This window comes from Pagrus major, chromosome 4 (assembly GCF_040436345.1).
Source record: "Pagrus major chromosome 4, Pma_NU_1.0".
NCBI classification, from domain to species: domain Eukaryota; kingdom Metazoa; phylum Chordata; class Actinopteri; order Spariformes; family Sparidae; genus Pagrus; species Pagrus major.
In genome coordinates this window covers 20,466,655-20,527,602 of record NC_133218.1, presented here as the reverse complement: position 1 = coordinate 20,527,602, position 60,948 = coordinate 20,466,655, and the positions used below count along the sequence as shown (strand labels likewise).

The following is a 60,948-nucleotide window of genomic DNA, read 5'->3' as shown; positions in this document are numbered from 1 at the left end:
TTACATTTCCATTTTTAATTGAGCAATCAGCACCAGTGTCAGTAATTCAATAACACTATTTCATATTGTTTTGTGCTTTCATGTGGGGTTGTTGTGGAGTAATTAATGTTGTGAAATCTTCCGTTCGCACAACCTTCAGTATTTTGTCGAAAACATGATTAATCAAACATTGCATAGACAGACACAAAAATGTAAAACATCAACCAAATTTTGGATTCTTGGTTTTATTGAAGCCAGGGGTCTGATAAACATTTTCCTTATCTTTGTCGGCGTAAGAAGCTAAGAGTCCACATGGCAGCTTAGAGGCTACAGAATTGTGTTAAAAGTCATACAATCAAACTTCTGAATTCATTCAGGACACAAAAATGCAGCCAGCCATGTGCTTACAATGTCTTGATATCCTGAATACAAAAGGACTGGAAGCAGAAGCTCAAAGTCTCATATATAGACGTAGACTGTCGATAGTGGTTGAAGGCAATTCAGTTAGGATGTGAAGAGGCAGTTGCTTTCAACTGACGCTTGAATACAAAAGTTACAACATCTTTTCATTACTCATTCTGGGGAGCGACAACCCATCTTTACAAAGAGCAAGTGCAACTTTGAAACCAAGTAGCATGAGAGCACTTCATTCCCATCAGTTAAATGCCAAATTTTAAAGTGTGGCTAGGTTTTTATGTGGAAATATCAGTGTGGTCAATCAGGTTAGGGTGACATTTTACAATTCTTTTAAAACAGAAAATGTCTGGGGACAAAATCATATTTGACAACAAAAACAAAAACAGGCCTAAGTAGGATGTAAACACAAACAAGGGTACGTTTTGTGGGCAAAAAGGACAGACCTGTAAAAGAAATGGAAATGTATTTGGTTCATCTACTTTGAGATGTCCCAAAAACATCCCTAAGCAAAAAGGTGTAATGATGATGATTTCCAAATGTACATCACCAACAGAAAGGGGTCATTCCATAGTTAACCACCAGGAGCACCTTCCATAACTTCAGCAGCAAATGCAGATAAATAATGAAGTTTTGCTGTCTAGGTTAACTTCTAGGTTCATTACTAAATGTTCTAATAAAAAGGCAGAGAGGCAAAAAAAGAAAAATATGCATTCTGTATCATTAACTGTACCAACAGGGAATTGATACAAGTGTCCCAGGGAAAAGTGCTTATTTCAACATGTGGCGGTGCTGCTCCTGGCTGCTCTTAAGTTGTGCTTCATCCACTTCGGCAACAGACCCTCAGGGGCACATTCCACCCAGTCATAAGGAAAAAAATAATAAAGGAAAAATAAAAACAATAAGAGCTTCATCTTGATCAGAAGTAAATCCAAAACAGATGTGGAGCATCATTTTGACAACAAATCAAATCATGCATAAAGTAGACTGTACACCAGTATGATCATGTGGTTATTCCCTTACAGAGCATTTTTTTTAAAATGAAGTTAAACCTTAATTGAAGACCAGTTTAGAGAATTACCATAATCTTAGGTACACAATTATTTCTCCTTCAACTCTTGAAACCCCAGATATGGTTGAGTGGAGTAAGGCATTTCTACCATTTTTACAGGGTGTTATTCAAAACAAGACTTCATAGGCAGGTCCGAAGTTTGGAATGCAAGGGCTCCATGCAAGAGTAGGACAAAATAAAATGGCCACTGGTTAATCTTATGGATGATTACAAAATATAAAAGCAGAAAATAGTGACTAACATGCATCTTTGGTTCCATGTTCCAATTCACTCCAGTTTTCCTTTTTTGCCATTATTTCAATAGCAAATAGCTGCTCTCTTAACACTTGCCATTACGTTTGTGAAAGCTACTCATATACACTATCCATAGGATTAAGTAGGGCCTTGCATACAGACTTAAGAATAATGTACACTTCATTAATTTTGATTAGATTATGGTGTCATGAAACCATAAATATCCTTACAGATTATTTGATATGGTACAGTATGCAAAAAAAAGAAAAATTTCATAACACAATTAAGCAACCCCTTAAGGACACACAATTAATTAGGAGCATTCCTGTGAAGGCAGGGCGCCCAGTGTGACAAACTGTTAGCTGTACATTGAAGGCAAAGGTTGTAGTTTTAAATGGGCACTGAGAGAGAGCGAAACAAAAAAGACCCGACTGGACAAACAGGTTTCCTACAGGGAAGTGTTCCTACAGCTACTTCATGTAGAAACTGGGAATGTTTTAACCGACATGCGAAGTACAGCGAGAATAAACCACGTGAAACCAAAAGGACACAGTGCTGTCACACTGAAGGATAAAACATCTCATCTTGTTCAAACCACAACAAATCGTTACGTGTGTATTTTGGCTGCAGAGCGAGTGGTTTCAACCACAGTGAGTGTTCGTCTGATGGACCCAAAACTTCCATCATGTGGTTTCTTCTTAATATGAGCAGCCTTTACAGTTTGTATGAAGGTATTCAATCTATTGCTCTATTGAACACCATCAGCTAGGCCACAGAAATCTTATTTCTGAAAAATAACAGACCACAGGCTTGTTGTACATTAACAAAAATGTAAAACAAAATAAATTATTTGGATGACAAGAAATGGACAAAAACCTTTTAACCGATGGTGCTACAGTGCATTTCCTCTTATGTAGACAAGCACCTCTACTATGACACAAACAGCTAACTGTGCGAGGCACTTAGGAGTTATAGTAGGAAAGATGCTGCCCAACCCCCTCCCCAAATATACACACCTGTAGCTAAAGAAGCGATTCTGTTGCGACCTCTAAGCCTGTCAAATCTCAACCAGTCTCATTTAATCAAAGAAGCTATTTTCAGAATTTGGACAGAATTGCATTTTGTACAAAATCAAAGTGAACCTGAATAGATTTTTTTGTATTTATATTTACAGAATCCTTCGAAATGATTAGAGCGAATGATATGATATGCTATCAGCTATCTGGACTTGTCATATTAGTGTCATGACGTCAGTGGCATTTTAACATGTTATGTGGATACAGATGAATTTTTGCTTAACCCGATAAATGGTGCACAAAATAAAATAAAAAGGAGGAACTTTGTATAAATACATCAGTATCATATCCAACATTTTTTTTTTTTTTTTTTACATACTACATATGTTTGCAAGTATTTAATTACTTCTCTCAATGAATATAAGTTTAAATACCTTTCCAATCACAACCAAATTCCTTCCATGAGATAAGCTGAACCAGAGGCCACAGGAGCAGTAAAATTTCCACTCTTTAAAACCCACCAGCAGGGTGTTATACCCCAGAAACCAGAGGGCCTGCAGCCCAGCACATCAGGCTGGCTGCCAGGGAGTGTGCACATATTTCCATAAACTGACACCCCTCACAAAATTACATTTACAGTGGAAGAGAGGACAGAAATAAAGCCAAGCCTTCAGCACTTATCATCTCATAAACACCTTCATTCTCTCTCTCTTCCCATCTCACAAGACCACCAAAATATCTGATAGCATCTGAACTCATTCTCGTGCAACCACTGTGTGTGCTGGCTGATATAGACATTGGGAATTTGGTCAATTTCTTTTTATGCTCGCATGTACATGTATTTTTGCAGTGGACGATGCAGCTGTTTTTGTTGCTTTCACGCTTCGTTCTCTGTTGGCGGTGGTATGTTGTTAGCTGAAACCATGGAGTCTTGTTTGCGAGTCATCCTGTCCAACTCGGCCTGGACGTCAGTCAAACCCGGCTTCTGCCCTTGGAAAAGACAGGAGACAAAGTCCAAAGTAATCTCCTGTAGCGTCTGTGTGTACTCATAAATAACAGTTTTCTATGGCCAGCAAGCGGATGGATGGGGGTTGGATAGTGTTGCGGTCCCATGCTGGGAATCGGCGGCTCGCTGCCACAGTTAACACACACATGCAAAACTAATCATCAGACAAAGGGGACATATACTCATGCATTATCCTTTCAGCTCGGTCTCAAAAAGATGTTAACTCTGTTCAGCGCTGGAACAAAACGTGAATGTCAGTGGTCTCAGACAGAGAGATGAGTTATGAGAGGTTTCCCCTCAACATTTCACTGGGTACATTCAGCCATTTCACAAACAGTATTTGACTTTGTTATATTATTGAAATATAACAAAAAACATGTGCTGGAGCTGAACATAAGAACTGTTGACATGCAAAACAGCACAGGTTACTGAAGTAAAATTACAGGTAAATAATTAGTTGAGCAAGAGTGCAGTGCGATATGACATGGAGTGAGTGGCATTAGTTTCATGGGGGCACTTATGATTGAAGGTTTGGTGCATACAGGCCTGTGACAAGTTCCTTCAGGTCTCAGAAGTTCAGTCAAAGAAGACAACTTTTCTTTCTCTCCTGTTTTAACCTTCTTTCTCAGGCTGCAGAGATAAAACTCCAGACAGCAAAATGGTCCACAGCCTCTTTCAACAACTGTTTCTAACTCCTCTTGTCTTGACTTAAGTGTACATGCAGTCTGTGCTCTGAGATGGATCTCAAGTCAAGTCAACAACAATGCTTGAGAACTGTTCTGCTAACCTGTAAGGAAGAAGGTTTGAAAATAGAAAGAGATGATGGGTGAGAGTACTTGAAGAAGTTGTACCTGTTTTCTTGGCAGACCCTTGCACTCCAGCTCCAACTGCTCCACTTCCTGGGCTCCCCGGGGCGCCAGTCTTTTTACTCAACAGGCTGTTGAAGAAGTTAGCCAGCACTCCCTCATTGGCAGCCCCCGCTGCAGGAAAAACATGGAACTTAAAATCACTTCTGCATTACTGAAACTTCTGAATTGAAAATTGCCTACGATAAGAAAACAGAGGTTTGAATAGGTTGTACATATTCTCACTTGATAACACCCACCACACTTAATTATTGAGCTGCTTGTTACCTTCTCAACACCAAGAATAATGAAAACAACAGGCTGATTATTATTAACAGTCTGGGATAGCTTCATTTACTTCTCTCAAAAAACATATCCTGCCACGTTTAATCAAAATAAGGCAATTTCTTTATCTTCTAAAGTTCAGGAACAAAGCTCTTTAACCTGTGAGGGGCGGTGTAGTGCACTCTGGTATTCGCACCACCCTCAAACCAAAACTTTTTCTCAGAGGGCTTTACTATCTGTACAGCATATGACACCTCTTATCTTAGGATCCTTGAGTTGGATAAGGAAATAGTCCACAAAGCATCCTTTATTAGAAAGAAATGTGGTGGTACAGTTGAAGAGGGTTGATCCAGCTGCTATAAACACATAACTTTCCTTTTTGAGATTTGCACACAGAATAAAATAAAGCCATTTTAGTAACAACATTTGAATTCATAACCACAATAGGCAAGTTGAACAGGCCTCTATTAAATCTTGTTCAACCCAGGCTTCTGTTGTGTTCGGCTGGAATGCACTCGGCCCCCTACTGTACTTAATAATGGAGACAAAATCATTATTTCTCCTTAAGGGTGGCCAGCTCGGGGGGAGGCGCAGGAATCTATTGTTATGTGGATTATTTTCGTTGTTACCTCTTGGGGGCAATATTGCTGCACTTAAGGAAAAAGCTATTCTCATTACAGCCAAAAGATCAAAGGGGAATGGAAAGGACTGCGATCAAAGCCGTTTTTTTGCAGGGGTCCAAACATAAAGAGAATCTTGAATTAAATACAAAACACTGTGGAGGAGTACACAGTATGAACCACAATAATCAGGTAGGAAAATAAATTAGTTCTAAAAGAGCTCCCACCTTTCATGTTAGGGTCAGGCTTTTTGACAGCAGCCATTGGTGAGCCGCTGGTCACAGTGGGTTGGCCGGCACGACCCGCGGGCCGTGGAGAGCCTGAGGCTGTCCGTCCTGGAGACTCCTGCAACACAGAGACCAAAGCAACACTGTGGTCACAAACCAATACAACAACAACAAAACAGGATAATTAGAAGAAAAAGAAAAATCTATTTCTACGGTTTGTCATTTAATAATGTTAAGACACTTACTGTTGCTCCTCTTGTTGGCGTGGCTGGCTGCTTCGCTAACATAGACTGTAGAGTAAAAAAATGTTGAAAGTAAATGTCTTAATTCGTAGGAGGTTTATGGTTTCAGCAACATGTTCTTATGCATACGAAAGGGAATCAGTGAGTCAAAATGGATATTGCTAACAGAAATGGTTGACTTATTTTGGATTTCCTCTAAAACTAATTTCAAACATACATATTTTTAAAACTTTTCATCATTTTGAAAGCCTCCACAGTGTATTCAACATAAGATTCAATCACCTCCCGTACAAACTTTGATTTTGATGTCCACAATTAGAAGGACAGTCAGTGCAGAACGAAACCTCAACTAACACTGAACACTTCTCTAACCTGTAAAGCTGAAGCCTTGGTTGAATGTTTTTTTTAGATTGCCTTTTTTGTCCACAAAATAGGAAGTGGAGATAATGTTACTTGCCATGTAGAAGTTTCAGATGTTCACCAGCACATGACTAAAAGTATGCAAATGTATTTAATAATGAATGCCAGTTCAGGATCACCACAATCTAACAAAAGTCCTGGCATCAAGTTTAGCCAATTTTAGCAGTTTAAGGTTTTTGAGATAGCTTTGCTAAACAGATGAAAAATCCCCCCCCCCCTCTATTTTCTCATGCTACAACAAACACTCGAACCATTAACAAAACATCTGTCCATGTTATCCACTTTGATCAGGGAGAAGACATTTTGGCAGCTTGCATTTGAAATCAACATATGGAATTTTCTGACACTCTCTCAATGTCAGTAGCTGGTGACAGAAATCATGAAATATGCAAGAAAGACTGACACATACCTGTTGCTTCATCAGGAAAACCTGCTCATCCTCTGCACATATCTCTTTGTCATGAACCAGCTGTGAAGAAGAGTCCAGGAGAAGGCATGCGGTTATTCAATTGACTGTTTTGGATTGTAATGTCATCCTTTAGGTTGAGTTGGAAGTTGTCAGTATTTGCATTGCCATACCTTTCGTACTGGGGGCTTTGTGATAAAATCTTCAAATGGATCTTCAGGTCTGACTGTTGTGAAGTTTTCATGCAAAATCCCAATTTTCTTCTCATTATCCCATCCAGATGGACTAAAAGAAAGAGGGAAACAGTTTAACTACATGTGGTGTATTGATATAAATTCTATTACGGTTGATTACTTTAAGTTTTTTACATAGAATAAAAATGAGAATTGGGTTTTGGTATAAAACCATCTGTTGCCTCACTTACATGAACACTGCATCCTTCTCCACCACTAAGGCAGGCGTGGTGAACTGGAAGTCATACATCTTATGTACTATATATTTGTAAAGCAGGTCCATGTTCTTCTCCTCTTTGACTGAAGTATAGATCAGGCCAGCTCCATCTGTTACATTCAGTTAAGGCATCAAGCCATCAGGTAATGACATAAATAGTAGGTAAGGTGATTATATTCAGACATAACACAGATTAACATAACAGAATATTAAGGACCACATAAAAAAACCCTGACGTATGGCCCATTCTGTTCGAACAGTCAGTGTTTAATTACAATGAATATCAAACAATTAAAAGGATACACTGTAAGGAAAATCGCCTGATGTGGGACTGGATGAAATCGAAGTGCTCCTCTCTGTAGTCGTGCTCCTTCTCTAGTACACTGACTGCGTCGCACTGAAGAATTAGGGATTGAAAGAAGAAAAAGATAAATATTTTAACTGCACAGACAATAAAATGCTAGAATTCACAAACAAAGGGACATGGTTACATTGCTCTCTGCATCTTCAGCCAATTTTACCCTGACTGGGAGAGACAGTTGTGATTCACATCAATACACCCCCTTCCAAATGTTGTTTTTTTCCTCTCTTAAGTGCCCAGTAAAATATAATTGTCCTAGGAAGTTATTCACAACACAGAAATGTAAACAGATCAGCGACAGCAAATGACTGAGGCAGGAGTTGGTGAGGGTTAGAAGGAAGGACACCTTCAAATCACTATGTGCTCTGAGGACATGGTTGCAAACTTGCCCTTGGAAGGCTCTGGGAAGAGATTTTTGGTGTGCTGCCTGCTGAGCCTCTGCTACAACCTGGCATGAATCCCAAGATGATGACCTCTACTTTCTCTACTCTTTCATGATTAGTCATGACAGAAGGGACCAGGTTTGAAAGAAGACTGACAGCAGAGTTTTACAGTCAAAAGTAAAAAGAATTCTCAATTTTAACCATCTATAGATAAAATGAAGAACTATATAGCAAATAATGGTTTTGAAGAATGTCTCCCTCTCCCAAGCTGAATCCTTTTTCCTCTGAGAAGGGCTAAACAGAAGCACCTCACATAAAAAAGGCACATTCACCATTTTTTGGTCACAGCTAGCATGTGAAACTCTGCTGATGGCTGCACTGTGTTTTCCAGAACTAGTCCTGCCTGGAGGGTTAACAAGCAAGTATAATGGCCGCTTTTCATTAGAGGAAGCTGCCTTACAAAAGCACAACATAAAACTGCTGCTAATGCACATGTATCATTATTGGTTTGGACTGACTCTACATGCAGTCTGTGCCTCACATGGTGACAACTCAAGAACCCATCAGAGGAAACAAGCAGTGAGGGCTTCTGTCAGGGTGTCAAAGGAAGCTTTCTGTGCCATTTTACCTCATGCAACTCAGAGCTCAGTAGAGAAAAGGTACCAGCAGGCTAGCAGGACATTTATACAAACAACAGTGATAATTTTGAGTGAGGACAGGTTGTTCTTATTTGCAGTAAATGGAACAATATCGCCATACTGCATCACCATGTTTAAGTATTCCATTAGGTTTTATTCAGTATCATTCCTTTGACTGACTCTTTGGTCACATGGATGTAGTATTAGGTCAGAGAAGCTTTGATAGATAAATCCTCTTCTGGCAATACCAAAGTATTAGCCCTCTCTTGAAAGAGTCGATGGCTTCACATACAAGAGTCTTGGGGCTGAAGGAAGTATTTACCTTTGAGCAAACTATTAGCACTGGAATGCCCAGGTTGTGTGTGAGTGTGTTGTCCCCAAGCGGTAGCACGACGGCCTCCTCTTCCCCTGCTGTCGGGGCCCGTCTCTGTGGGGAGGCTGGGGTGGCATCCTCCGGCTCTGCATACTCTTGAAAAGCTTTCACCACTAGTGGAAAGACAAAGGGAGTAAGAGATTCAAAACATTAGTGAACAAAACATACAACTCCAGATAAGCTCAATAAAAATGAAGATTAGTTATGTTTCCAATGTCTTTATCTGCCTCACTGTGTCTCTTTTGTTAATGATGATGCTTGGTCTCACATACTCTTGTTTACCTTGTTTTCTATCATACTGACTCCTGGTTCACAATACATCACTAAAAGAACAGTTGTCTTTTTATAAGAAAATCCAAAATGAAAGGAGATCTCATCATGTACCCATAGGTATAAATAATAAAAGAAAATCAGCAATGCTTTTGTAGACCTTCCTCTTACCCAATAAAAATGTCTCTCACTCCCAAGTGGTTTGCACTACATTCTCTCTGCCTTATAACCTCATTCAACAGGCATTTAATATAGGACAACACAGAATAACACCAAGTTATATAAATTAACAAGTTATGTGCAAAAAGTTGATGACATGGCTAACAAAAAAAATCTGAAATATAAATGTGTCGGGCAGTAGAAACACATTAAGCAAGCAAACTAAGCCACTTGTAGCCTCTGCAACACCCTGATGCAGAATTATAAACCTGGTTTTACAGTGCAGTGTAAAATGTTGTGCTCAGCCTCAAACTATGTTGCTGAAATTAGATCATGGGGTACTTAAGAGTAGACTTTACTGGCATATAAACATATTCACACTTTTTCCAAATACCTGTTGGAAAAAAAAATCCAAACTTAAATACACATTAAGCAGTCATTACTGATATATAGTGTAGTATCATTGGTGTTAACATGAAAAATCTCCAGTTACATAATAAGCCTTGGGTGAAAGGTAGAAAAACATATATATATAAATGGCATCCTACTTTACTAATTCGCTTCCCCAGTTGTCAAGACATTTACAAGGCTGTGGTGTGAGGAAGAGGTGGTGGTGGGTGGGAGGGTTATATGCAGGAAGCTTTGGCCTACTTCCTCAGGAGCTTCGGGAATGCAGTTGGGGACAGCCCACAAAGCCAGATTGACTCGCCGTTTTGAGCCTCCTTTACTTTTAAACATGGGATTTAGTATATGGGGCGACAACATGTGTTCCAAGCAATCTAAAAAGGGAACCCTTCTTGGACACAGGATTACACAAATCCAGTGCATACACACGAATAGGTTAGAGTATGTATATTAGAGCTTAAAGGCAGGAATTTAACATGATGATTTTACACCACCCAAAAGAAGATTCATAAAAATATCTGGTCCCCAGCTGAGGTTTATATACAGAGGACATCTGAACTTAATTTGGCAAAAATTTGAATGACTTCGAGAAGTCAGACTTTCATCTAATCCTTTTCAGTGCAGAGTCTTAAAGCTACACAGGAGGTCTGCTGGGCCTTGAGATGGCACACAACTAGGTGATTTAATAAATGAATAACAGGCGAGAGACAACATTTATTGGGCAGTGATCAAACCTACAGCAGGTATGTGATGCTATAAAAGGAGAGATCTTGGGTGGAGTATCCCTTTAAAATAGAAAGTGAAGACAGACAGACTTTGCCCCACTAAGACCTGTTTATCTGTTCCACAAACAAAGGTGAGGTCCGAATGCATTGGCACACATAATCGAGGACAGTTCGGCCTTCATTAAATCAAATATACTGTACTTTAAGTCTTGAAACTTAGACCTTCTTCAAAGAAATATTTCACCACTTATGCAGTAGAAAGACATATTTCTGAAATTGGTGCGATATGACAAGAGAAAACATAGAAAAAGGGCTTTGGTATTCAGTAGAAGGAAGAAAACCTCCAAAAATAAGAGTGCACTGCTCCGAACTACACAACTGCACGCTGGTCGGTGAGGTACTGCGAGTTGTTTGATGCTTGGGCTTTGGTTTGTCTGTGTTCCAGCAAAAAAAAAAAAGGCAGCTGCCTGCTCACAAACGTTCTAGTATTACAGCCAATACAACAGCACATTAATACATTTTAGGTGAGAAATAGGCAATGCAGAGTCGCCCTTCTCTTGATCCAAACTTTTTTCCCCAAGGATGGAAGTCATATTTGTTCATTCAATCATAGCAATCATGTTCTTGATGTCAAACCAAGAAGGTAAGAGTTAGGGCAAGGGGTTTGAGTGGGCATTAATGGTTCATTATGATTGAATGATTCTGCTGTCATCTTTGGAAAAACAATAGCATGTCTGTGGAAGTGAACAAACAAAACATTCAGAAAATGCAGAAGTACAATCTGTAGCTCAGACAACAGCTCTAGACCCAGCAGAAGCCCATCTGATGACTAATACATGAGCTCTGGTTGCAAGTAAGATGGAGAGAAGTTGAACATTGTTCACTTGCACATAATACCCATATTGTGATGATACAAACCTGGCTGAAAATCAGCAAAATTTCACTTTAATCATTGGGATCCTTATTACATAATTGTTTTTGTACGATTAAAGCTGTCTGTACTGGCCACACAAGCAAATTTGGGGTCACCTGCTATTAACATTTGAATCAGTCTTAAACTGTTTACTAGTTAATGGCTCAAACACGTTTTACAGCTGCCAACCCTTTTTCCTTTTCCTAACAGACCTAGAGTCAAAACAAAATACCCGACATATTTGCCTAGACACCAGTCACAGATACTGTAGCTAAAGAAAAAGAAAAAGAATCTCTGTGTCATCACTACCACAGAGGACTCAGAGTTAAATATTTCCCATTTCAACATGCGGTCCCAGCAGCAATAGGCTCATCCTGTAATTTGACTTGAGACGACTCCAGTAGCCAGCCTTCTTCAGTTACAGCACAACAGGAGTCAGAACGTCCGGCCCACTGACTGCATTCAGACCCGCTCAGTTTACGTCCCTTCCTTTCCCTGACGCTGCTGCCGGGAGGGGAGGGAACAATGATGCAAGACGCCTGCAAGACTCCCTGGACAACAGCCACTGACACACACACACAAACTTCCAGTCTGTCTGTCAGCCTGTCTCTCTCACTCACACACTCATATCCACAAATAATCTGACCAGATTTTACCAATCTGCTTCTGACATCACCACAGACAGGGTGGAAGATGCTTTATCTGGATGACATGGCTCAGCTAAAAAGGAAATCTGACCATGTCAGTGGGTGGGGTCAAAATGTTAAGTAGGAGGAACTGTACAGAAATCTGACAAACAGATTTAAAGTTAAACCCAAAAAACAGACCAAATTGTGAGGACTCCTCAAGTGCACAGAAAAACACTACAACTGCACTTTAGCTGTAATGTAGCTGCAATCCTACATTTGGTGAACAAGATATAATGTATCATTTCCAGGCAGTATTTCCTTTCTAATGCATTGTATAAAAATCACCTATGCTTAACTGTTACAGCAGCTTGAACTGAAAAAAGCCAGTAAAACAAGATGAAAATGTGGACCCATTAAAAGTCATTATACCCACTTAATGTGTTTGTGTTTAACAATGTGCTTGAGTCATCACTTGGCTACCAGCTTCCCTTTTCTTTTTCACATGTTTGCCAGCAGATTAGACTACTTGTTACTACTTGTCAGTGTATTGCCATGCTGTATGTCAAAGCATTTTTAAAACTGTTCTGTCATATTCGTCTGCACTAATTAAACTATTTGACTCCTTTGCAGTAAGTCATTTCAGTCTTGCAAAGGCAGCAGGGCAATTCCAAGGCACAGAGGAGGCTTCTGTAAAACCCTGCCAGCTGAACTAAGTTGTCTTGAAAACAAGAATCTCTACAAAAACAAAAGAACTGTTCAAACTGTTCATAAGCGAGAGATGACCACATCTAAAATTAACAGGAGAACAACATCTCTGAGTGCATTACATTCATTGATCTGCAGAACTCGCCTCCAGCAAGAACACGCAGCTGAGGATCATGGGCCTCTCTGATGATGACCTAGAAACATCTGTGACAATGTGTAATGTTACACAGCGTTTGCCTTCCATGCTATGCAGCCAGGGACCAATCTCTCCTTGTTCCAGGCAGCCAGTCAGCAAGGAGTCTGGCTCTTATGTAAGACTGCCATTGCTTCCACACTGGGATGCTTCAGGCTTCTTCTCTGAGTGCTTTTTTCTTTTAGCCCTCTCCTGAGTCATATCAATCTTAACCAACGTCTCTACTTTAACAAATTCATAGCATTTTAACGCACATTGACCACTCCTTTAATCCTTTCATGGTCATCTTTGCATTGACCCAATGGTCAACCAGGGAACGGGCCAGCTATGTGATAAAAATGTACACATGCTAATTTAGAGATAATATTGAACAGTAGAAGAAAATTTGAGATTTAAGCTCTAAACCACTTTAAAAAACGCATAGTTTGAAGCTGGGTCCAGAGGGAAACAAAAGTTTTATACAAAATGCTAGTAATCTTCTAAATAAAAGCCCTGTATGTGTACCAATGAAAAACACATCATTGAGGATTTACTAAACTGGACGTTTAATTTCGCTACCATCCAAAATGCGAGTAACGTATGAGTAGATAAATTCAAACACTACTTACTCTTCTGCTCCATTTCTCTCATGTCCTCAGGTTGGAGCTTGAGCTTGTCCACATGGTCACGCATCACGCTCCCCCACTTCTGCAGCGACTCCATAATGGTCCAGGGCCGTGACATATCCGCAACAAACACCGCTAAACAGTCAGGTAGTGACTGGGCTGAAACAGCAAACTTAAGTAGGCCTTTGTGGTATAGGTCTCCGTCCAGGATCCACACATTACAGCGGGTAAGGTCTGCAGAGAAACAAACAACCAAAATGCGAATTACATATAAGCGACACAATTGTTGTTTTATTTTTTAAAGGCTACTGCTCTAAAACAAGCACAGAAATGTTACAGCTGGTAAACCTACCATCTCTGTCCTCATCATGGACATTTAAGTACAGATACTCCAGTCCCCTCCCTCTCTTGTTGTGATCAGCTCCTTGAAGTTTGGCCACAAGTGACGTTTTTCCCGATCCATCCTCACCTGCAAGACAGATTATTCATCAGCTTACATTTGACATTATTCATTATCATTAGTAGCAGTCGTATTATTCTTCAATCTTTCTATCTCCAATGCAATGACTCATGCCCGTCAGAGGCTGCCAATCTTTCAAACAAGTCTCTCTGTTCAATAGCAGTATTTCTCACATTTTCTGAAAGACCAACCCACATAAGTACTCCCGCACCCAAGTAGACTTCTCTGTATTTCGTGTTTATTATGTCTTCCTTACAAGAGTGTGGGAAGAAACAGCGCTGTTTAAAAAGTCAGAACGGTTTTAAAGTGCAAGCAATCGTTTTGGTGAGTTCAGTGTGGTTTTGCAGTTTGCGGGCCCTTCACACCCCTCAGGGTTGACCATCACAAATAAACATACAAACAATGCAGAAGGGAGACTTTCACACACTTACCAAATACCAGGATGTTTTTTCCTGATGGCAACTTTGAACTCGATCTAGTTGAAACTTCACTCAGTATTGAGGACCTACAAGAAACAACAAGACACACATTGAGGAAAACAGACACACAGTCCAGTGGCACATTTGACAGCTACCTATCTGAAAACATAAGCTGCTACCAAAACAGTAAATGGTCTGCTAATATTACATAACTCACAACGATAGAGAAGATTATTCCACTGTTTCTATAAGCCCAGTGATGTGTCCACGACAACACGAAAAAAAGCAGGAAATGATAAGTCATCTGCACTGACCGGTAAGCTAGACATAAGTAGCTAGCAAAGGACATGAAACCACAAGCTGAAGCATCATAAGTGCACGATTCCTAATGATAAGCTCTTACTAAAACCAACGTTATTTTTCTACACACTTTCAGTCGGTTATGGTATTCGCTTGTTATCGTTTTCGTCCCTGTTAGCTTGTTGTATCCTGCATAAAGGAGCTAGTTGGTAGTTAGGTGTTGTCTTAACGTCAGCTAACAGCTAAAGCCCCTGACAGTATGAATGGCTGTCTCAAACTTGATTGATCATTCAACAAACCCCCTTGTTTTAATATAACTTGCTAATGGTAAGTTAATCAGCAGTAACGCTAGTCCACTCAGCATAGCTGACGTTAGCCGAGCTGCTAACACAAGTAACGTAAGCTAGCACACTGGCCGCCCAGCTTCAGTTAGTGCTAGCTAGTGTTACTGCTAGCCGGGCCGGTGTCTGATTGTGAGCGACCGGCAGTGACAAAGCAAGAACCACTACGGCTGTCATTTTCCAAGAAGGGCCACGACAGACATGAAGTCGTTTAAAAGAGCAGCAGGACTTGCCAGAGGTTTTGTCCTTCTTCTTCTTCGTTGTTGTTGTCGCCTGCCCCGGCTGGGCCCGGGAGCTGTTTCTCCAGAACGGGAGCCATCTTCTCTTTCTACAACCACAAAGGCAAGGCCCTGCTTCTTGGGCACCACTAGCACCGCCCTCCTCCAAGTAGCCAAGGGTGCGTTAGATTTATTGACTGTGACGTCGCGCCGGCACCCTGGGTCCACCTCTGCGCAGTAAAGTAGCTACAAAATGTTGTTTTTTGAGTGCTTTAATGATTCTTATGAGAAAATAAATGCTTATTTTACTCAATGTGATAATAATGACACATAAAATGTTTGAGACATGTAGACTATTTTTGTGGTTCAAACATGGGTTGAAACAATCAAGCTGAACTCTTGGCCACATCCCAATAGGTGATGTCATAGCAGCTGATGGAGGACACTGTGTGATATCAACATTTGCCTTGTGGCCAAAACCTCAACATGCTTCAAAGTTTCAGCCCATAGCATATGCAGGTTTGTGTGATTTGTGTGGATTTACCCTTTAAGTCTTAAACTTCAACAGGTAACTGGTCAAGATGGGTCCAACTTTACGATTTTGAGCTTTCCTTGAAGGTGCACTATGTAGTTTTGGGGAAGAAATTTTAATCAAAAGAGAAAGTTCTTCATTGACTGATTTTTTTTTATCCCCAATCTCCATTTGCATGACAGAATAAACTGAATAAACAAACTGACCTTAAAGGGGCACTATTTTGGAGAAGAAATTCAAACTCAGAATTTTAATATTTACAATATTAAAGAGGTAATGATACAAACTCACAAATATTGATCTTTTCCATGACTGAATAAACAAGCTGTTCTCAGAGGAAAATAAGGTCCCCAGAACACTGTTTGAAGCTAGAAAGGTGGCAGGGTCCACCACATATAAACAAAATAAACAGTATGAAATTGTGTTGTCCTTTAAGGTCAATTTGTTCACTCAGTTTATTCAGCCATGAAAACAATGTGAGTTTGTTTATTTAATTTATCTAGGCATTTAGGCATTCTTCTGATTTAAATTTCTTCCCCAAAACTACATAGTGCACCTTTAAAGGACATCACAATTACTTTGTTTATATTTGGCGGACCCTGCCACCTCTCTAGCTTCAAACGGTGTTCTGGGGACCTTATTTTCCTCTGAGAGAGTTTATTCAGTTAGGGGGGAAAAATAAATAAATCTGAGTTTGTATTATTACCTCATTAATAATGTAAATATTAAAATTCTGAGTTTGCATTTCTTCTCTAAAACTTAATCCTCATAGTGCCCCTTTAAAGTACATTCATACTTCTTCTGCCAGTCTTCTCCTACTGCAAGTAAAATGAAGAAAGTGGGTATTGAATGGGTGTCATGGTTGCCCAGCAGTCTAATAAACACATACCATGACGGTATCCCTAGATACAGTTAAACAAACATGTCAGTGATTCAAGAACAAGTTAAAAGATGTTGATCTGTAAAAGATGCTTTTATGGGGTCAGGAATGATAATAACGGAAGTACAGGCATTGTACACTGGTTTGGTATCTGTTGAAGTCATATGTTTTAGAGTAATTCACCGCAGGGTTTAACTCTTGAACCTGGTTTTGTTCACATAAACAGCTTTGTCTGTAGAGTTCCTTGCATTACACTGAACCTAATAGGCAAGATATAGCTATTTCAGAAGCATTCATGAATTTTGTCATGAAACCAATCTTCCCCATCCTAAATGAAAGCTTTGTGGGATGCCTTTTTGTGACCTATCAACAGTATTGTGATACAACATTAACGTGGACATCGGTAGCAAAAACACAGAAGCTGTAAAGGCGACCAAATTTTATGTGTGACAGCACATAAAAGGGGAAGACGGTCAAGGAAAGATATGGTAATTTTATGCCGATTGTAGCAATGACCACAGCTTCATGTTTTTCTAAAAATGTATTATTATTATGCATCTTCTTCAAAGGCTCAGTGATAATCACAGTTCCTACATATTGGAAAGTAACTAAACAATATATATTTTTAGGAATAAAGCTTAATCTGAATCCTAAATGTCATGAAACATTGTTTACAGCCATTTAGTTTAGTTTTTGCTTGATCTGTATTATTTCACACTATTGTTGTGAAACAATAAGTGTCCAGTAGAGGGTGCTATTCATCTTTCTGTGAAATTGAATGTGTAGACTGCATTACAATTTAGTGCACTTCTCTTTTCTTTCCCCAACTAATATTGTATTCATTTGGACAAACAGCATTTTTGTGAAGCAAAATTATTACTTTCTATTGAATCTTTATGGATTTATTTATCTGAAATTCTGACAAATTATATAAAAAATCCCCACAGTGCAGAAATTCCCTTAATTGTATTTAACTGTTAGAAGATCATTTCAGGCTGAATTTTAATCTTGTCAAAATTAACATTTGGGATTTTGGTTGTTGTGCAGGTGCCGTACTTCTTCTTTTGAAAATGCACCTATTGTGTACATCCACTTATTGAAGCTGCTGACATTTTCTGATGGTGAATTACAGCATTAAACACACTGAGACAACTGAGAAACTAACTCTCCTAAAGTATGACTTTCACCAACCCCACACCCTTTGAAGTAGTTAGTTATGTGCTCCAAATAATCTATTTCAGGCCACACTTGTACAATTAATGTTAAGTTGTGGTGAAAACACGGTATTAGTTTTCTTTATTGAATGACTCTTAGAAATTGGCTGCAACTTCTGAAGTGAACATCAAATATCCAGCTCTATATATTAACATGTCCCTTGTATAAGTACTTCCCTGCCTCCACACAGGCTCAGCCGTTTGGCACATTCCTGCACACACTCTGGTGGTGAGCTATTGACCCGCTGCGTGTTGTAGCGCCGAACACCTGTTTCTTTAATTCTCCGTCTCTTCAGTCTTTGTGTCAGTCTAGGTCAACAGGACCAGAACTTGCAGACAGATGAGCCTTGGACATCTACATGATAACTCTGGGGGCTTTTCCAAGGCCTCCCCAGATGTCCGTGAGTCCTCTGTCTTTGTGGAGCAGAGGGGCTGGCTGGTTACACTCCTGGGAATGCATTCCTGAGCTTTTGCATCATGTGAAACTCAGCCTTTGCTGCCCCATTGTCACTGTTTAGCTCTGCTCCCAGCAGGGAAAACAAACAAGATTGATCTTATTCTATTGCTTTCTTTAACAAGATAGAAACTAGATCTGTGTGGCATCTGGTAAGCAGAAAGTGCAGGTAGCAGAGGTATTTGTAGAAGACAAAGACTAACTAAATAACAAGACATTGGTTTTTTTGTAGTGTTCCTGTCACAGTCACAATTATTTTGGGGGGTATTTTATTATGCACACACTTTTAATGGATGTATCTCAAATGTGCAATGCAACAAGGCATTTGCATAAAACATTAAAAATCATGTCATGGAATTTAACTAAGTACATTTACTTAAGTACCGTACTTAAGTATAATTCTGAGGTATTTGTACTTTACTTGAGTTTTTCCCAGTTTCTCCTACCTTATACTTTAACTACACTACATTTTGGAGGCAAATATTGTACTTTTACTCAACTACATTTATTTGGTAACATTAGTTACTAGTTACTTTGCAGATTGCACGCTGCATCAAAGCACTTTTAATTGTTATTGGCAGTCGGATAAAAACAAACATTGATTGTGATAATCTGAAAAATGCTGAATATCTGAACAAATAATCAGCCAAGCCGATAAATGGTCAAAAGTACGCTGTATGTGTACATATAAATATATGTAGGCCTACTGTACAATTTACATTTACTCTTACTTTTGATACTTAAGTACATTTAATATCACATCCCCAGAGACTTTCACTGAAGTACTATTTGTATGGGTGACTTTCACTTTTACCAAAGCAATATTTTAACACAGTGTTTTTGCTTTTACTCAAGAATGACTTTTGAGTACTTCTCACAGCACTGTCCTGATGTCTAACAAGGTTTCTTCACAGACGCTGAGTTGTACTGTGAGCTTTTGTAACAGGAGAGGGTGCTGTCTTCTCAGTAATACTGCCGGTCTGATATTAACTCTACAAAACATGAGTGATAAATGTATTTATTTAAAGATTCCTATATGGGAAAACACAAGAGGAGGGAAGAAAAGAAAAGAAAAGAAAAGAAAAGAAAAGAAAAGAAAAAAAGAAAAGAAAAGAAAAGAAAAGAAAAGAAAAGAAAAGAAAAGAAAAGAAAAGTCCTCTCTAAACTATCAAAATCATTGGGATGTTTATTCGGACAGTAACTTGTAATACAGATTCTGTTTGGGTTTACAATCGCTTATGTTAAATAAACTATGGAAGAATGGAATAGAAGTGGAAGCCTTGCTTTATCTGCCTATACATACAAAATACCTTTATGCCTTGAAACCACTATTTATCCCCCTCAACTGAACCAGCACAAACTAACCTGTTTGGCAGCTTTTCAAAAGCATTTCTGATCTAATAACAGGTTGGTGGGTTTTGAGTGATGTAATCAGGCCGATCAGTCCAATTGTTATGTGATTGGCGTTATCGTTCCTCCAGTTTCACTGAGAGGAACTGTGAAGAAAAACATGTTCGTGTGAACTGCTAGGGAAATACCCAATCTCGCCTTTTCTTTTCACAGGAAACAAAACCACTGCTGGAAGAGATATGAGACCAAAAATAAATGAGTTATAAAGTGATACATTGGTAGCACTTCATAGGCTATTTCTTGTAGATGTATGTTCTTGTTGTTGGAGAAAGATTGATAAATATACAGTATATCTGATAACCATCAGTGTTTTTCAGATACTTCTTCCTAGCAGTGTTTCTGTGATATGCTGCTTGGGTGAAATTTCCTTTCACTTGTTGAATTTTATTAAGCCTCACCCGGACCAACCTCGCCCCATTGGCACATGAAGGGCAAATAGCAAAGAGGTGCAATGGATCAGAAGATTTGGTTAAGATGGACTTTCTGTCCTCTCTCCGTCCCTAACAAGAACAGTAACTCCTTTTAATTTAAAACCAGGCATGGTACAACTTGTTCCTGCAGCCTTTATGTTGACAGTCCAAACATTGAAACAGCTGTTAACCACAGCTCAAGAATATCACATTTTGCAATCATTTTAAACCAGATCAAATCAGTTTTCTTTATAATTCACTCAGAATGCCTTTAAACTTGTTGTGCTTCTTTTTTTATGATTACTGTGACTGGTGTCGCTTCTGACTCAACATTTTATTACTGTTTGCCACGCATGAAGGAATTTGCACGCGTGTTATTTTGATGATAAGCAACACAAGAAGAAGAAGAAGAAGAAAAAATCAAAAATCAAATAATTTTCTATGGAGGAGACATGAGCATTTTTTACAGTCCGCTAATAATCACCTTCAGTCCGCAGGGAGAAATGTGCAGCGGAGTGGGTGTGTGCAGGAGAGGAGGGGTTAAAGATTGGGAGGGTATAGATTGCAGACGGAGCACCAGTGGGGTAGGCTGGATTGTGATAGCGACAGATGTCTAGAAAACTGTGAGGGGCACTCCTCGGTTACACCACAGTCCCACACTGCACCTCGGAGAGCAGGGGCGGAATCTGCAGCTGTCACTCCAAAGGAAGGGTTTCCTCCATTATCACATCCAGCCGGAGCTTGGACAAGAAGCCCAAGTAATCACTCTCTGGAAACACAGGTTGGTCTCATCAGAGCATTATGATTTAAACATTTTTTTTTTTTTTTAATGTGTAATTTTTCAGCTGTGTTTTATTTTATTGGTTTCAAGAAAGAAAGAGAAAGAAAAAATGCTTTCGAGCAGCAGCTTACCCATTGTTCACTCTCTTTCCTCCTTTCTCCTATTATGCAAATTTTTACATCGCAAGGCTGGCATAAAGGCTGTCTTTTTTTTCTTTTTTTTTCCTTTTTCCCATTCTCAGTGGGTGAATTGATTTAGTGGCTCCTCTCAGGCAGCAGCAGCGCTGGGTTTTTGTTTTTTTTTTAAAGCAGGCCAGGCGATTAAAGAGCTTCCCGGATGGATAAAGAAAAAGCGCAAAACTAAGTTATGAAGTTGCGACACTTGATAGGTATTCAAACGCTGTAGTGTTTGAATTTCGTTCTCTTTCGCTTGCTGGTGTGTGGACGACATTTTCACATGAACAAAAAGGGGAGAGCAGCTGAGAGAGAGGCAGCGATGGGTGGGTGGGTTGTAATGGGGGATGGAGACCCCTCTGCAGCTTTTTATCAGTCAAGGATTGGTGGCCGGTGTTTGGTGTAATTCCCCTCTATAACAGCCTATGTGTATACCCTACACTATGGTGCAGATTAACATCAGTGTTTCTGCCAATTTAGCCCAACCCATTACTTTTGTCAGTGAGCAGCTGCTGGTGATGAGTCCCCATCCTTTGTTACCGGCCGGCACATGCTGCCCTACCTTTCCCCTCCATATTCGTAATCTGTGTTTTAAAGCCTTAAAGCGGGTCTACTGTACATTTCACTTTCGTATTTAATTAGAATTTGGCTTGAAAAAACGAAAAAATCCACAATGATTTGATGTCAAAACGTCAGGTTTACTCAACGAGAGGAGCATGCTTTGTCTGATTTGCAGGCCGGTGACATGGATTTGGCGAAAAATTGGCAAATAAGACAGCAACCACCTAAAAAGCATCATTAGCTATAAGTAAGTTCAGAGGCAGAAATAGGCTGGCTTTACTGTAAAAGCAGATATAATGACTTCTTCTTACCACCAGGCTGCTCTTTACTGTAAATTGGTTTAATGGATGCGCAGCCTATAGTGGTTTGTGGTGCATCCTGTCTTGATTGCTCTGTTGTAGCACTATGGACAGTTCCCATATTGTTCGTACCCACATGCTGCCCTGGGTAAAATTCCTGCTTGTGGCATTTTGGACATTATAGAGAAAACAACCAATGTTGTATCATTTGGAAAAGCATCTGTCAGCGGGCTAATCAATATGTCAGATTCTAGTGTTTAAAATGAATGCAGGCCAAATAACCTCAATTCTACCGAACCATGGCGTTCAAAGGCTCTTTTGCAGCCAATTCAAACAGGTTGATTTATCCACAGTCAGCTGAAACCCAGTCAGTAAGATAAAGTTGAACTTCCAGTTCTCTATTCTGTCACTAAAGGAAGTCACATTGTGTCGCAATCGCATACTCTTCCCCTGCGGCCCATACATTATTGTGACATCAACACAAAGACATGCCTGTCGTACATTTTTGCTCCAGTCACAGAATGTTTCAATTGGATTATTCTGGCTTTACACTGATCTGAAAATCCAGTGTTGTAATGTATATATGGTATGTGAATATTGCAGGGTGAGGGGTTGAATTTTCTATGTGAGACACCACAGTACAGTTTGAAGCTTGTCATGCTGAGAGAAGAATAGTTGCACATCTACATCATAGATGTGCAACTCGGGGTTGTGGGCTAATTTGGCACTGAGCCTTACCCAACATTCCTGACAGCATAGAGAGTCTGTGGAGTTGTCTGATCTCAGTAAGGTTCCCATGCATTTACATTTGTTTTCTAGCCAAACCGTGTTTGGCAGAGAGCAGCTTCCTAATTGAACCTCTAGTTCACTTCTAGACAATAGACTTCTTTCCTTTATCCTGTCTCACTGGACACTGCTTTACATTTGAAGGAACCAAGTCAAAGCCGCACAGCATTTTAGAAAGCATATTCTTAATGTTCACATGTGATGTTTAAATTTTAAAGGTCCAATTTGTCTAATACTGAAACTTGGGTTCTCCTGTCTGTCAAATGACTTTCTGGATTGGTAGATCGGGCCGGCCACCAGCCCAAAGTGTCATTATTTGACGAGTTGGGAATGAGACTTAAAAATCAACTATCTTACAAATTAGACCTTTTAACTACTTAAAAAATGATCTATGTAAACATGCACATGTGTATATTAAGAATATCACCTCTATGCTTGGGTGGCGTAGTGGTTCAGTGGTTAGCACTGTTACCTCATGACAAGAACATCCTCGGTTTGAGGGAGTGAGTTTGCAGGGTGTATGGGTTTGTCCCCATACAGTTTGGGTGAATTCTTCACTCTAAATTTACTGTAGAGATGAATGTTTGTCAATGTCTCTAAGATATACTATATACACACAGTACATTTCTGGACAATGTAGTTGTTTTAAACATTCATGATTAAAGAGACAGGCCAAATTGGACAATGTTTAATCTGTCATATTAAAAGACACCTTTTATGCATTTGTTCCTAGGAGACACTATGGGAGGCAAACTGAGCAAGAAGAAGAAGGGATATGATGTGAGCGACCCCAAACAGGACAACGATGAGACTGCAGCTGCAGGTGCAGAGGAGTCTGCTCAAGTGGAGGCTGCAGCCCCATCCACAGAAGCTGAGGTGAAAGCTGAGGCAAACAATGTGGAAGCAGTAACTGAAGCTGTTAAAGCTCCAGAAGAGCCCAAATCAGCACCTCCTGAGGAACCAGCTGCAGCACAGGAGGCAGCTCCAGTAGAGAAAGCTCCTGCTGCAAAAGAGGAGGCTGTTCCAGTGGCAGAGGAACCAGCTGCAACAACAGAGGAACCTGCAGCTCCAGTAGTAGAAGAACCAGTTGCAGCAGCAGTGGAGGCAGCTCCAGTTGTGGAGGCAGCTCCAGTTGTGGAGGCAGCTCCAGTCGTGGAGGCAGCTCCAGTCGTGGAGGCAGCTCCAGTCGTGGAGGCAGCTCCAGTCGTGGAGGAAGCTCCAGTCGTGGAGGCAGCTCCAGTCGTGGAGGCAGCTCCAGTCAAGGAACCAGCTCCAGTAGAGGAACCAACTGTAGAAGTAAAAGAACCTGTTCCAGCACCAGAGGAGCCAGCCCCAGTTGTAGAGGAACAAGCTCCAGTAGAGGCACCAGGTGCTCCAGCAGCAGCAGCAGCAGCAGAAGAACCTGTGCCTGAACCTGAGCCTGTAGCTGTACCTGAAGAAGTCGCTGTAGAAGAACCTGCTGCAATTGTAGAATCTGTGCCGGAGCCAGAGGTTGTTCCTATCAGCGTGGAAGAAGCACCCAAGGCTGACGAGCCAGAGCCCATCCAAGAGACTGTTACTGAGCCAGACGCCGCTGCTGTCCCTGAACCTGAGCCAGTGGCCGAGCCAGTGCTTGAGCAAGCCCCAGAACCAGAGCCAGAACCTGTACCAGAGCAAGCCCCAGAGCCAGAACAAGCACCAGAGCCAGAGCCAGAGCAAGCACCAGAGCCAGAGCCAGAGCCAGAGCAAGCACCAGAGCCAGAGCCAGAGCCAGAGCCAGAGCCAGAGCAAGCACCAGAGCCAGAGCCAGAGCTTGAACAATCACCAGAGCCAGAACCAGAGCAAGCGCTAGAGCCAGAACCTGAGCAGAAGGTTGATGCAGTAGAATCTCCAGCAGAGGAACAAGTTGAAGAAGTTGAGCCAGAACCAGTTGTAGCCACACCCGAACCCGAGACCGTGGAAGCAGAAATACCTGAGGTCTTGGAGACTGCAGCAGAGGAGGTCACCAATGATCAGGAATCTGTTGCAACAGACGCCTCCAGCGCTGAGGCGGCAGCTGAGCCACAAGCAGAAGAACCTGTCCCTGAGATTGTCGTCTCAGAGTCTGTGTCTGCTAACGAAATTAGTGCTGAGTCCGAAGTGGTCGCCGAAGCACCTGTGGAAGAGGTGCCTTCCCAGGAGCCCGAGCCAGAATGTCAGATGGAAAATGGAAATGTAGAGAGTCCTTCTGTTACAGAGGATGTGGAAGATGCACTCCCAGCTGTGAATGGAGAGTGCACAGATTCTGCTGTCACACATACAGAGGAATGTGTTAATGGCGATGAAAAGCCAGAGGAGACGCCTATCAAGGAGAAGAGTGACTTTGAACTGAAAAAGGATGTGAGCCTAGGTGGGGATGTCCAGGAAGTTCCTGATGGAGTCTCTGACACGGCGGGCGGACTCGGCACTGAGGTCACCCAGGCAGTCTGAAAAGAAGCGATCTTTCAAATCAATGTGAATTCAGTTGAATCCTCCACTGCGAGAAAGCCATCAAGGTATCACAAAAACAGCTAGGCTTTCTGGAATGCTGTAACCACCGCAATGTCTACAGTGGTAACTCAGGCAAAAGGATGTGTTCTTTTGAGTAACCAAAAATGAAATGCAACCACTTGAGGATAGAAAGAGAGGCAGACAGACAGAGAAAGAAAGAAAGAGAGAGAGAGAGAGAGAGACAGAGAGATAGACGGAAGTGCAGAGAGGATACTTGAGTTTAGAGAGTGCAGACGAACAGTGAAACTGGACAGCAGAGCAAAACAATTCTGGACAGTAACTATGATATTAACGAATGAAACAAATTAATCTGTCATTGTGTGTGAGCCAGATGAATATTACAAAGCGGTTTCTTGGAACAGCATCCATTACTAGTATGTTATCTGATTTAGAATGTCGTATATCCTTTCTATTACTATATGCAGAGACCTGGCATAAATGTTTTGGCCTTTTATAATAATGGTACCTGTAAAGACTGCTCATTTTAAATTGATTGTTCGGAATAGAGAATAAAAAGAGATTGTTATAGCCTACAGTGATCTTCTTTTCTTTACACACATTCTCTCAGCATCACAATTGTTTGAGGCACTGGGTCACTAGTTGGGTTGATTGTACTTTACTCAAAGCGAGGGATCAGATGAATTGGAAAATATTAACTCACTTCAAACCATAAAATCCAAGAATGAGATTTTGTCACTGTAGTTGTAAGAGAAGCAGACCAATGTTATTTGCAGAACATCTCAGCTCTGTTAATATCAAACCACTTGTTGACTTCCACTGCCACTGCAGCTCATATCAGCTCCTGTGGCTTAGAGTTTGACTGATTATTCATATCTACGAAGAGCAATGTCCTTTAGGTCATTGGCCACATTACAAATATTTTGGTTGGTGGAACATGGCTGCCCATTCTTTGCAGCCAGCATGTCGAGATTGGGCAAACAAAAGGATTTCACTTTACCCAGACAAATCAGTCCAGTTTTCTGGGGTTTCAATGATAGTCTTCACCGCCTCTTTCTCTCTCACATCACCATGGCTATTGCTGAGGCTTCATGCCATAGCAGCACACCCTGCCAACATTTCACAGATCCATACCGGCAAAGGGGAGCTAAAGGGGGGAGGGGCAGGAATGCTTGCAGGAGGCAGAGAAAAGGAAGGGGGGAGGGGGAGGGGTGTTCTGGGATGAAAGCAAGTGCTATGATGCTGCACAGAGGGAAAGAAGATGTCAAAATAAGAGACTCTCTTCTGGTTAAAGACATTTTCAGACTATTTCTCAGAAATTAGACAAGCAATTGGGATTAGTATGGTTGGATGGTAATTGTTAGAGGTAAACATGTTTTGACACCTACCTGATGCCTTCTTGTAGAATGCTGCCACGCCTGCTCCTCACACTAATGTCAGAGATTAGAAGGTCTTTGTCATGCAGGTGCTAACGCACATACATTAACAAGAGGGAGTAAAATGATATGTGTGGTATCTGTGTGTGTGCATGTGTGTGAGGTGAAGGGTGCGCCTGAGTAGGGTATGGTCATCCAACCTTATAACTTATAACTACTGGACCATGGGTCAGAGCATAAGAGGAGATCTGATAGTGATAACGGTAACCTCCCAGAGAAGTAGCTCCATAATGGGCCCATCCACATACCAGCTCTCTCCAGTTTCTTAAAAAAAATACTCTGGCACCGCACATTTATGAAAGGAATGCTGTGGAGAGGGTTTGGGGGCCGGGAGGATGAACTCGCTGGCATGTTTTCATCTTTCTTGCTGAACAGTTTTGTCAAAATGACTTACTCTGTTTGCACATGGGTTTCTGCCAAGAGTTGCTGGTTTGGAAAAAATCTTATAGTAAAAATAACAACATCAGTTCTACTGAGATATGATACCTGAAAGGACAGAACATGGTGCTCTAAAGTAATTTTTAACAATTACAACAACAGTTTCAGTTAAACTTTACATAAAAGCATAGTGTTACCCTTTAAATACAGTATATGCCATCTTTATCTAACAACAACAGCAAGACCGGTATTGGTGCAAGCTTCTAAATGGTTTTACTTTCAAAACTCTGATAGGTTATACCTTCACAACAACATTATTTATAGAGCTGCACTTCTAAAAAAAAAAAAGACAGTTTGGCAACATGGCATGCCAACCTTCAATGAACAAAAGATATCCGGAGTAACACAGTAAAAAAAACAAAAAAAACAGGGAGACCCTTCAAATGAAGCAGAGTGGTGAATTAAGTGGCAGTAATGGTAGGAACTTCATAATGAAATATTAAGTGTTCAAATCAAAGAAATCTGCTACTGAAGCTATTTATTCTTGCCAAAATGACATTAATACAGTCAGTACAGGAGTCCTTTATTGGAGGCTCATCAGTTCCACATTTGCCGGTTTCAATTTCCTTCACTGTCTCTTTTATGTGTGTGTTAGTATGGGAGAACAGGGTCCTTGTCTTTTGCATCTTGATTTAAACACTGCCTTAAAGTTGCATAGTTGTGAAAGGCCAGCTGCACTGCCTGGTTACCCTAACACTATGTGCTCTATATGCAGGCTCCTGCACAAAGCTCAGACTGTGTTCCAGCTACTTTTTTCCCTGTGTGAAGACTAGCCTGCAGGCTTGAGCTATCCCCAACTGATGCCTCTGAGAAGCAAAAGGGAAAAAGAAAACGTGAACTAAATCCAAAGGCTATATTATGAGGCAATTCATGAGGCACTGACAGAATAGGTCAACTTTTCAAGTTTGTGTGTTTTTTTTTCTTTTGCTTTGCGGCAGAGTATCGAAGACACAGGTGTAGAATTCATTGCTGATGACTTTTTAACAAAGTCATCCATATACTATGGGCACTGGAATGGTTGAGTTATAGTTAATGTATAAGTGTGTGCATGAATGAGAAGCAGAGAGGGAGATGGGTAAGACCAACATTAACAAATCACACTCTCATAGGACACAGGTCATCATTGATTCATTAAAGCCCTTAAAAAACATGGTTTCAGGTCTGGTTTCTCTATTGCTGTGTCCAAAACTCTATAATACTGTTTGGATCCCTCAAAACAAAACTGAAACTAAAAAAGTAATGTCAACTGCATGTAATCTACTACTACTACTACTACTACTACTACTAATTCATTGCTCTACATTTTATAGATGCAGAAATGACTGTATTGCTGTACTGACTGCAATAATTTGCCAGTCTGATAATCAGTATAAGTATTTTTATCATTTATTGCCATAAATTACATTTGATACTTGAGTACATTTAATATCATACTTTAAAAGTTTGACTCAAGTACTATTCATATGAGTGACTTTTACTTTTACCAAAGTAATATTTCAACACAATATCTTTACTTTTACTCAACTATGACTTTTGGCTACTTTTTACAACACTATAAGTCTTAGACTGCAGACTGTTGGGTAAAGTGTTGCGTGTCTATTATATAGGGAGTAGGGAATGAATGAGTGAATGAATGAAGGAGTGTAACTAAATTATGGACAAATATCCATGAAAAAAAATAAAATAATTTATGTTAACTTCTAGAAGAAAACACCCTCAGTCATTAAGAGTTTAAGACTCAAACTCTGCATCAGGACAGGACAGTTGGAAGTGGCCGGGGAATATAAGCAAAGCTGTCATCAGATTTGGATTGAAAAATGGATAAAAAGAAAAAAACATTTCAACTAATCCCTGCCCACTTCAAAGCACTTTCAGATGTCATAACAGAAAAAAAGGCCTTTAAAACATTATTTTCCATATAGAAGACTGACTTATCATACAAAAACTGTCACAAAGCAATACTTAAGATGACGGTATTTACATGCCTTTACCTGTCTAGAGGGCTGTTAATTCAATGCCCTCTTTGCTGGAATCTTAAAGAGCCGTCTTGGTTATTACCGACATAACGAGCAGGGCGGATGTGAGCATGTGAGGGAAGACTGGTCAGACTTCTGAAATGCTTTCTAAAATATGAGACACTCGCTCCGTCCGCTCAGCTGGCTGAGTAAATAATAAGAGTCAGGTGGCCAAATTACAGCAACAGCTGATCACTATTTATTATTCAAGCAAGAGGGTGTCAGAGCAGAAGTACAGACAGGAAAACATGTACAGTACATGGCCAAAAACAACAACTCACTCTTCCCTTTTCACTTTCTCTGATCCCAGACACACACGCACACACACACAGATGTAAAATGCTTTTTATTATGATGGCTGTACAGAGACTTCCTCTCTTTCCCTTTATGTTCTCTAAAGCGGTCAATCAGTGTAGATGCACTAAGTAACTGACATGCTGAAAGAGCAAGAGTGGTTTTATGGATTCACTTCCTGGTTCAAACTGTGCCTACACAAGCAGACTATGATTTTTCTATTTTTCTGTCTGGTCACTTCTCTCTCTCTCTCTTTCTCTCTGTTCTTGGTATCTCTCCTGCGCACATTATCAGCATTACTGTCTCCTCGCCTTTCTCCTCTGGACCTGTAAATCCTTTTTAGCCTCTTTATCGCTCCATCTCTCTCTTGTTCTAGTTGTGGTTCACCCTCCCACCCCCGAATCCATCCATCTGGACATGTGCGCTAATGCTGTCATTGTATCAGGGCGGGCAGAAGCCTATTAGACAGATCTCGGTGGTAGTAAGAATCAATATTGATCCATAGGGTTAGTCTAATGGACGCTGAGTGTAGCAGTGATTCCCCTTTGTCTGCTCCAAGAGCCCATCACCCTTAACTCCTCACACATGCGCACTCTCTCTCTCTAAACCACACACACACACACAGACACGTACACACACACACAAAATGTGCAGCTAAAGTGCTCACTCAGCACAGCAGCTGCATCAGCAGAGAGAGAGACAGAATAGAAAGCAGTGTCTTTCTTTGTGTGTGTGTGTGTGTGTTTGTTAGTGCGTGTGTGTGCGTGTGATGGGTAAATGTGAACTTTAGTATCTATGTAAACATATAAGGGCCTGTGGATTCTCAGCCATACCTATATGTATTTCCCATTACCAAGCATACCAGGCTATTAAGCCAAGAACAATTAGAAGATTCAAGGCTATACACACACACACACACACACACACACACACACACACACACACACAACCACATTAACATACATAAACTTACTTTTGGTGAAATCACATTGAACTACAACTACCACATGAACAGAATTCTGTTTTTATATCACAAAATGAAGCAGGGAGCAGTGCGGATGTCATCTCGATTTTCATCTTGGCTCAACACCTGCTGAGATTTTCAGTGCTCAGGCCGTTGTATCAGCAACTATTCAATGTCACAGAGTTTGCTGGGTAGCACCAAAATGAAAGTTGAGATGGTAGCTACAACCACAACATCCATCATTCTCAGAAATTCAAACACAATAGGTCTTTTTCACAGCAGACATTTTGACTTGTCATAGCAGGAAATGCACAGGTGAGACTAGCCACACGAACAATGGCTCTGTTCTATTCAGAAATGACAGCATGCAACACTCCCTATTAAACAGACTATCTGTAGTTGGCTCTATAGTGACCATTAAATTGAGATTTTTGACATATCTGAACCATTTTCATTTGCCAGCATCATTGTCAAGTGTGCCAATGAGTCACAACTTTAAAAATGATAGTAAATTCATTCATTTTAAACCTTACAAAACAATGTGGCAAACTACTTTACAGTGCCAACAACGAATACATGTAAATAAACTCCAAAACATAATAAACAGAAGATAAAATCGTTTTAACAATTAGAACAAATACCATCACTTAACAAGAAGTCATAAAATAAAAGTCAGTTTAAGAGGACACCAAAGTACCAGTCACCTTTGGTGAAGTCTCAAGCTGAGATCAGGCTCATAGGGAATTTCCAGATCACATTCAAGGGTTTAGAAAAAAGCAGTAAAATCTTAAAATTAAATCTAAAATTCACAAATAACCGGTGAATGGCAGCAAGGATTCGTGTGATACGGGTGATTCTCTTATGTGATGAAGCCTGGTAGCAGCATTTTAAGGGGGCCGATTATAGATCCCTGGGGGACACCACAAAAGGTAGTATGAGTGTGAGGAGTGTGTGTACATGAATTAAAACATTTTTTCTTCAATTGTGGGAATTAGTGAGGGCACTAGAGCATAAAATTCACATTAAGAATTTAGACACTCAAATAAAATGGCAGTGACTCAATATAATGAACTATATAGAAAAAAGGATTTCAAAATGTCTTTATAAAACGGGATTATTGTTCATCTCTACAGCAGCATGACAATAGTCTAAAAAAATATTGCTACACACACACACACGCTACACATAGATGCGCACTACACACAAATACACAAGTACACTCACCACTCACTTTTTTTTATTTTACATATATTGCCCATAATAAAGTGAAAAATCAATTATAGGGATATACAGTATTCTCAGTACCGATATTTCCCACTACAGTGTTCTCAAAAAACCTTTTATTGTGTACTAAAATATGGACCTGACAACAAAGCAAAAATTAAACAACATATAAAGTTTTACAGTGAATACACACCGGTTATCGCAGCTTAGTCAGTGGAAGAGAGGTTGTTTACGGGAAGCACAGAAGCACAGTGTGTGTTTTAGATTAGAGATGGAAACTCATTCTGTGTGCAGTCACCTTGATCAAGCCTGCGGGCCCTGTAAGTTCCAAGGAAACATGCGGTGAGAAGTTCATTCCTCGTTTGACTTCTTTAGCCTTCCTCTGGTGTAAGGTATACCCCATCATGCTTGAAATGACACTGAAACTGTTTTTCATGAGTCAAGCACTCACCTTAGCACTTGTCATTTCACATCAACGAACAAACAGTCATTCAACCAAACTCACTAACAATAGAGCACACTGTATTTTCTTTAAATGCTCAACTTGTTTTAGATGAAGATAAGTGAGGGCCATTCAGAACAACAAATTTAGAGGAGAACCCAAAACACTGACTGCTCATAAGATTTTCTTGCAGAATTTCTTTATCAGTTTACAGCCAAAACAATCAGATTGATAAGGAAAAAAGAAATAGGTTGTTTGATGTTAGTAACAGCCTGAACTATGGGAAATGCATTTCATATCACACATCCTATTTTTTTAATCAAAAGATTGATTTTCGCGGTTCTATTTTTATTTTAAAAACATGTACTAATACAGTGTCTGTGCCCCTGTAATATAATTCCCGTTGTAAATTGTTTCAGCCCCAGCCACCATGGCTGCAGGGGAGTGTCCATCGGGGAGAGACGACCTTCACTGTGCCTCTGGTGACAGAGCTAAATCAAAGCTGCTGCTTGTTTAAGACAGCCACTGTACACTGGCTGCATGGCCCCTGGTGAATTATTTATACATGAAATGAAATGACCTCTGGCACTTTGGAGACAGCAGGGAGAGGGCTAGGACAAAACAGACTTGAGTCAAAGGTAGAAGGTTGGCAGAGAGAAGGTTGTAGAGACAAAGACGGGTTTTACTGTTTAGATAAATGTGAGTTTTAACGCAGGCAGGGAAGACAGAAACGGATGGAAAGAGAGAAACTGATAGCTGAGCTCTCAGGAGGAGCCTGCAGGGGTTCATGTCTGAGGTCTTTCCCAACCTGTTGGAGCAGTAACTCACTCTCTGACTCTCAGTTTCCGTCTGTATGTTTGTGTGCTCTTGGATGTCTATCTTTGCGAGGACCAGTATGACTTTCACGCCTGGGAAGCGAGGATGTTTTTGGAAAGTCAGGACATCGTTATGGGAATGTCTGAAGGTTAATACAGATGCTTTGGATTAGAATTTCAGGTCGAATACTGACCCAAAGAGCAGGTATTTGACAACCTGGGAATGAGACACAACAATCAACTATCCTTCTCCAGAATCGCCTTCCCTACCTTTAAGTTTGAGGTTAAGATTTGTTTTAACTAAAGGTTTAAGTAAGGGATTGGGTCAGGCATGTAGTTCTAATGGTTGAGATTACAGTTAGGGTAGACTTTGGGAATAAGTCTACCATTGGGCACATATTTCAGATGGCGCTGTCCTTCCTCTCCTATCTGCATGTTTTGTTTTCATAACCCAGTTGCTCTGAGAAACAACAACAACCTCTGAGCAAGCAAACTTCATGCTGAGGTCAATAATTATTTTTCAAGCTAGCAGCTCTTACCTTTTTTTCTATTACAGAGATTTAGCCCCTTACAGGGATTTACGCCTTTTCTTAATAGTATGGCATCAAGACAGTATTGTATCAAACTGTAAAGTTAGCCATTGCCTACAGTAACGGAAGTTAATCCGCTATTAAATCCATTGTTTTACCTTTAAATATGGCCCAATGTCCATCCGGATTAAACCATCCATTGTCTTTACAGTTGCTGATCTATCAGGAAGCAGTGAAATTATAACAATTTGTCAGATTGCCTACATTTATGACTTGCATCTGAGAACACAGCAGATCAACATTTGAGCTTCCCACCCTGAGTGTGATGTCAGAGGAAAACGTGGATATGGTGTATTTTGCAGGGGAACTGTCGCTGCATCCTGGGCTTTACGCTGCCCTAGATGATTGTAAGTGCTTTAAAGAAAAAGAAACCAGCCAAAGCATTTGTTCCCCTATGCCAAAACTTAGAATTGATTTAGCCAGACCTTTCTCAGCACTGGAACTGAGAAAGGTTCTGACTATGCAAGACAAGGGTTAGGGGCCAGGGAAGGCACTGTGTTACTGAGGGTCCTCACAGGTTTAGTAGTACAAACGTGTGTCTGAGTATGTGTGCTTGTCTGCCTACTTACAAGCAGCATCGTCAACTCCGCTAACATCAATCTGAAAGCTATTCAAGCAGGATATCCAGTTATGCAAGAAACACACGCACCCACACCCACACACCCCCATACACACACACATATAGAGGCCAGTATCCCGCCTGACGTAAGGTCTATTCATGCGCAATTATGCATTAGTGATTAATGTTGAAAGTCAGTGTTCAGTCAGCGCCATTGCAGGAAGTTCATGTTGCTCACTGAAAGGTAAGGTGACAGGTCAGGGCGGTTGACAGGTGTGTGTGTGTGTTTTTGCCTTTGGCTCCAGTTTCTTGTGCTTGTGCCTCATACTGCTAAGTAAGTATAGCCATGTTTATTATTTCACCTTAACCATGTGGTTTGAGTTGTTTGAACTATACTACAATTGCTATTCATAAACATTTATTAATGACTTGGTGGCTTATAGGTTGGGTTAAGGCACATATCATGAAGTGCAGCATCCCCGGTTCATGACCTTTGATGAAAGTCAGTCGTGTGCTCTCTTATCTCTTCCTGTTATTCTGTAACTGTCCATTAAGGCATTGAAACATTATTAAATAATTTTGGCAGTGAACATTTTACAGACATGAGCAATAAAAGTCTTCTACTTGGCACTGACAGACTGCAGAAGAGTTTTCTCCAATCTTTGATTACCCGTCCATCATTTTCACTACCTGCCTGCAAATCCTCTGAATGACAGCTTGGCAGAGCAGCTGGCTTGTCAGCTGTTTGGTTGACGTGTTTGATTGGAAGGCTGAACATAAACCTTCCTGTCTAGCTGGTGTTACCTGGTAGATTCTCACACTTTTAACTAAACCTGACATTGGAATGTGTCGCTCATTTGTTTGATACAGTGCGGCTGTCAATTCAGTCGTCAAAGGAATTTTAAAGGTAAAGGATTTGGCAGGTCAAATGATTTTAAAGACAAACCAGGCACCAAAACAGGAAGCCAACCATTAAAATCTGATGTGATGCAGCAGTGTAGGACAACATTATTATTATTATTATTATTACAGGCGGACTGACTGGAATGACAGCCTGCAATGCCAAATTATTCTCACAACACACATGTGGACATGCACATGTTAGTGGGTTAAAAATATTTAGGATAATTGCAGTGTCATGATGATTCAGTTTTATTGTTTCTTGTTTTATTTAGTAAGGTTCATCCTCATGTTGTCTTACTTTGTGTCTTCGTCTTGTTTTCCCTCCCTTGTGATTGTTTTGATTGGATTCACCTGTCCCTGATTAGCCTCCTGTGAATTTAGTCCATGTGTTTTCCCTCTTTCTGTGGTCAGTTTGTTGGCATTTGTGCTGTTTGTGCCTCGTGTTCCATCTTCGTTCCGGTCTGAGGAAGCTTTTTTGGGTTTTGTTCTTTTGTATTTCCTTTGTTCTTGGGTTTTCCTTCTGTCCGTCTTCTTAGTTTTTGCTGCCTGCCTGTTTTTTTTGACCAGCCTTTCATAAAGCAACATTATGTAGAAATCGGCGTATTGTGTGATTTGGCGTCCTCCACAGTGCAACACCACTGACGTAAATACAAATCCCAGGTCTTTGTCAGATGTAATGTAGGCGCTCACTACAAACAAAACTTATTACGTCATAACAATGTGAAGTCTTGAAAATTTGTATCTTGAAGTAAACATGTATGTATGTTAGGGTCCTTTTTTTGCAGCAACCTAACATTCAGACAAGTTTCAGGTAAATCTGAGGAACAGATCAACCCTTCTCTACTACACCAACTCTCTCTTTGCCTCTCTCCAAACACCCCACTTCATCTTATACTCCAGTAGCGACTTTAGTGTATTAGCCACTGATGATTGTTCTGTGACAGGTAGATGCAAAACGTGCTTTTCTTAGCAGCCAACTGGAAATAGCAGCTTAAAGCATCTGTCACCTACATTCCAGCTGCAGCGAGCACGTGGGCAGCAGTCACACACCCATATGAACATACCAGAGGGCTTTAAATTGCCATTACATTTTTCAGGACTTTTACAAAATGCTCTATTTATTTGATTTATTTGACTTATTTTCTTCACATTTTTGTGGCACAACAGTTGACACAATTGCACAACAGTCTGTTGTACCATACTGGTTGAGAAGTGCCAGCACTGCATAAAAGCTGGAGAGAAAAGCTCCAGAGAGACTCCATAAATACATTCCTGAAAAGTTAAGGCTGAACTGGCAAAAAAAAAAAGTATGACTCAATATCTCTCAGCCTGAATCCATGCATAACCTAATAAACCTCAAATATTGTTTTACATCAGCTGTGGAGTGTTCTTTGTGTTCGTCTTGCCTTAGCCTGTCAACATTTGTTTAACTGTGAAGGACTCTAAAGTGCTGTGGCAGATCGTCATCCCAGCTTTTCACGTCCAGTTATGTCAACACAGAGGGACAAATGTAGAGAGCAAAAGAGGGATTTTCCTCCCTGTTCAAATTAGTAACAAATAAGCATTTAGAACCCAATAAAACCATTAACAATTTCTGCATGTAGGGAGAATTACATGTTCTACCTCCATAACCATAAACAAGAGCATTGCAGACATGTTTTTGTCCCATAGAGCACAATGATCACTTGTAAAACAACACTAGCTCTCCTATTTAACAAGGCTCCATATGGATTTTACCACATTAACGCAATGTGATTTCCCACATATGACCATGTATACCATTATTTGACTTTTTATGTGCTGAAGATGAGCATTCTGTGTAATTCTCATTCCAGCTACGTTCTCAGAATGAGGCAGACAGGACTCATAAAAAAGGAATCCCTCCAGCTTGGATACACAGCAGATACACACATAAACACACCCCACCCCCAACACACACAACCAAATTGAGTTCATAGTCTGTTCACCCTCACATAGCTTGGTTAGTATCCAACATTGTAGTTATTAAGTTTTGGGTGCTGCTGCACATATTTTGCATTACACTTTTATTTATTCTGGTGTCGGCTTTTGTGAACATGTGTCCATGAAAGAGAAACTGAAGTGAAGGCGGTGGACAAAAGGACTGAGATGGAAAGTGTGGGTTAGAGGAAGGTGGGAGGTGGGAGGGGGGGGTCTTATTGTATTAGAGCAACAAGGACTTCAAACTGGCCCCTCCTTCAGATGCACTTACAGAGAATCACTGGGCGAGTGCCGGGACCGCCTTCTGTCGCTGACCCCCTGCACGCCTCATTAAATCCCTTAACTTTGTCATAGATTCACCCCAACGTACACACACATATGCACACACACATGATACACACAGTGCCCTGCGCCTCCACCCACCAAGATGCCCCTGGCCCACGGCGTTGCCATATGTCCACCACAAAGGCACTGGCAGCTCCTCTCTGCTTTGTACTCTCTTCACACACACTTCAACCTAATGCAACATGTGATGAAGACCCTGCAGAATGACTGGCAGGCAACTACAAGACACCCCGAGCTTTTGTGAAAGATGGTGATTCAGCCAATCCCACTAAATAGACATAACCGAGCACAATCTGATGTAACACTGTAGTACGCTTAAAACCTATGTGTCATGTTAGTTTTGGCAATTTTCATTTTTTCCACTTAAGTTAATGGATTACATATTCCCCTTTGTGTTGGGACATCTCTGCAGGCTCATATTTTCAGGGCAGTGCTTGTTGTAAATGAAACCTTTAAAAAATGGATGGTTAACAGGATAACAGTCCTGTTTTTCCTTAGTTTGTAACCTAACTTTGCTGTGGAAAGTGCTGTGGAAAGTATTCACCCTGTAAACGACGAGCACACTTCTGTCTCTTTTTACGTACAGAGAAATCAATACACTTCCATTTGAGGATTATAAATGCTTGGTGTTGCCGTAATGTGTAACCCTCTGCCCCTCACTGCGTCAGATCTACTGCCCTCTAATGTTACAGGTTACATCTAATGTGCAAGCCGTCTCTGCTGGGCTACTGAGTGCAGCAGGTAATCATTTGACAGTGTTCACTTTCTATCATCTACCTCATGGCAACCATTGACAAAAGCCCAGTTATGCATATGTTAGTCACCCAGGATCTTGTTTGAAAATGGCATGAAGCTACTTTCTCTTCTCTCTCTCTCTCTCTCTCTCTTTTTTTTTTTTTTTTTACAGTAACTTCATCCACTTCAAAAAGCATTTGATCAGTTCAGGGTTAATGGTTAGAAGCTGTAGCGAATGGAGGCAGCGTCAGATTTCACAAATGACCGAAACTTCTCAAATTGCAGATACATTTGTGAGGCATGCATCACAAATTTGAGTATGCTGCTTGTTTTGATGTTTTATATTTTTAAACTTTAAAATAATTTCCCTTTTGGTGCCTGGTTTGTCTCCAAAATCATTTGACCTGCCAATACTGGTATTTCAACTTTCTGCTTCATTGGCTGGTATTTTTCACTATCTGTAGTTGACAAGAACAAACACAGTAAGATTATTAATATGTCTAGTAGGATTGCGGGTCAACAACAATGCAGTATATCTGTGCTTTGTGAGACCTGAGTGGCAGGTAAAGGACGGCAATCTTTTGTGATTTGTTAGCAGCTAAATAAATAACTAAATAACTAATTGACTACCAACCTACCTACCTACCTACCTACCTGACTGACTGGCTGACTGAACTAACTAATCTGAGACTGTAATTTTCACTCTGGCTGTTACAGTTTCTGTTGTTACTCAGTAAAATAGTTAACTCTATTTTGACTCTGTGTGTATAAACATTTGAGTTTGTCTCTGCAATCTCTCACTCTCTCTCTCTGAATAACTCTGAGCTCGAAGTGTTTTCCACAGAGATAAGAACTGACAAGCTGGCTGTGAAGACTTTTGACAGCGCAGTCAACACGGCCATGTCAAATGAAGACATATCCATCATATAAAGATATATACTGTACATCTTTTATTTACACAGACATACTTGAATAAATCTGAGATTAAAAACTGACACCCTCGCATAAAGAATTTCTAGGTAGAAAGGATGTACACAAAGAGAGGCAGGCAGGATTAAGTAGATAATGGAGATGGGTCTCCCTCCCCTTCACTTCTGGCAAACCAGCCTGGCAAGAGGCTGGAATAGGTAGAACCAATAGGGTGACTCAGCACCGGGCACTGGGACGTGACCCAGATCCCCCACTGTTGTGCATTTCTGATGGAGAAGTGTCAGGCAAAGCAGGTCAGGACCCGCCATCACTCCAAACTGTTACTGACATTCAGATGCAACCAAGGAACAGCTTCCCTGGCACTACTTAGCAAGAAAGCCAACTCAGCTAATGCTCAGGGGGAAGCACAAGCACTGTAATGTGTGTGTTTGGATGTGTGTGTGTCCATGCATGTGTGTAGCTCTAAATAGGTAACCTCCCGGAAAGGTTCCCAATAAGTTTCTTTCCAAAAAACAACAATGAGTTATCCTTCATAAATTTGCTGTACGGCTACAAGCTGACTTTCTCCTGACCCTTTCTGCATTGCTTATTAAACACGGTGGCTTAAGGAGAATGATTAGATTACACACGTGCACATGCAAAAGAAGCAGGCACGCAGCATTATACACAGCATACATACGTTGTTTAAGTTCTCATCTCATGTGAGATTACAGCTTATTAACCTTCTTAACTGTTAATAAGATCTTATTGTGGAAAACTCTACAAACAAGGTTCTGTTACTGAGAGCAGTGGACGCAGCCTGCTGCAGAACATGGAATGTAAAACACTCCTTTGAGATGAGACGTCCTGTGTTTTTCTTCAAAGCGTGCCTGCAAGAGGGGAAGGGGTGAGGAGGGGGAGGCTTGTAGTGAGACAGTGAGGGCAGGCAGAGATTGTAGAGAGCAGAGGTGGATAGAGAACTCATGTGGGACTGTTACTTGATGATTTCATGTCTTGAAAACAACTCACAGAACAACAGAAGTGGCTCTTTTGAAGACTCCTGTGAGAAACCTGCATGTGGTCACGATGAAAGAGCCAGTAACATCCTGATTATAAGCATTTTTAAAGGAATAGTTCGACACTTATTCACATTCTTGGCGTGAGTTGGATGAGAAATCCAACTGCTTTCATGTCTGTATGGTGATTATAAAACTGCATCAAACAGGCAGTTAGCTTAGCTTAGCATAAAGAATGGAAACACTGGGAAACAGCTAGCTTTCAAAAGGTAACAAGATCTGACTACCAGCACCCATAAAATTGGTAATAGCCTTCATTACACAGGAAATGAACGCAGCAGGTACAGCAGAAGCAGAGAGCCGGTCTGTAAACTGTGATGATGTTTCCCCAATTTGTGTTTCCCCTTATCTTAACCCGACCCCAACCTTACCCCTCACCCCAACCAGTTATCTCTGCAATGCCTAACCATAACCTTAACTCAGCGCTAGCCACAACGGGGGTGTGGGAAACACTGCAAACACAATTAAAGGCTGAAACTGACTTTAACACAAGACACTTTGGGTAATAATTTTACCGTTTGTTTGTTTTATCCTTCAAATAGATTTGACTGACCTGTGGGTTTGTTTCCAACATGACAGCTTGGGTCTCTTGACTCACATGATTTCTTTTTAGTGTTGTCCTGTGTTTCAAGATTTCCACAATTGACCTGATGAGTACAATGTTAGGATCAACAGGAATCATGGAAAAAACAAACAATACAAAATATTGTATTAAACCAGAATTATCATGTAAAGGAATAGTTTGAAATTTTGGGAATTTCAATTTTCTTTTCTTTTCTTCGAGAAAATCACTCACATTTGTACTATAAATATGAAGCTACAGCCAGCAGCCTGTTTGCGTAGCTGTGTCTAAAAGTAATAAAACCTACTGAACCGGCACCTCAACAGCTTGTTTGTTTAAACTGCGTAAAAAACAACAAGTTGTATTTTTTGCAGGGACTACTTTTGTGGCTCCTGAGGAAGTTACATGTAATCTGGTAAATTGCCTCCAGTGATGCCACTCAATGGCTAAGTTGCATTGTGGGTAACGTAGGCACCAGGAAGAAGAATGTGTGGAATAGAAAAAGCGTTATCTCTGGTTCTGCCATTTTATTATTTAATTTCAAACTGTCCTTATGTCCAACAATCTTATAGGAGTGAAATGCTAGGCCAGTGGACTGCTTTCAAAATCTGGAGCCTACATTACCCACAGTGCAATTTAGCCACTGAGTGACATCACTGGAGACAGTTTACCAGATTGCATGCAGCCTTCTCTGGAGCCACAAAAGGCTATATGCAACTTTAAACACAATTTAATATTTAAAATCGTTGGAGTTGCCCTCTAAACTCTCTTATCCCTGGCTGTTCCAGAAGCAGCTGAATACAATACTCTATTAAAAATTGTTTTATGTGAAATATATTACTTATTTTAGACTGTAGGGGTACATATTTGTAATTTCTGCATCTAATAGCATAATATGTTTATTTTTCATGCCTGAAGGGGGAGAAGAGCGAGTTAAAAGGAAACAAGATAACTGTTGCATCAGCAACTCAGAGTCACTTGTCAATAAATGTGTGCATGTTTGTGTGTTTTGTTGAGAATTTTCTTTGGAATAAAACCAAATTGCTGTGCGTCTTTGTGTGTGTCCGCGTTAGATAACACTCTTACAGCCACAGACATCTTCCCCAGCGCTCTGCCAGGCCTCAGTCTCCCAACATGGCAGTGCAACCCTCCACTTGATTCTGATTGCACCACACACCCCCTGCTGTCTAATGAGGGGATTAGACACTACATATTTGTTACAATCCCCTGTTGAAGTTACCCCTTCCTCTCCCCCTCTCTCCGTCTCCTCCTCCTCCTACTCCTCCTCCTCCGCCCTCACCCTGTCAGGCGCACTGCTGCGTTTATGGGTCTCTGTGGCTTAATAGAGTATCTCCTGGCCTGCTGACACATACAAAGCACAAACAGTCATGCACGCGCAAATACAACCTCTAAACGCCTACGCGCACCCACACATGTGGGCACTTACACTCATGTATACACACACGCACGGAAAACCTGGGCTACACACAGCAGAGAGGGTATTTATGCTCCAAGTGTTTTGGTTTTAAAAGCCCACAGTGCAGTAAATGTGTGTGTATGTGTGTGTGTGTGTGTGGGGGGGGGGGAGTCTCTGTTTCCCTTTCGCAAGCTTATTGTTCTCTGTTGTGAGTGTGTGTGTGATTGTGTGGTGAGCAAAGAGGGATCTGAGGATGATCACCACCATCCTCCCAGTTTGTCGATAAAAGATATAAAGCTGAATCAGACCTGCCAGTATAATTACAGGCAGGAATCTGAGGAATGCTGTGATCTGAACTGAGGCTGACACCATGTAGGGCCCCATGCAGCTGATTTACCCTGTTCCAGTGTGTGTGTGTGTGTGTGTGTGAGAGAGAGAGAGAGAGAGTGTGTGTGTTTGTGTGTGAGAGAGAGATTTTGACCTTCATGTTAAAGGTGCCATTTGTTATAAATGACACATTTTCCACAGTTAACAAGCATAATCCAATACATAAGAGAGATTGCTAACTGACCAGAATATTAAAAGGGACAGTTCACCCAAAAATCAAAATGCATTTTTTTCCTTTTAAATGTTAAATGTTTAAAAGTTCCTCCATGAAACTTCTCACATCGTGGTCTGCGGATTATCTTGAGTAACTGAGTCATGATCTTTAGAAAGAGATATTGCTGTTTAGTTTTTAAAATGTATTTTTGGCACTTTGAGCTCCACAAGTAGAGTGCCATCTAGTTCTATTATATTCAAGATAAGGCAAACATCCCCAAAACCTGGTAACTCGCACTAAAACAATCCAGATGGATAAACAGCTCTAAAGATAAGAGGAGAAATATGTTGATTTTGATTTTTCAGTGAACTGCCCCTTTAAGCTGATTTTCTGGAGACTGAGCCTGTATTAGTAGACCTAAAATACTTTCATAATCCACTTTCTCCCAAGCCCAAAAACTCCTGTTTTGTGTGTGCATGTGTTTCTGAGGTTTACCATATACAGCCCGGGGTGTGCTGTGCTCTCCTTCATCCAGAACAGAGAGAGGCCATGTCACTTATCTGAGGAATTCACCCTGAACATCTCCTCTTCATAAACACTCCCCTGTGGAGCACATCCCTCTCTCGCACAGTCTCTGTCTTTCACACACGCACACACCCCTCTAGATCGACACAGTATTTCACAAGCTTTCACAAGAGGGTATATAACTCAAACAGTATCCATCATGCAAATCCTACGTGGTCCACAAACGCCACCTGGAACTTCCACAAACTGCTTACATTGCTGACATACTTCTGTCCTCGTGTTTTCAGTGTTGTGGCCTCACCAAACAGGTGGTCCTCATTAAGGCTTGTCTCGAAAAATGAGCCGAGACAAAGAGTAACACATGCAAGCGTCGCTCGTGTCATGATGTGTTTGTGTGTTCCTTGTTTGTGGAGTATTTTTCTTTTACTCTACTTTCCGTGCCATGAGAGAGACATCAGATCTGCAGAAATTCCTAAACTTCCTCTCCAGTCGTGACACATCTCCCCTTGTCTGTGGATTCACAGGAACTGTCCGACATTGGTCTGTGGAGGTAAAGAAATGATTTGTCTCTCCCTAGCAACCGCAGATCTGTATCGGACAAAAGCATAAAACACACGCAGACAAGGCGGCACAGAGAAAGGTAGTGTTTTACTCCTTGAATGGAATTCCAGGCGCCTTGTTTCCGACTGATCTAAGCGATGAGGAGAATGTCAGAGTATGACGACGGAGATAAGAATGGCACCTGGAGAATGCAAACTAGAGCACGTCTGTATACTTCCGAAGATATGAGCAAACACACTCACATACGATACTTTTACAGAGCTCTCTACACAGCCCTTTTAAAGATAAGAAGATATGAGAATCGGCTGAATGTCTAAAATGTAAATGTGTATTCTTGTTCAGCTCGGAACAGGAAGTTGGGAAGACAGCAGATTAATCATTCAAATATTGTGCATACTCTGTGCCTGTGTTTGTAGCTTCCGTGTGTGTGTGTGTACAGTACAGTGCACTGTGCCTGAGGGTGTATTTTGTGCATACACTGGTCGGTGTAATGTGACACCCAGGTCTCGCAGGGTGGGGGACTGACTCTCTGACCCCATCTGGAGATGCCGACTCCCAGACTCTCTAAAGGCCTCGCTGCTAATGCAACATGAATAGACAGTGGATGTGCACAGACAATGAGCCAATTAATCCCCCGCCTCCACCGATGTCGCCCCCAATATAGACGAGGGCCAACCAAAGTTTGTGATATTCCCGAATCAACGTAATTAGACCCTTTTTCGCAGCAGACATTTTGACTTTGCATAGCAGGAATCTACGATAAGTCGCACTGTGACATGTCAGAATACGGCCAGTGTTTTAAAGCCACAGTATGTAATTTCTGCATCTATCACAACAAAACAAAAGAAGTGAGCAGCGTAGGATTATGGGAGTTGTTGTCTTTGTTGTTAAATAACCACCATTGCTTGTAAAAATACATATGCCGTTTGAAGTTACAGCAACAGACGACCAAAGAAACACACCATCGTCTTAAAATACAAAAAATGATGGATTTCTCTGGGTTTGGAAACAAGTACAAACAAGTACACAACTCAACAAATTATGTAACAACATTTTAGTCGTTTTTAGATATTTTAGTGCAGAAATGTTACAGAGGTGGGAAGTAATGAACTGTACTTAAGTTACTGTAAGGTATCTGCACTTAAGTTGAGTTTTTTTTTACTTCCAACAGTTCAACACAAGTATCAGTACTTTTTTTACACTTTACATTTTTGAAACAGGCTCGTTATTTTAGTTTTAATGCATTGAGGGGAAATATCGATTATTTTTATTTTGCGTCATCGCACACCATCTTCTCAACAACCCGAGGCTGATTTCAACCCATCAGTGCATATCACACACAGCAGATGTAGCAAGATGACATTATGTAACAAGACAGACACAGACAGAGAGGGAGCCTCGAATGGGGAGAAAAGCTGTGTTAGTGTCTTGTATCTGCAGAGACCCTACAGCCCTCTGTCAGGATTTTCTTATTTTCTCAGTTTGTTGCTGTGCTCAGGATGCTTTACCAACTGAAAAATGTCCTGGGAATGACTCAACAATCAAATATCTTTTTGGCGTGTTTCCAAAAAGCTCAGACAAATCCTACTGATTCTAACTTTAAGTATAACAGTCTTTGAATTATATTAATATGACGTGAGGTTCAGTTTAATTTGCACAGAAATGGCCGTTAGGAATAACTAATAATTTTTACTTTTATACTTTGAGTATATTTCAGAGCATGTACTTTCTTACTTTTACTTAAGTACAGAAGTTGAATCAGTACTTCTACTTCCACCAGCCTCTGTTTTAACACAAGCATCTGTACTTCTACTTGAGTAAAGAATGTGTGTACGTTTCCCACCTCTGTGCATATTGTATCTAGATGGTTGAAGAAATGTTGACACACACTCAAAAACATTCTTTTCTGCTTCTGTGCTGTTGTGACTCATTCAAAATACCAGTGCACTCTATCACATTACATCATTGTTGTCTCACATTGCCTGCATGTCAGATATGTTGTACAGGCACTTATCACACAAACACGCACAACTATACACAACTGGGTCGGTTATGAGAAAGTGTTGTTGTTATTGATTGTTTTGTGCTGATATTTAGTGTATGTCCATAAAACCCTCATCACAAACAGACATACTATATCATCCAACAATGAATTATTGTCTGTTGCATGTTTAGACGACTGTTTGTCACAAAGCATGAGTTGTTTTCTCAGCTCAGCTCCACTTGACTCACAATCAAAAATGTCCATAAAAGTCTTCAAAAAGCAGAATATTTGGATGACAGTGAGGCGAGAAACAAGGAATTCATTACAGTGTACTGATTTACGACTTTCGGTGTCATTACTGACATCTCCACAAGGAGTTTTTTGTCAACAAGATGATCCGTCTCCACTGTCAACTGCAAGTTTGTCTTGCTGGGCTGGGAAAGCATCATGGACACTTAAAGTCTTCCCTGCTTGCTTGTGTGCATGCTGCTTTATATACTGAATACAACCTGGAGAGAGGTGGATTGGTCTTCAAATACCTCCCAGGTTTGGCAAAGCTCCTCCTCATATCAGTGGATTGGACATTAACTGTCCTATGTGTCTGTGTGTTACATGAATTCATTAACAAAACATCTGGAACGCATATAACCATTAAGGCCTGGCAGCCGGGAGAGCTCCACCCTCGCAGACTCTGCTGGCTGCAAACTGCACTGCTGCTAAGTGAACAGCACATATCACACAGCCTATACACCACTTGTAACAAGCTGTGACGCATGCCATTGTTCCTCAATTGCGCATGTACAGTGGAACACATTTGTTATTTCTAAATACTAATTCAGTGCCGGACTAAACTGTTGCTGGTGCATTGTTCATGTCCTTCCTTCATAGGGTCTGTATGTATTGTACATTCCTCAGTCACAGCTCCATCTGTTTGTAGGAAGAATGGAGAGGCCCTCAGCAGACCCCTGAGAGGTTTAAAGTATGCCGGCCTCCTGCAGTCTCCCAGCAAACACACTGAATACTCCACTCTGCTCTGGCAGGCCGGTTTTAATTCAGCCTGGGCCTCACGAGGAGGTGAACCAGTTGGACCCCGGCCAGGTAAATGGCTCAAACTAGCAGCCATGAGCCATCAGAAGACATCACCCTCAACCTCCTTCTCATGCCTTTGCCTCTCAATGCCTTCGGTCCTCCTCCTCCTCCTCCTTCTCCTCTCCAACACCGTTCATGATGTGCTTGTAAAAAGCAACGTTTCATCCAGCGACTCCAACCGTCGTCCTTGTAGATATGACCACCAATCTGCCACCTTTACTGTCTAATTTCCTTCATTTCCCTAAGATGACTCATCCTCTTCCCTCGCTCCCCCCTTTTCTCTCCCTTTATTGCTCGAAGCTTCCAGCGAGAATCTTTGTTGGCAGTGTGGCCCTTCTGCAGGCTGCGCTTGTGATTTACTGATTGATTTTAGCATTAACGACCAGCCCCTCCTCCCAACACACACACACACACACAAGTGGACACCCACACATGTATTCATTGTCAGGCCTCTCCTGTGGCTTTAAGATAAAGCAGTTACAAGCTGAGCCTGGAAGCTAGAGTCTTGATAATGCTTAGATGCAACAGAGGAGGCAGAGTGGCTACAGTTGTGTGCATGGAGGAGTGGAGTAGGTGCATTTCCATCTTGTTTCTGTTGCCTGTATTTTCACTCAACCTCATAGCAAAATACATTAATAAAGGAAATCTAGACATTATATGTAAGGATGTCTAGACCTGCTTTTAAGGCTAAAATCATTCCTACAATGGGATTTTTTTTGGCAAATCAGTAAAGCAGGATAAAATCTCACCTTAGTGGCCGATCCATATTTTATAATAACAATGAATCAACTGACGAAGTGAAAACAATCTGAAACATTGACTATCTGATCAGCTCCGAACAGCAGACAGAAACAGTTAGTGACTAGCTGGTGAACATAGTGGAGCATTAAGCAGCTAACAGCCGGATATTTCCACCAAGAATATTGGACTTACATTCACCAGGTGGCTGGAAAGATGACTCCAAATGAATGGTTAAGTTACTCAGTACCTGCTGCATGTGTACAACCGTTTGCTATCAAGTTTACCATATCAGCTTCAAAGGTAATGGTATGTCATTGTTGTGTTCACATCTTGTTTCTGCTGCCCCCAAGTGGCCAAAACCATCAGTTAGTGCAGATTTAAAGTGAGACTATGTGAGCTTTAAAATAAGTAAAAGCACAATTATTATTTTACAAATGAAAAGTTGAGCTCCTGATTAATAAAACAAACCCTTGCTCATTTTGCAGCTACAGTCTTACTTGGTCTGATGTGACCAGTAGCTTGTGTCGAGTGTCAGCAAACTTAAGGTACAAAGTTTTAAACAAGGGTTTAAAAAACAAAATAATGTTTGTTTCCTTAAGTCCTGCTATATCTATTTTAGACAATGGAGTGTTGAGGAGGAATCTCAAGGCCTGGGGAATAAAGCTGCTCCATGTCTGGTGGTATAGCAGCGGACACCTCTGTTTGTTTTGCCATAGGCAGCAGGGTGAACAGACTGTGGCTGGGGTGGGTGTTGTCTTTTAGTATCCTTTGGGCTCTGTGCAGACACCTCACTTCACCGATGTCGCAGATGCTCTGTAGACGGGTACCAGCGGTTTTAATCACCCGCTGTAGAGCCTTCCTGTCCTGGGCCAGTTTGTGATGTTTCTATTCAGGATGCTTTCTATTGCTCCTCTGTAAAGACTGACCAGAATCTGGCTCTGAAATGTAGCCTGCCTACGTTTCTGTCGGAAGCAGAGCCTTTTCTGTGCTTTTTTAACCAGGGTGGGTGTCTCTTTTTCCAAAATCAACTATCAGCTCCTTGGTTTTCCTGACATTGAGCAGTAGATTGTTCCCTGTGCACCACTCCTCTCTTGATTTCTCTCATCGTTACCTTGTGCTACTGTTGCACTAAATTCAGCGCTTTACCATCAAGCTCTATACTGTCACTTGTGGGCACAGCAACTGATGTTACACATAAGTTACTCGCTTAAAAGCAAAAATGTGTTTTGCCATGAGGCTCTCATTCTCACTCATCTTTCGCACGTGTTCCATGACATGTTCCATAAGAGATTTAAAACACACACATCAGAACAGCGTGAAGTGACGCAAGAAGAAAAAGCCATAATCAAAGAACTTAGAACCGATCAATTTGAAATGAATAAATCAATTTGGTATCACTGAATGGAGAGTAAAGAAATTAAGAGTTTAAAAAGCCATCTTTTAAAGTTCAGTGGGATCAAGTGTTTCATTTATGTACTTTGGTTCTAAGTGGAAAATACAAACCACATGCCAACAAACCATGAGCTTACTAAAACATGACACATGAAGGGCCCTGCCTAATTACACAATATAGGCACTCTTCTCATAGGGACACTTCATCATGTCATATAATAGAGATCCTTTTTGTAGGGCCTGTCAAAGCAATGTACTTAAGCACGACTACGCCACCAAGAGGTACTTAGAAAATTCCAATGTATTTCTTTTTAAATCCATCGAGACACAAGCTACTGTGCCCAGTTAGCCGTACAGCAAGAAAGGAGTGTTTGCTGTGATATTGGTGAACAATAACAACGTGCACCACTGTTAAGTCATGGAATTATATTGTTTACACCAGTAATTTAAGCAGCACATGTTAAAGGGGGAACATTATTTTCTTGTAAGGCAAAGGGTGCTTTCACTGATACCACAACATGACAGCATGCTTGAAAGGTAAAAGTTTAAGGTAAAGATATGTGCTATCTGCTAATTCCCTTGTTTGTCATGTTAATGTCAATGGGCCCTCCTGGAGGATTACAGGGGCAAAGCGAAAGATTTAGTTGTTTCATGTATTTAATTTTAATCATGAAATGAATTGTTCATGTGCATCATAACTGTACATTTGTACATCTGTACACCAAATCATTAAATGTCACAAGTGTCATTTACACTGGGGAAATGTCCCCCCAGCTTTTAATGGCTGATTTCAATCCAATCTCTTTTAAAAAGCATAAACCTATGCAAATGTATGAATCGTTAAAAAGCTTTGATACAGCATAAACTATTTATCTTTTTCAATCGCTTCATCTAAATTATGATTATAATAATTTTGCAGTATCTTCTCTCTATATGTGCTCTTTCAAAATGAGAAAATGGAAACTAATACTTGACTTTGTTTACCTTATAAATAGAAATGTTCAAAAAAAAAAAAAAAAAGGGCCCTGTACCAAAAATCTCTCCTTGACCTTTTTAGTTTCTATGTTATCTCTTGTCAGTAACCATCCTTACAAGAGTGTGGCCATTAGGTACGAGGGAGACACAGCAGCTACTCTCAGGACTCTGATAGTATGAAGCAGATACAGTGCAATAACTGAAGCCATCCTGGTGTGTTCAAAATGCTCAGCACTCACTGTCTTATGTTGGGAAGTTGACACAGCCGTTTACAAACTGGCTGGAAACACACAAGTTGAAATTTGTGACTTTGACCTGGCCCGCTCTGCTGTGTCTTAAAACCTGTGGACTCAAATTGTCAACATAAGAGACAAAGATCTTCCCTCATAGATATACGTATTATGCAACTAAGGGATAAAATGACCAATAACACAGATTGTTCAAATAAAGTCAATGTTTAGTTTGCTTTCAAGGAAACCCTACTCCTTATATGTTATTTTTATTTAAGAAGTTGACACACTGGGAGAACTGGGAGAAAGAGTAAAACCTGCAGGGTTAACACAGCGCAGGGGTTTTAGAGGCATAGATTTGAAAAATATGATGAGCTTAAATACAGTATTTGACTGAGACAAAGTATTTTTTTTTCAGTCAGAAGTTAGTGGTCGCATATCTAACTTTACCAAAAGCAACACTGTCTGCTTCAGCCTAATAAACCTGGCACCGCTACTACTACATGATAATCTTAAGGAGGCAGTGGGTGGATGGATGGGCACATGATAATCTTTTAGGCACTGGATGAAATCTTCATTTAGGAAATGGCCAGAGTACTTTTTGGCAACCTGCTCTATCCTTCTCAGACAGAGGAGTCGGTGTGTGTGTGTGTGTGAGAATGTGAGACAGATCGCTGCATGGGGAGAGATGGGGGGGTGGAGGGAGTCTTACAAGGAAAAGATCTGCTGAGGGCAAATTTCCATTCTGCCAAAGTCTGAGGTAAAAAACAAAATGAAAAAGTTCACCCTGCCCAAAAGTTACATCACAATAACCCTCAACAGTCCTCTGGTGGGGCTCTGCACTGCATATCAGAGCATACAAAGACCAGTGTTCTCTACATTGCAAGGCACCTCAGACAGAGCTAATGACAAACAACATACTGGTTAATATTTAACATTTTAGCCGATTACGTCAAGTGCAGTTTGTATCCAATGGTCAGCATTCGGGAATCAGCCAATGAACAGGCACGTGTTATAAACTTGGAAGACGTCAGCTTAAATATTGTGAAAAATGGAAGAGTGCCCTCTAGTGTTGGATAAAATTGTCATCAACTCCTAACAAAAAGTAATCCTAACCTGGGCTGCATGTGAATCTTGCCAGGAGGCAAGTCACATGACATGCCTTCCAAGAAGCTCACATGCTTGTCATCTAACATTTATTCAGGCTAAATAACTGTGCAAACATTGTTTCAACTATTCAACAAGTCAACATGACATGGTCGCTTTACTCAAAGTGTTTAACAGACTGTATTTGAACAGAGGTTGAAGCCCAAAAAGCGAGGAATATGAGTCCACTTCACCGTTGACATTCAAATAAACAAATTCGGTTAAATATTGAATGTTTTTATGGCAATACATAAGAGTTCAACACCACGTACAATGTTTTTTTTTTTTTTTTTTGCTATTTTAGCCAAAAACCTCCTGCCTTGTTTCAAACACAAAACAGTTGTGACTTTAGTATACAAAGTGCTGCTACATTGTAATAAATCATCCATAAATGTTGAGTTTTACAGATGAAAATACTACATTAAAGTTTCTTGTTTTCTTTCCAGCCTTGTTTAATGTCAGACCAAAAAAAAAAAAAAAAAGTGGAAGAAAGGAAGAAATCCTCTGTGGGTGATATCCTGATTTCTTCCCCTTCGAGTACTTTAAAGAAGGCAGCAAGGCTCTACATTTGATCAAACCTTTCATCTAAAGAGTCCAGACTTTTAATCTTTTTCATGAGAACCATCCTTGTTGGTTGAAGTGCACATGTTTGGGCAGTTATCCCATTCCAGTCCAGAGGAAAAAACATTTTTCTTCCTTTTTTCAAAAGACTGATGCCGTTTAGATTATAAAGCAAGTTGTTAAATGCCAATTTTGTACTTTCTGGAAGCAAGCTCAGGATCAGTAACTGCATTCACAACTGTAAGGTGGCGGACGTCTGTGACATGGCGTTGTAAATGAAAGTATTGCTGAATGGCACAAACTGGTGGCTGATGATCTTGATGGCCTCCTGAGCAGCCGATCCTACAGAAAAAGAAGACGTGGATTCATTGGCACTGCATAGATGGGATATGGTGTTTATTAGGATCTCAATCAATGTCTGAAGATTGCTAAAATATTACCTCCCAGAAATGCAGCAACTGTGTGTGGCTCTGCTGCACCATATCGACAGCTGTTAGGAAAAAGGTTAAAAAAAATTATTTGGCATGGTCTTAAACAATCATTCCAATCAGGTTATCCAGCTGTGACCGTGACTTACAACTCATGGATGTAATCGTCTTTGATGTTGACGTTGAGGCTGTACTCCTGCAGTAGGTTGTTCACACAGAGCTTCAGTTTGCTGATGTCGTCCTCCACCTGGTAGTTATAAACTCCTGGTAAGGAAGCACATGTGGTAAAAGATACACAAGAGTAATTTTTCTGGCATCTGGTGAAATGATCTACAGAATTATGCAGCCTAAAAACAGACTATGATGTGTACAGTATAGGGTGGAATAATAGGCTTTTCCTCTATGTGTGATAGTATGGAAGGTTTTCTCTTGATACACCCGCCAGCCCCTTTCGACACGATTGTACAGTCTCAAGAGTCTTCAGAGCTTTTGAGATGATGCTAGTATTGACTGTGACATGGGTACACAGCTCAACCAACGAAAGACCCAACAAGTTATTTATGCTTTAAGTGTAAAAGAGCTACAAAGACTGCAGCTGTAATGCTCAAGGTTTTTTCTCTTTGTTCTGGTCACGTCAACATTCATGTAATTGTCCTTCCTGACAGATGGCACGAGTTAATTAGTCTGACAATAATCAAACAGCTCTCTCCTAGTGGAAAAATCTATCTATTGTGAAGTCTTAAAATCTGTAGAAACCTGGACGTACCTGGGTAGCGGGAGTGCTGCTGATAGAAGCGGTCAACGGCACGAAGCATGAGGTAGAAGACCATCTCGCTGTCTGGACTGTCCATGCACGAGGCTGAAGACACAATTATCATTATTAGGTGAACATGCTTTACATTTACAGGGAAAACAGTACTAGAATTAGCTCATACACATGAAATGAACAATGAAAGACTTCAACAGTAAAAATCAGAAAGAAAATGAATCTACAACTCACTGATTTCATCTTTATTTACTGAATCCACACTGTATTCTTCAGCCAATGATCTGCAGCGCACCACCCTTAGGAAGGAGGCATTCTTACCTAGACACCAACACAAATAACCAGAGCTGGGAATGAACTGTTTGCAGGTGCAGTTATACTCAACAATAGTGCAGATTATGCTCCACTTGTAGACAGATGAGTTCTTATACAGTGACAGCACTGCTGTATGATGGAGATGCATGACGGACATGATGCTTTCAATTGCTGCAAAATTGATAGCAAAATTTAAGAGATTAACACAGGGCATATAGCAGTTTTGAGTCATTGAGTATGTCTAAAAAAACTTCAGTGGGTATTTTTACATGGGCAATACACAAATTACTATGATTAACTAGATTAGACAACAGTGTGAGGTTTAAGATTTTATTCATTAAAGAATGGGTTTCTTACAGAACAGTTTGATGTCCTTTTCAGAGATGCTCTCTGGTGGCTAGTGGAAAGAAAGAAAGTTATTTCAGTAAAATCCATTTTTAGTCAAACACATTTTAAGTGACAGAATTTTCACCGATATATTGATGAACACGTGGGACATAACGATGGAAAGATTCTCCAACTGAAATCACAATAGCCAATTTGGTTGTAGGTCTGCAGTTATTTGCTTCCTAAGGTATTTATACTCTTTAGATGCAGGTATAAACTAGGAATGTATTTGTAATGCACACATATCATTCAGTTACTTGCCTATTGGACAAATTAATTGATTTCATCAAGCCCTGAATTAAGATTTTTTTCAGATTTACCTAAATATTCAGTGAAAACATGGGTTTACAACATACCTTTCCAAAAGACTGCAGTAGACATTCTACATGCTTAGAAACAGCTGCAGCATCCTGCATCGCCTTTTCCCTGTAACTGAAATAAAGCACAAAAATAAACATCAACGTCCACAAACCCACATTATTAAATCATTCACTGTTAGAAAGAGAGATATAGAACTGGATCTACTATTGGATCACACATTTTTTAAGCTATTTTCAGTTTCTCTCGTCCCCTCTACAAATATATCTATGAATATTGCACACTTACACATTTTGAAGGCTGATGAACTTCTGGGAGTCTGCGATCATATCTGGGATGGTTCCTCGTACAGGTAGGCTTCCGTTGCCTTCATTGAGAACAAATTCCTTCACAGCTCGCAGCATCACCCAGAAGGACAGCGTCTGGTAAACAAGCACAAACAGAATACATTCCAGAGTTTAAAAAAGCACTAATCTCAATACCTACTTTAACTATGACACTATAAATGTATTTTTTAGTACAAAAGTCTCAGGAAAAAAAGGCAAAAACCTGTGATGTGATGTCGTTACACTGCTCACTATTGAAAAGGTCTTCAACAGCACTAGGAACCTGCAGAAATAAGAGTCATTATTAGAGGAGACTCACTAGACTTTACTGTAAGGTGTGACACTATAGAAAACAGACTGATGAGTGGTTTAAAAGGGATGAGATATGTTGTTTTTGAGATCTGGCACCTTGGTTGGGTTCAGAGCAGTGTTGACATTCTTAATAGCTTCCTCAAAGTTTTCTTCGTCCTCTGGGACACCATTCTCATTCTTCAGGATCCCTGAAGGAACACAAAAAAGGAGTCAATTATACACATTTGGGTTACACAGCAAAATGACTGAGCTTATAAGCAACTACAGTCTAGATGTTCACAGATACCTTCCCGAATACACTGTCTGAAGGCCTCTTTTTCCTTGTAATCTTTCGGTGGCTGACCGTTGTGCTACAATGACGAAAGTGACATTTCATTGTACAGCAACACAAACAAAAACCCTCAAGAATATATAATAGTGATTGAGTATTTGCCAGACATCTAGGGTGGCCACAGAAAATATACTGTACCTCAGTGAGCCATTTTTCCAGGTATTTAGCTACAACAATAATCCACGGAGTGTGACTGTGGTCCTGCAGATTAAATTAAGAATGGAGAGGGAAAATATCAGTTCTATAATGCTGACAATGTTTAAACTGACAAAAGTACACACACAAATATGCTGACACCAAAGTACACACCTTCTTGTCCATGCTGTCAAGGTCGTAGGACTGAATGTGGTTCTTGAATTCAGCGAAAGGCTGGTCTAACCTCAGATCCTCCAAGGCATTGTCTGGGTGAGATTCAATCACTGAAGAAAGAAGCAGTAAAATGTCAATATATAATTTATTTTTATATTAACAAAATTATACATACAGTCAAGATCTCAATTATCTCATGTAAATACTAATTGCAAGCTCATTTATGACATATTATTCTTTACAGTATTGCATTTGCAATTTCATGGGTTCGAAAACTAAAAGCATTATTCATGTAATAACATATAATGTCAAAAGTTAAAATGAAACGTTGCTGTCTAATGTTGAGTGTCTTATTAAGAAATCAAGTGGAATCAAAGTTAAACGCCAGGGAACTAACCTGTATGCTCCTGCACCACTAGTCTCATGTAGCCGATCAGGCCGTAGGTTTTACAGACTAGGAAAGGTACAGAGGCACTCCACAGGACTGAGCCCAGCCTCAAACACGTGCTGATAAATTTGAGAGAAAATTTGACAAGTTCATTGGACAGAAAATAAAACAACAAATTAGGTCAATTTAGTTTAAACAGTTCCAACAGAACGTCTTTTTTTTCCTTCTGTATATAAAAAGTTCCTCAAGCATAAACAAGTCGCTTCATCCCATATCTTAAAATCACATCCAGCCACAGTGCTAAAGGCTCCATCCATGAGGACTTTACAAAGTTTAGATATTTCGATGAAATGACGCTGAACATTCTGGTTCAGCATGCTGTAAGTTATTTACATAATTTCTCAACAATTCTTTTGTTATAATAAAATGTGAGAGTGAGGATGAACTAAAACTCGTACCTTTCTGGCAACTGGACACCGATGACTATGGTAAACCTGTGGAAGAACTCTGGATCGTTGTCCAGAAGCTTGTCTGGACTCTGCGGGAGCGAGAAAAAATAATTTAAAAAAAATACAAGAGGGATCTCTGTCACTATCAGAGTGATGATATTGATAAATACAGTTATAGTTGTGTTGGATCTGCACTGGGTCTTAAGAGCATTTTTTATTCTGTTCATGTGTTTTAGTGTCATACAAATATTGGCAATGTAATGAAAGATAAGATTTATGTGTTTTAATTTCCTGTTGAAAATGAGTTGCCATTGTAAAAACATCTATGGCACCATGTCAAACAACACCAACCTCTTCAACAAAGTTTCCAGAGACATCACTGTTAAGTTCTTGTAGCAGCTCAGTGGCAGCCTGTGCTCTGTTCTGCAACATAGAAATGGTCAAGGTCAGGGCTCATATAAATATGCAAACACTATGCACCTTTTTTTCCTACAAAGAATATTTAAAAAATACTTCATGAATAACCAAGAAGGGTGGGATGCAGAAGCAGGGAGGAGGTTGAAAAAAGTAGAAACTTTCTCCGCACAAATTACATAAATGTATTTATTTTACCAATGCATACCTTTCCAATGCTGTTGTTGCTAAGAAAAAAGCTGCAAGACAAGATGAAGAGGTCAATCATGATCAACAACAAGTAAACACATAAACATACATTATTTTAAACTTAGATCAACTTCTAAAAAAACTGCTATCTTACTTGTTTCCAACATCTTCCCCAGTAACTGTGTGTCCATCAACTATGGTGAATGCTCCGATGCCTGACAAAGATATCGGTTTATTCAATCATAAATGTGTTTTCATCTTCACCTGCAGCATCACCACTCACACAAAGCCACATCTGTTTACCTGGAAGCACCAAGTTCTTCAGTATCTCTGTCCCAGTTGCTGTGGCATTGATGAGACAAACATGTGCATTCTCCAGAGTTTCCTGACCATGGTCACCCCACAGTCTGAAAGCAAGAGAGGATAACATGAGCCTGTGTTGCCATCTAGTGATACAACTCATCCTCAACCACAATAAGGCATTCAGCAGGAATGACTTAGCTAGTGCTGTGACAGCTACAATAACATTGACTGTCCTGCAATTTACAGTCGTTTAACCATCAGAGAGAGAACTAGATTGTCAGGTTGATGGCAGTCTTTAGACAAACTGGCAATTTTGATGTGTATGCAAACACCAAAAAAAAGAAAAACAGAGCAACCCATCCCATTAACCTTATAGCTAACATGTTAGCCCGCCGATGATGTTTTAACTATAACGCACATAGCTAGCAAGCTAACGCTAGCTAACGTTACACTCCTGTCTCACGACTGTTTCTGCTGTGACCTCTCAGATGAAATATACAGACAATTTAGCTACAGAGATAACGTTTATTTGTGAAATATGCGATATAGTTCAAATTTACCTGAGTTGCCTGTCGTATTTCTGTTCTTTGGAGGCTTTAGTGGCTGCCATGGTATCTCTTCAATGAGTGACGTCTATGGACGCATTTTAACTTCCTGATCGACACATTCGACACAAACACGCCTGCGCGAAAAATCACTTCCGCACTTTCGATACAAATTCTTTGTCGTGATTCCCAAATGTGATCGCTTAAACTGGCATGAGGTGTCATTAAATTATTATATTGATATTGTATTAGTAATAAAGTAAATAAAGTGTTCTTCCGGTATAGAGGCAGTGGCGAGCACAGACTTCATGAGGGCCAGGGCAACAACAAGGAAGGGGCATCTCACCCAGGATTAAGGTGGTGAGCTGACACCGACACGGGGCCACTTTGTGATCACTTGTGGCAACCAAAACAGTCATTTTAATAGCCTATATCATTTTAAAGTTACTCTTAAAAAACCTTGAATTCAATATATACATGAGTCAAAAGATTAGACCATTAGAATTCATGTTTTTCCTCAATGTGTCAATTAATCCATGGTCTAAAAACAAATCAGAAAATAGCTAAACATTCCCTCAAGCACAAGATGATGTCATCATATATCTGAAATTAGCAGAAATTAGCAGAGGGATTTACATATACATTTTTGTGCTTGCCGAGTAATTTTTTGATCATCTGATCAGTTAATCCACATTGAATTGTTTCAGATGGACCAGATTGGTTTAAAGGTGCAATATGTAAGAATAATGCTCCAAACAACTAGGGGGCAGCATATCACGAGAGTAACTGTTACTGCTACAAACTGAAGCTGCCATTGGCTAGTTAGCTCAGTTAGCCATGCAGCTATCGGTGCAGACCGGGAGCTCGGAGCACCGGGGAAGCAGAAAAGGAGCTTTGGACCGGGGTGGGAAGGGGCTAGCTGGTTAGCATGCTCACCTTGGTAGATATCTCTGCAATATTATATAACACATAGACATCATAATGCCAAGACTGTAATTTCTTCACATTGTTGATAATAGTTTTGGTTTTCAATTAAAATTCTTACACATGCATGCAATTTAACAATGTGGTAGTGGATTTTATACATAGACTACATCAAAGACCTTTATAAAAGACATTAACAATAAAACACCAAAATAATAATTAAAAAATCCATATGCCCAGTGACTTTATGTGCATAATGAAACAAAACAACAATTTAAAAAGTAGGCTATATACAGTAGCCTATGATAAAAGATTTTAAACAACACAAAATCAATGAAGAACAAATAAATTAGTTTTATTAGAGCAGATAATGCTTCAGATATACACAGCATGTTTCTTTTTGGGTCCATTACATATGCATTTGTAGCTTGAAGCCTACTATTTTTCCTCTCTATACAATATTATTTATTTATTTATTCATTTATTTATTTATTCACTTATTTATTTATTTTTAATTCATGGTAGGCTGTGTTTGTCTTTTTAATTTAATTAGCAGAGATTGGCATCGATCACAACCAAAAGAAAGAAAAGAAAAATGGTATATCATTTCAGTGAAGGTGTAGGTTAGTTTAATCGTGCGTCTTACTATAATCATTTAGTCACGTGAGGGCTGACCTAATGCAGTAACATCAGATAAGATAAGCTTTAAAACCTGAGACAGGTGGACACGAGGCGTGTGTACGCGCGCGCGCGTTTGTGTGTGAGGTGTGTGTGTGTGTGTGTGAGGGGGCGTGTCAACACAGGGATCATTTCCCTTCCACTACATAAACTTCATCAATAGCTGCACCGACCGATGTCCGTGTCCGTCCCACACGTGCGCACCGGAGTGCAGCAGCCACACACCGACAGCTCGGTCACACTCGAGTCTTCTCACAGGGACAATGACAGGGAATCTCTGGGGATATGGAAAAGACGACGGTAAGAGCTCACAGCATCTCTTGGCAGCCTTTCCAAGTCATAGCAGAGGGAAATAACTTTGTATGCTGCGGTAAATGCTGACGATTGCTCCGTTTGGCTGGAGCGGGTTGCGTGTTTCATCGCTGTTAATACGAGATTAGCCACATGCTTAGAGGGATGACTGCTGTCACCTTTACCTGACTTTCCTCTGGGTTTGTCCTGGGCTCCTCAGTGAGAAACCCTGAATAGCATCAGTGTCTTGGCCACAATGCTTTCAAGACAAGTTGATCTATTTACAGTGCTGCATTGGTTAGTGTGGATGAGACAGTCTGGAGTGAATTAAACTGATTTCCTTTAGATTTCTTGAGATCTTTCTTCAATGCTTAGCTAATTCTTATTTGCAGTACTTCTAACTAACTCAGCTGTGTTGAATTAAAACCAGAGCTTGATTCTATTACCTTGTTTTAAAGAGAAGTCATTATTTTTCTTTACAGGTGAACCAATGAAATCTGTTTGATTTGAGACAAACTCCATAAATCAGAGCTTGAGGCTTATGAACACTATTGGGTGTATTGAAAACTTGTAATGTTTATGTTCGCCTTACATCATAAGGTCCGTCTATATGGCACAAAAACTTCCCAGTCGCTGAAGGGACCCGGCAGTCTCCCATCGACATCGTCCCTCAACAGGCTCCGCATGACCCCAATCTGGGCCCGATTGTCCTAAACTATGACCATTGTACCTCCATCAACATTTCCAACAATGGACACTCTGTAGTTGTGGAGTTTGATGACTCTGATGACCGTTCAGGTGAGAAAGTGTGTGTGTGTGTGTGTGTGTGTGTGTGTGTGTGTGTGTGTGTGTGTGTGTGTGTGTGTGTGTGTGTGTGTGCGTGTGTGTGTGTATTTGTGTTTCTATGGAGCTTCAGCTCTGGTTTCTTCAGACTGTAGAGTTAGAGGAGAGTTCAAGAAAGTACACTTCAACCAATAAGTTTAGTCATGCTCTGATTGGATTAAAGGAGACAAAGACAAAATGTGAATAGAAGAGCCATCTTGGCTTGGACTGTGCAATTTGACATGACTCTGTATACTGATTACTGACTGCCTTGCAATTATCGACAGGTCACAGTCCAAAGTTAATCTTGGCTCTGATATTGATTAGTCAGCCACCTACCGTGGAAATCTGTGCTAAAAGTTGACTTTCAGTAAACATACGCTTGAAAGGTGGAATTACCTTGATTTTTAGAAAGTGCAAACCAGGTGCATAACTGACTGTAATCAGAGGTTACAAATAATCCACTGATTATGCCACAGGGAAGTGCAGCCAGCAGTTAACTGTATGAGTATCTGTCTGCTGGACAAGAGATATAATAACCTGAGCTGATCTCAGTGGTTATTATGACTCCATTTGCTTTTATCACAGGGTGGATCCATGTTAACCACCCTGTCATTAACATGAATGATAAGCTCAGAGATGTGGGGCTGTTTGGCTCAGACAGTTTCCACAGAGCAAGCAACTGAAAATAATTAATGAAAGAGGAGACCTGTAGGAGAACTAATGCTCTTCCTCAGCGTCTCCAC

At 40.4% G+C, this 60,948-nt stretch overlaps 4 protein-coding genes across 5 annotated transcripts in view; 2 read left to right on the top strand and 2 right to left on the bottom strand.

Annotated features, from left to right (window-relative positions):
- Positions 1–208: 208 nt before the first annotated feature.
- Positions 209–15,472, bottom strand: dync1li2 (dynein, cytoplasmic 1, light intermediate chain 2). Of its 2 annotated transcripts, none has more exons than XM_073465201.1 (13): positions 15,329–15,472; positions 14,467–14,540; positions 13,928–14,044; positions 13,579–13,809; positions 8,921–9,084; positions 7,520–7,613; positions 7,191–7,326; positions 6,940–7,051; positions 6,770–6,829; positions 5,944–5,988; positions 5,699–5,816; positions 4,573–4,701; positions 209–3,705 (listed from the first exon to the last, which is right to left on the bottom strand). In XM_073465201.1, the coding sequence occupies exons 1-13, from the start codon at positions 15,412–15,414 to the stop codon at positions 3,593–3,595; spliced, it is 1,479 nt and encodes a 492-aa protein (XP_073321302.1). In that variant the 5' UTR covers positions 15,415–15,472; the 3' UTR covers positions 209–3,592. The 2 variants fall into 2 exon arrangements, with proteins under 2 accessions (XP_073321302.1, XP_073321303.1); XM_073465202.1 differs by having other exon boundaries at positions 3,585–3,700; positions 15,329–15,419.
- A 5,353-nt stretch (positions 15,473–20,825) lies between these two features.
- On the top strand, positions 20,826–25,854 carry LOC140995231 (uncharacterized). Its single transcript, XM_073465198.1, has 2 exons — positions 20,826–20,994; positions 23,547–25,854. Exon 2 carries the CDS (start codon positions 23,555–23,557, stop codon positions 25,259–25,261), a length of 1,707 nt encoding a protein of 568 aa, XP_073321299.1. The 5' UTR covers positions 20,826–20,994; positions 23,547–23,554; the 3' UTR covers positions 25,262–25,854.
- Positions 25,855–51,182: 25,328 nt separating this feature from the next.
- Positions 51,183–57,595, bottom strand: nae1 (nedd8 activating enzyme E1 subunit 1). Its single transcript, XM_073465199.1, has 20 exons — positions 57,503–57,595; positions 56,943–57,046; positions 56,794–56,854; positions 56,659–56,689; positions 56,388–56,459; positions 56,046–56,125; positions 55,597–55,706; positions 55,200–55,309; positions 55,029–55,091; positions 54,846–54,909; positions 54,656–54,747; positions 54,471–54,530; positions 54,210–54,343; positions 53,960–54,035; positions 53,574–53,613; positions 53,136–53,222; positions 52,902–52,994; positions 52,285–52,399; positions 52,148–52,197; positions 51,183–52,049 (listed from the first exon to the last, which is right to left on the bottom strand). The coding sequence occupies exons 1-20, from the start codon at positions 57,550–57,552 to the stop codon at positions 51,940–51,942; spliced, it is 1,602 nt and encodes a 533-aa protein (XP_073321300.1). The 5' UTR covers positions 57,553–57,595; the 3' UTR covers positions 51,183–51,939.
- Positions 57,596–59,275: 1,680 nt separating this feature from the next.
- ca7 (carbonic anhydrase VII) overlaps positions 59,276–60,948 on the top strand; it is an 8,660-nt gene continuing 6,987 nt past the window's right edge. Inside the window, exons 1-2 of the mRNA XM_073465205.1 lie at positions 59,276–59,389; positions 59,981–60,178. Coding sequence (XP_073321306.1) covers positions 59,353–59,389; positions 59,981–60,178 — 235 coding nt within the window. The 5' untranslated portion in view covers positions 59,276–59,352. The remainder of the gene's footprint in view (positions 59,390–59,980; positions 60,179–60,948) is intronic.

Excerpts from the sequence above, each read along its gene's own strand:
- nae1 (XM_073465199.1), bottom strand. The coding sequence starts at position 57,552 with ATGGCAGCCACTAAAGCCTCCAAAGAACAGAAATACGACAGGCAACTC. Across the intron at positions 56,126-56,387 it reads CTGGAAACTTTGTTGAAGAG|AGTCCAGACAAGCTTCTGGA; the intron begins GTTGGTGTTGTT and ends TCGCTCCCGCAG. Across the intron at positions 52,400-52,901 it reads GCAGCACTCCCGCTACCCAG|GAGTTTATAACTACCAGGTG; the intron begins GTACGTCCAGGT and ends CTTCCTTACCAG.
- LOC140995231 (XM_073465198.1), top strand. The coding sequence starts at position 23,555 with ATGGGAGGCAAACTGAGCAAGAAGAAGAAGGGATATGATGTGAGCGAC.
- dync1li2 (XM_073465201.1), bottom strand. The coding sequence starts at position 15,414 with ATGGCTCCCGTTCTGGAGAAACAGCTCCCGGGCCCAGCCGGGGCAGGC. Across the intron at positions 5,817-5,943 it reads CGCCAACAAGAGGAGCAACA|GAGTCTCCAGGACGGACAGC; the intron begins GTAAGTGTCTTA and ends TCTGTGTTGCAG. Across the intron at positions 3,706-4,572 it reads AGGGTCTGCCAAGAAAACAG|GGCAGAAGCCGGGTTTGACT; the intron begins GTACAACTTCTT and ends GTCTTTTCCAAG.